Consider the following 72,089-nt stretch of genomic DNA (forward strand, 5'->3'; position numbering starts at 1 on the left):
GTGGTTAAGTATTAATTTATAGGCATCAAATCAGTTGACATGCACAGACACCCCATCAACGTTTTACTGAATTAATGACATTACGTACAGCAGTATGTCTGTAGCATGAATGGAAATACTGCAAGTGTAAAGACACCCACCACAACTATCCTACATACTTCACATAAAGTGATGGTGCTTGGCTTGCGCAATTAAGCAGAAAAAAAAAATATTTTGTTTATACTAAGTCTACAAAAATATGAGCAGGTAATGTTGTTTTTAAATCTGAGCAGAGTCAAAACATCAGATTAGTGGTTTCTGATTACAAAACCAAAAGTAACATTTAGCATGCTTAGACAGGATTGCAGATGGTGTAGTACTTCTTGCAATTTCAGGTCAAGTATTGCAATCCAGCTTGAATGGGATAATGTCTATATATTAGATATTTTTAATAAAAGTTTTGTAGATTAATCACAAAATGATTCGGACTAATGTGATCACATATTAGAAGCCAATGGCTCAAAGATAAACTGGAATAAATTGTTATTACACTAGCGTTACATAAAATGTAGACCAAAATATATACAAAAAACATACATAGTAGAAAATGCATTTTATTTGTATGGAAAAAGCTACAGTAAGATTTGTAAAAGATCTGTGAGTTTATATTGCCCATATGAAAAACAGAAACTAGAAGATAAAATAAAAAAAAATAAAAAAGTGAAGAGCAAGGAAACATACGTTTCTTCTTCTAGTTAGCAGTGCAATTAGTTCACATTGCAATAAACTAGTGTCAAGTATGCAACAGAATCAAAACGTTTCCCCATAATTAGCATTGAGAATTACAGTGCAAAGATCATTTTAGTTTTTAAGAAATCTGCAATCCATTTATTGAATAATCTAAAGCGGGGTTCTAAATTAAAGGGTTCTCTTTGACTAGGAGTGGTGTTCTGACAATACTGTGCATAAGACAGAAAAAAAAAAAAAGCCTAAAAGTGTGTTTACTTACAAAGGTAAATAAAATATATTCAGTCTATACATTAAAAAAAAAAAAAAAATACAAATTAAATAGTGAACTAAATAGAATGAAATCTGAACAGATTTACAAAAAATAAAAAAGGACAAACAATGACAATTCAATGCGGTTACAAATATGTAGTATTGCTCAAGTAAAGAAAAATATCTAGTCTTCAGAAACGTTTGGTTGCTTTAAACCTGCATTATGGATTTTAATCAGAAGTTCAGGTATCTTAAAAACCACATCAAATGTCTTTTGCAAAGTACACACAAAAAAATAAAAAAAAATAATGACACTTCCATCCTAAGTTTTTTTTGGAGTTTGCTTCGCTTCCATGAAGCTTAAAGGGTCTAAAAATCAAAGGGGCTTTGAAGGACTTTGGAACAGTAAACTGTGCTCGGTTTCTTCTCATTTTGAAAAACCTAGAATTTACAGTACACTGGATTATACGAAGTTATAATTTTCACAAATTTACATTGCATATTTCTGAGTCCATTCTCTTGCTAGTCTGTTGTATCTGTAATAGGAAAGAGAAACAATTTATTTTCAATTCCGCTTCTTCCGCCTAAACACGGCACCTTCCATCACCAACATTGAGAATTCAAAGTGAATTTCAAATTCCAGGTAAAAATAGCCCAATGGAAACATTTACTAAGTTACTTACTTTTCCTTGTCTGACTTGTAGATCTGTGCAATATCTGGTACTAAAGGATCATCTGGATTTGGATCACACAGTAAAGAGCATATGGACAACAAAACTACAAGAAAAATAGATAAAAACATTCAGACTGCGATTCTTACAATCAATCATTACTTTTCAGCCGATTCTGCTGGAATATGTAGACCATGACCAAATGCGGTGTACTTTACCTACACAGCACCTACAAGAGGCATATATCAAGTACAAGTACAAGTGCAAGACTTTCTTGGAAAAATGAACAAAAAAGAGAGTTCTATATCGGTACTATAGGATGAGTTGCTTGATATTGCAGTCTTGCTAAAACAGGTTTATTAATCTAGAAAAGGATGGGTGTCCATTTTTAACAGTGACAAATCAAACACTGCTCACCTGGACTGTTAAAGCTACTGAAGATTTTATAAGAAATATAAAAAATAAAATCTGGAAGAATATTCAGCCAAAAAAAAGCGCCTTTCATGGCATTTTTTTTAAGTAGACAACCCAGGATATTCATCTAAGGATAATTTGACACTTACTATGCAGTCATTTTACCACACTCTTTGCCAAACTTCACATAGGTAGTTTATATTAATTTTTTCCACATACATTGCAAGTCAGGTATACATTCACAGATCATGTAATGTGTTGTTGCCCCCCCAAAAAAAAAAACTAAAAAAAAAAAAACACCAACATGTGTTCAGCAACTCCTGAGTACAGGGATGCCACCCATGCATAGACTTCTCAGGTTGTTTGGCAGTTGAGCATATCCTTTATCCAACTTGGAATTTTGACATTTAGTCGACATGTAGTCAATCTGCGCCCATGTCCTATTTGGGACATTTAAGCTGGACAATGTATTTTACCCCCATCAAACCATATATTTTTGAAAAGTAAACAACCCAGGGTATTTATACACTTTTCATGCACTGAATTCTACCACCAGCTTTTGTCAATCTTTTGGGTAGTAATTTTTTGTGTTTTTCCCCATACACATTGTACTTTAGGCATGAATTAACAGATCGTGTTATGCATCACTCCCAAGCAACACCCCAATATGTGTTCAGCAACATCTCCTGAGTACAGTGATACCACACATGCATAGGTTTGCTGGGTTGTTTGGGGGGCTAAAAGGCCACAATAGAGACTTGTGCATGTCTGTTTTTCAACTAGATATATAGGTATGCTTGGCCTATCTTCAGTTTGGTGTATTTTTGCATCCCCAGTTAGTGTTACCATCATGAAAGTACATAGGTTTTATCAAGTAGGCATTCCAGGTTATTGTATATGGGGTGTTTTAGCATACTTCCCCCAACCATTGTGCTAAAAAAAAAAAAATGAAAAAAAATTTCAGAACGTGCATTGTGATACTTTTTGAACTCTTATTTTAGCCAGTTGGTTATAGGTTACTGCCAGAAAACAGCCCAGTTTTTTTCGTGCAAAGTCCCTGAGTCCATGCATTGGTTTGCCACGATTTTACAGTAACAAATTTTGGCTGAATATAGTGTTCTTGTTTTGCTAGGCACATGTTGAGAGTGGTGCATTTTTCCATCCCCAAGTTGAATTTATGGTTTGAAAGTATATATTTGTATAAAGTACAGTAAAGGTTTTTGAATTCTGTTTTTTATACATACATTGCTTTTAGATTTCTACCAGAAAACTAACTTTAACCAAATGTACCTCTAGCAGCAATCTATAAACCAGCTCCTGCAAAAAGAATCTAACTGGAGATATGGGGAAAGGAAAACGACCAACTACAATTTTCCGCTTTAAAAAATAAAATAAATAAAAAGATTCAGGAACAAGTATTACAAAAAGGTATGTTCTGTGTGGTAGAGCTTAAAACATGTTCCAATACACAGTCCAGGTTTTGAAGGGCAATCAGAACAGTGAAAGGGGGTGTCTGTCCTTTTCCCTTTTTTATAACACACGGCAACGTTTCTGGGGATTTGCAGTTGGCGGTATATTAAAAATAAAATGCGTAGCGCCAATTCTGGATTCCTCTGGCACCGTTGTTGGAACTTCAAAGGAACCATCATTTAGAATAAACAAAAAAAGAAAAAAAATGACATTCTACCTGTGTATGATTTACTGAGAAGATTATAGGCTTAAAAAGTAACTTTTAATAAATAAATCTAAAATAAAAATATATTAAAGAAAAATCATATGAACAACAGGAGTGGGTGGAGACTATACAGTGAGTAAAACTGACTACTTATACAAGCTGTAAAAGTGTATACATAACACTAATGCTGAAGCAATACTGTTTTGCTACAATATAACATCAGTGTATTCCCAAGTAATAGAAGTGATACTATATTATATATCACTAATGCTGTAACAAGAGGGGGCTTGTTATAAACACTGATGCAAACACGTTTGGAATGTACTCTGCCTCGGACAGTGACGTCTGACATGCTTTCGTCATGGATGGTGGTTAGCATGTGAACATCCTTCGTGTCCTTAAATTTTATTGCAAGCACTTCAGCTTTGCGCTTTTTTTTTTTTTTTTAACTTGGCCTCTATGAGAGGTCTGGGGAAATCTTTGGAATTTCACAGTGCCGCAGGCCAGTGTCTGCAAACCATAAAGAGTTTTAAAAATTGTCCATATACAGGTGGTAACCATTATTGAACAAGGGGATCAGTAGGTCCCGAACAATTTTCCCACTTGTCCCCAGAGAGGCAGGACAGCCAGGAGGGTCCAGTTGACCATCTTTCCCCTCACATACGTGAAAGGCAAACGTATAGCCACTTTCGCTCTCGCACAGTTTGTACAATTTTACGCCATACCTAGCGTGCTTTGAGGGAATGTATTGTTTGAACCCTAATCTCCCTTTTTATTTCATTAAAGGACCACTCTAGGCACCCAGACCACTTCAGCTTAATGAAGTGGTCTGGGTGCCAGGTCCAGCTAGCTTTTACCCCTTTTTTTTTTATAAACATAGCAGTTTCAGAGAAACTGCTATGTTTATACTGAGGGTTAAGCCAGCCTCCAGAGCCTCTAGTGGCTGACTCATTGACAGCCGCTAGAGGCGCTTGCGTGCTTCTCACTGTGAAAATCACAGTGAGAGCACGCAAGCGTCCATAGGAAAGCATTATGAATGCTTTCCTATGCGACCGGCTGAATGCGAGCGCGGCTCCTGCCGCTGACGTCGCGAGGAAGAAGAGGAGGAGGAAAGCTCCCCGCCCGGCGCTGGAGAAAGAGGTAAGTTTAACCCCTTCCTCCCCCCAGAGCCCGGCGGGAGTGGGCACCCTCAGGGCACTCTAGTGCCAGGAAAACAAGTATGTTTTCCTGGCACTAGAGTGGTCCTTTAAGGATTCATCAATGGAAAAATTTTGTTAGGGAGTATAAACTTCTGAAATCTGTGCTGAAGATGGTCTACCAGTATGCGTATTTTCTGAAGCCCATCATATTGACAGGGTATTGTCATTGAAATGTAAGTATCCCAGCACCAACTCATCTTGTTCTAGACATTGTTTGGGAGTACACTGGACTAGTACAGATTGGGTTGGTGCTCCAGTAAGAGCGAATTGATGGCTTCTTTATTATCCCCAAGAGCAAGAGGGACATCTGTGGGATGCCAAGCATGCTCTTTGACTACATAGTTACCTGGATTGGCATAAAAAAATAGCGTAGCATATAAATTAGTCTGGGAAGCTATCCCCTAAAAATAGCTCCATGTATTGCATAGGGGAGAAGTCATCCACATTGACATTAATGCCTGCGTTGGCACTAAAAGGGGGGGATGTTTGGTTCAATCAACTGTGGAGGTACCCAGTCCTCCTCCAAAATCTGCGTAGCAGGGGAAGTACAGCTTCTTTTTGCAGCCGGTTCTCACACAGATGTGTCAGAAAACTGACTAGGGATAAAATGTGTCTGACACCAAAAAGGCATATGCCTCCAAGCTGTAAGTGTGGTGCATGTTTCACCAACACACTACCTTTCACAAAACTAACAAATTGCTAAAAAAAAAAAAAATATTTTTTTTAAAGTTGACTTTAACGGAAGGAAACAGACGGACTAAACTGTGACACACACACACACTGCTTTAACAGGACTTGGCAGGGAAGGGGTTAAAATTGTTTTTTTTTTTTTTTTTACTTTTCACAGGTTCTGTAACTTCTAGCAACCCTTTAACGAACTGGCTACAAACTATCACACACTGATCTCTGTCTCTCTCCCTCACAAAACGCTACAGAGGAGAGTGGGGCAGAGATCGGTGTCAAAGTGAGCGTTTGTAACACCCACTTTGACAGCAGCCAGATGGGAGAGATCGCAGATAGTAACAGCCAATTACGGCGTGTGAGCTATCTGCCCAACATCTCGGGCAGATAGTAACAGTGGGACTTCAGGGGAAGCAATCTCTGATCGCTCCAGCCGCCCTTTTTCTGTCATGACGGTTCAGGACCGTCACTGGTCCTCAAGGGTATGTTACCGATGACTGTCCTGATCAGTCATCGGTCCTCAAGGTGTTAAGTCATACATTTATTCTAAATTGAATATAATTTAGAATTAAATAAATAACTTTAGGATCACACATTTCTTTTGTAAAGTGTCTATTCTTCTTATTCATGAACAATCCAGTCACAATACTAAATGTGACAATGTCAATTGAAACATAACAGCACATACTTCTACCTCAAAACAACTAATCAACCCACCAAGGCAGTGTGCTTTTTACCTTTTGAAACAGTCAGTGCTGGGGACCACTGTGACCTCAGGATATCAAGACAAATACTTCCATTGCTGTTTATGTTTGGGTGATATATTTTCGTTGTGAATGCAACCTGCAAATCAAAAAGGATGGCAATGCATTTATTTTCATAGAAGATTCATTTTTAAAAAATACACTAATGAATGAGAAGACAAAAATACATGAGACATTGCTATAAATCCATGAAATCTCTATACTTTCACATATTTCCAAAACGGATAAGGTTTATAAAGATTACCTTTGGTGGTTTGAAAGGGTAATCTGTTGGAAAATGGATTGTAAGGAAGAAAACACCGCCTTGATATGGACTGTCAGTCTGAATAAATGAAAAAGCATATTATGTAACACTATAGATTGTCCTCCACATAGACTGACAGAATTTTAGATAGGTTAAGTATGCAAAAACACAAAATAGTCTGATGACTATGTGCATTTCAACTGACTGGAACAAAAAAAAAACACAAATATAAATACTACAGTAAATTAAAGGCACTACCTGTCTACCTGTATGTTTAAAAGATAAAGTTAAGTGATTACCAGACTGTGCAAACACGTTTATTCTCGGTCGGCCTCTACAGTGGGCTTTGTGTTTCTTTACGAGGAACACTGTAGGCACCCAGACCACTTTAGCCCATTACAGTTTTTATCAACTGCAATAATTACCTTGCAGGGTTAAGTCCTCCTCTAGCTGCTGTCTACCACACAGCCACTAGAGGGACTTCCAGCTTCTAGACGTCCTCACAATATGCATGAGGACCTACAGGAATCCCTGTAGGAAAGCATTGAATAATGCTTTCCTATGGGGAGGTCTAATGCGCGTGCGTGGATGCGCATTAGGGCTCTCCCGCCGGCAGATTATTGTTATGGCCATATATATATAGCGGCAACAGATTCCGTAGCGCTTTACAATATTATGAGAGGGGGGATGTAACAATAAATAGAACAATTACAAGAAAACTTACAGGAACAATAGGTTGAAGAGGACCCTGCTCAAACGAGCTTACAGTCTGTAGGAGGTGGGTTATAAGACACGTTAGGACAGGAAATATCAAATAAGGTGGGAGTGAAGCAGAGCTGGAGGAGAGAGTAAAGCGCTTCCCTATAGGAGAGAGCAAGAGACAGGTATGTAAGGTAGAGATTACTCTGGGAGGCCATAAGCTATCCTGAAGTGATGGATTTTAAGGCCCTTCTTAAATGATTGAAGATTAGGGGAGAGTCTGATGGCGGTAGGCAGGATATTCCACAGGAAAGGAGCCGCCTGCGAGAGGTCCTGCAAGCGCGAGTTGGCCGTACAGATGTCAGCAGAGTACTAGCCTGACCCAGCGCCGAGGGACATTGGCGCTGTATTCAGGTAAGTGTCTGAAGGGGTTTTAACCCCTTCAGCGACATGGGATGGGAGGAAGGGGGGACTCCAGGACTCTGCAGTGCCAGTAAAAAACTGGTTTGTTTTCCTGGCACTGGAGAATCACTTTAAATGAATCGCAGGTTTTGGTTTTGCTACAAATTTACTTACAACAGGTATGACTGAAATACCATGATCTTTATATAAAGATGACAAACATAGCAAAAAACCCTACTTTTACATTCACTTATGAAACTTCTGCAGTTTAAAGAACAAAATGTTAATTTAAAATAATCAAACTCATTCTATCTAGGCATTTGGTTTTAAATATCCCAATTCTAAAAACCTAGTACAAAACCCTTGAGGTTTAAGGAGGCGGCCTTTGTATTTGCTTAAACTAAACAAAACAATCCTCTTAAGCCTGAACACTGAAAATAAATCTATTTTTTTGAATACTAGTTGTACCTTAAAAATGTAAAATCATTAAAGGGTAACCTCAAACACCCCCCCATCCAGTTTTTTATTTTTTATTTATTGAATAACACCCTATTGGTATTATTCTTTAGGTCCCTGTCCAAATATTACAAATAATAAAAGTAAATTTTAATAACATAGAAACCCCACAAAAGTCATATCACCGAACAGCTTGGGTCTAAGCGCCCACTTTGTCAAAATTACGCTCAGATACTTTCGGTGGTTAGGGAACGCTGTTCGAATTAAGTTTTGACCCGTTTGCCACGAGATCATACTCCAAACTGTTTCATAGAAAACAAAAGCAACAACTGGTCATCTTTCGGAGGTTCTCACACGAATATCGACGAATGCTCCCCCTGGCTGTTCGGGAGCGAATACTCCCCATGCTTAGAAGGTCCCATCTCCCCAACGATGTTTGTCTGGGTGGTCGGGCAGCAGTACCATCTAAGACCGGGTTAGCGAAGCCAAAAACAGTTCCAGGCGTTTGATGATTAAGTACCGCTGCCTGCGTTCGGAAGACAATGTTCGCCATGCACTGGACCATTTGCGTTCGGTTATACGAATGGCGGCCACCCAGGGAAAGCACCTGAGTTAATCATTAATTTGCAGTTAACAGCCAGGGGAGGTCGGTGTTCGAATTGTTTTAACAGGGGAAACCACACACCGTCCTTTCGGGAGACGAACAAGGGGGTACGGACAACCGAACACCAGGGAAGGGAGTTTGCTACACTTCATAGTGAAATCTTTGTTTGTACCATCTTACCAACTCAGAGGGAAAGGAAGAGCAGGCACAAAAATAAAAAATGAAAATAAAATACATTTCAGAATGTGATAGAGAGGCAGGAAGGGCTGCAGACAAGGAGGGAGTGGAGACATGAGCTTAACAACGAGAAACAGTAAAAATATGTACATAATTGACATTAGACAGCCCGTAACGGAGTTACACCTGCCAGTATGTGCAGTGTTTTAACCAGAAAAACTGCACATCCAGACCCCTACCCACCATGACCATGACAAAAAGCAGAAGTGGTCATGGTGGTCGAAAAAAACCTTTACAGTTCTATTTGTTTTTAAAAACACCTTGCCAACACATTTTACAAGCCTAATCTCATAATTGATGGAAAACCATCTGCTCATACAGTTACATATACTGGACCTCTAGGTATTCAATACATTCAAGTGCATGGCAGTTTAGACAAAAATATTGCCTGTATGAGGTTTAGATTTCTTTGAAGGGCAGACAAACTAGATTTGAGGTTTGTAGACAATCTAATCAAATCTGAACAGAGATAGAACTGGCATGTTTGTACAGGTGGAGAGAAATCCTATATCAAACAGCAAACAGTACTTTGACTGTTGGCACTGTATACACTAGCTGGATGTTGCCTGGCAGTTTAAAAAAAAAAAAAAAAAAAAAAAAGGATATTTTATCTTCTACTCTCAACTGAGACATTACTTCAGCCAAGTCAAGGAGTTGTACAAAATAAAGCCAAAAAAATAATAATAATAAATCAATATCAAATACTTACAGGTCCCATGATGGTTGCTTGCCAATGGAACACTGAAATGAGATAATATATCCATTAGGTCTCCACATTCAAAACCTACTCCTACTTTGTTTTAATAGTAATTGTCAACTTACAGTCATCACCCACTGGTCCTGCTGAACACTGGGCAGGAGGGTCACGCTGCAAATCATTAAGTTCCTGAAAGTAAAGAGAAATAAAAATGAATTTATAGAACAGAGCCAAAAAAATAAAATTATATAAAACTTTTTGGGCAACATTTCCAACTGACCGGCCTTACTGCGCCCTACCATTTGTCAAGTTACATTTTGTTAACATTGTCAGCATACAGGTTCAGATGCAGGCACGTTCACAGACGCCAACATTCATGCAACGCCTTTTATGAACTTTAAATAGCAAAGATTTATAAAGCCAGATGAGTATAGTAAGCTATGCAGACAGACAGTCTTGTAATTGTTCATTACCAATACACAGCCCAAAATTTAACTGCAAACTACCAAGATCAACAATTTTGGTTATGGTGCCCATCATGCAAAATGGTCAGTGCCTGATCTTTTCTAATAGCTAAAAAGAGGCTATTCCCTCCTCGTGGTGAATCTCTCCCCCAATCGCTTTGATGAACTATTAAGTCTATGTATAAATCATGCTCGGGGGAAATAATCAAGACTTGTTGCTTCTGTAGATTCAGACTTCAGCTTAGTATTAGTAATACGTTTCAGTTTAAGAGAAATTGTAATGCTTCACTGCAGTGCCAAGGCTGCCGTTAGTGGCTGTCTACCAGACACTAGTGGTGCTTCCTGCAGTTTAACAAAGCTTGACTTGCACATTAGGTCCATGCCATCGGCAGAGAATGATCTTGACGCAGGTATCCACACTCCTGTCCATGAAAGGGTTATAAACCCTTTAATTCCCTTACCTGTGTAAGGCTATGGGTGCAAAGGGACACTTTAGGAGTATATTTTTGAAATACAATTGTATTCCTAACACTAAAGTGTTAATTTAATGTTATGTTGACTTATCAACATTTAACAAACATGCTGCTATGTGGGCTCTATAGGAACAAAGACCACTCAACCTCAATTAAGTTGTCAGAGTTCCAGGTTGTCACCATTTTAACTTTGCAGCTCTAAACATTACAGTTCTGCAGGAAAAGCAATGTTTTCATTGCAGAGTTAACCTGCCTCCAGTGTCATACCAACAGCCACTAGAGGTGCTTCCACAAAACAGTGACGTAAAACATTTAAATCCAAAAATTATAAAAGCCCAGTAATCTAAACGATGACTAGGGTGTTATAGCGTTAGGAATAAATATTTGTATTCCCAATGCTACAGTGTTCCCTTAAAATAATTCCACACCTCTTCAGTTTGCAGCTGAGCACCTCCCATCTTAGATAAGCAGTGGGTGAAAGACCCACTGTTCGAATGAAACATTGCTCAGTACATTTCTATTCCAATAAGTGTGTCTACTTACGAGCTCTGGAGTGCACAAACCGTTTCTGTACCATAATTTTTGGATTATATGAAATCAGGGCTGTTGGAAACAGACATTTTTATTAAAACCGATTTAGAGACTTCTTAATATCTAGTTTTCATGAATGGTTTCTTTTTTCTTTATAGCTTTGAAATTATCTCTGCTGCCTAGCCTGAACAGACCAAAAAAATAAAAAAAATCTCTTTAAGCACTTAGATTACGATTCCTTCCTTAAATTGTCCACGGTATACACACACACACACACACACACACACACTTCATAGCGCCTCAACACCCAGAAAGGTGAGAAAGGCTATTAGCAGCATCACACCATAAATACAACACATCGAAACGTGAAAATCTATGCAGTGAAGCATCCCTTTAGACTGTGTGAAGAGCTTTATTTGCTGGCATGTTGGAAATGTACTAGACTTAAACTAGAATGGGCATGCTTATTGTGTATTAAGATTGTTACACAGGATAACGAGAGAATATCTAGTAAGACGGAAAGTCAGTGTCATCACACACACACCCCCACCGAACTGAATTTTATACACATCATGCACTTTAATTATTTGTCGATTAAAAAAAAAAAAAAAAATAATTACCATTTTAGTTATATCATTACACACCAATGCCAGGATGAAACACATTTGAGCTATTGTCTGCAAACTGAAGGCTGACTTTAGCTCTACACAGAGTTTTGGATTATATGATCCATGAGGCACAGCCATCACTTTCTGAAGTTGCAATGCGATCCACAGTCTGTCATCTAAATTCCTGCATTACATTAGGATGGGGGTAACAGAACCTCTACTAGGTCAAACAAAATGGTCTTACTATATTTACTGCAAGCGAAATGGCCATCAGTATCGATTGATCAGGGCGCATGCAGGTTTGGTTAGCATGGGTCCCAGAGTGATCGAGACCAATTGTAAAAAAAATGCAGGTGTCTGGTAAGATCCATACTTTAGTTCTATTAATACATCCAGGGAGCATGGCTAGAATAATAAGAAGCTTGTTTATAACACTGTTACATTTTAGAAAGTAGTGGCATTTTAAAGGAGGTCTATAAAAAGTGCTACATCACATTATATTTGTATGACCCCCCTCTCCCAGTATAACAGATAAGTAAATGGAATCAGACACTTCTATGCAGTCCCCATTCACTTCTGCTGACATCAGGCTTGTCCAATCCAAAGCTTCGCTATAAAGCATTGTAGACTTAATGCTCTGAAATCACAACGCATCAAATGGTTTCTTACAGAGAAGCATTAAATCGAATGCTCCACTATGAGAAAGATTAGAGAACCTTCAACATCCTCATGGAATGTGTCAGGACCTTGATCATCAATAACAGTGACTTGTGGGTACCGAAGCATCATCTAATGGCCATCAGAAAGACAGCCACTAGAGGCGTGTTGAACCCTACAATATTAACATTGTTTTTCAGTGTTGGAGCAAGACACAAGGAGCACCACACAGACCACTTGATTGAGATAAAATTATTCTATAGACACTTAGACCACTTTAAGTCTGTTACACATCTAAAAGGATTACAGTGCGAGAAAAACAACCACTGCTTTTGTTAAGGCTTCAGGGGCAGGATCTACGTAACAAAAAGGATTTCATTATAAAGTATACCCCTATAATTTCCATTAAAAAAAAGTTATAATGACAAACCACAAACATATTGAGGACTGAATTAAACATTATAGCCCTGTGTAGTTAATGTGCTTGTCTCACATTGAGGTGGCTTTCCGTGACATCTTTTGTTAATTACTGTATTGAGAGATTGGTTCTCTGACACCATCAAAATATGTGTGATACACATTTCATAGATTTAAGGTAAACTAGCTGTGCTTCACAAGTAACTACAAACTCCAGCTATACTATTTACTAGCATGCAGAATGTAAATTACATTCTAAACCATGTTAATATGTAACATTTCACACATTGACAAGAGGATTGAGAATCTTCTCTATAAAACCAGTTTTAGTGCCCAGCCCTAAATAGATAGGGATCTTGGAAAATTTATATAGCTTGAGAAATAACATTGAGAAATTAATATGAGTTACACAAGTATAAAGTGGCATGCTGGAAAAAAAAAAGCGCTAATAAAATGATCTGTACTGGTTTTTAAATGTTTTGAATGCACTTCATACACCGAATACTAGAGCAAAATATTTCATACACAGATCAGTTTTATCTTGAAACTGTATAGTCACCTGTACAATGACTCATGCAAGGTAAATGCACTTTCTAAAGTCAACTTCGATCACTGAACAAGAACAGAAACCATTTAAACTTTGTGAACAGAGTTCCTTGAGATAAACATACCTGTAAGACAGGTATTTAAAATTAGGAATATGACTAGTGCTCTATCAACGCCAACACTATCCAAACGATTTAAAACCTATATAGGCGGAATACAAGCAGGAACTGAAGTACTCACGACTTCTACAAAACACTTTTCCTGACGTAAAGGGCACTACAGGCACCAATACAACTTCATCTAAATAGAATTGTTATGTTGCCAGGAGGAGCCTGGAGCACTCTTCAAAGAGGTTAGATTGTTCTCGAATGGTTTGACCCCCAAAGTTGCCTCCAGCAGCAAAGTCCACAGGTACAGGGTTGTGTGTGAATGTCTTTGAGATACAAGTGCCTCCAGGGAGCTCCTCGCACCATAACAGTTTAGATTAAGTTGTTTTGGTACCTGTAATGTCCCTTTAAGTTCAAAATAAGATATGCACTTCTTAGAGATGAACAGGTATAGCCAAGAAAAAACAAAAAACTTGCAACTGCAGAGAAACAAATCAACTTAAGTGGATTGCCATCGAGAAAAAAATTGAATAAAAACAACTCTCCATAGGAGAGAATAAATAATTCTTTATTCCAAAGTGTACGGGGTAGAGTAAAGATGACCACTGATGCGTTTCATGCCTCAACACCACTTCAGAGACTCAGAGTACACACACCTTAAAGGATATTAACAGCAACAATATATATAGGATGACTTTCAAAAGGTTGTACTTTACGGACTTCCTTTTACAGCCTAGATTAAACTATTTTACTATGTAACAGCAGTTCTAAAGACCACCATCCATCTATGTCAAGTGTGGAATGAGAATACATTAGCCAATTACAGAAGTAAACAAACAGTGGAGGGAAACAAGCACTGGCCTGTCTCAACAGGGGGTATAACGATTTACACTAATCTGTTTTAGTGAATACTGGTTAGAGGTGGCAAACCTAGCCAATCATGCTGATACAGTATTTTTTTAAGAGCATTATCCCAGCTGATCTGGACTGATTACAATTATTTTACAAGGCTAACCAGGCTGTAAAACTGTTTTAACACTTTAGGATAAAAGAAAAAAAAAACACACAAAAGTCTGACTGCTGCGTTCGGTTTCTTCAATTAAGTGGTTTCAAACCAATGCACTGGCCCTGAAGCACTCTATAAAAGCAGTGATTTATTCTCTACTAAGGGAGCACAAAAGTGTGGTCTGGAATACGTAGCTCACAAAGTAAACAGATTAAGAAGAAATCTGTTCTAAATTCAGGAAGGGTGAAAGATATTTTCTAACTTTTATTACCAATACTGTATACAGTATGTAGATTATGCCAAGTCATGATGGCCTCCATTCAATTGCTGGGTAGTTACAATCACGTCTATGTATGAAACCATTTTAGCCATATGTCTTTGGAAAATGAACAGCACTTTCTTTAAAACAGTGAGAAGTCTGATTGGCTTATTTTTACCAACTTCCTGGTTTGTGCCGATGGCAACAAAACGTGGAAATATAGAGTTGGATGTGGCTGTGTATATTCAAAAAACGAAGTGTCACTTTCTGCTTGGAATGCTTTGTACAGGGACACTGTAGGCATTGTGTCTGCTTTATTTCATCAAACTGGTTATATCTGGAGTCCCTGGTTCCGTCAGTTCATTCAGCATTAAACAGTTAATATTTTTATGTTTTAATGCTAAATGAGAGTCCAACAGCGCATTCCATCTGTGCGGCTTTGGCTATTGGCTTGAGCAGCACTGGACAGCTGTGATAGCGCACTACTTTTGGCCTGACACCCAGCCAAACAGAGCTCCAACTGTATGAATGGGTAGATCTACAAGGAAGTGTGTCATCTCTGCCTTATCCACACCTTCAGAAAGGGCCAGACTATGGGTAACCATGAAAACCAAAGTGTTAAACAGTGAATGGAAGGAAAGTGCCGAAAGTGGGGGGAATAAAGCTTCCCCTTGCAGGCGTACTCAAAGTTCTACGTGTAAAGGAGAGCTGAGAATGTTGGCACAAAGGTGCACATATTTGTTTTTTTGTGCTGTGTTCCTACAATCATGACCACTTCTTCAAGCAGAAGTAATTATGGTAGTTGGAATAACCCTTGGACAACCACTTTACCATACCAATTCAAACCAGAAGAACTTCCAAACACCTGATACTGTAAGGTTAGTGTAAAACAATTCCTTAACAGTTTGACAGATTACCAGTGAACGGAATCTGTAGAAAAAGGTACATTCAAGAGTGTCTAAGTATTTTCACTTAAGGTGCGATGGGGAGGAACAAGTACTTCAAAATGTTATCCCAACATTTTAAATTTATACTGAAATCGCCAAGAAACACAGCTACTTATAACAAACTAGATCCTCCATTCAGTTTCACAATCTGAGGACAGAGTAAGGTTAAAGGAAACAAGAATAGTGCTCATTGATAAAAATCACTAGCTTTACTCTGCTAAAAGCCGATTCTATACATTTAACATTAGACGGCTATAATCAGACAGACCAAGTTTTGAAACATAGTCTGACGTGATACTGTAAAATAAAGACCATACTGCTCGGTTTAAATGATACTGTACATAGTGGAGCTCAAATGTAAGGATCACCTCTCCAGTCTGTCAAGAATGGTAGAGGGACAGAATAAAAGGAACAGTAATCAACACAGGCCAGGAATAAACCCAAAGGGATAACTCCTTGAGAGCCAAAGGGATGCAATACAGCATTGTTCTTGCACAGCCACACAAATGAAAGAATAACTTGATTCATGGTGGAGATGGGCCCCTTTTCATATTCACCCCTTAGTTAAGCCGATTCATACCAAGAGAGTTATATAAACCAATGTTGCAAAGTCAAACCTGCAAACAAGACTACACATCTGCAGAGATCTAACATTTTTAAGAGTAGAGAAAAATAGCACCCTTCCTTCATGTATCTTCAGCTTCATAGAATTAAGGAGCCACCATTCTCAACAGGAACAATATTTTAGAAACCTGGAGACATGGGCAAGCATGTCTCAAATCAAATATGTTCAGGATTGCTGGGCATTTAATTATAAGGAGCAGTCTCAAAGATTTACATATTACATTAAAGGTACAATCACTTTCTTAGGCCCAGTGACTTCTGGTGGCCACTGATAAACATGGAAGGTGTCCAAAAAAAACAAAACTACCGAACACACAGACAGGAGCAGCAAAGCTCTACACATCCAACATGATCTGGAAGCCCCTTACTCCAGCTACCAACTGTGCACAGGACAGAACACTGCGGATGCAAGCTCTGGCAATGGAAAGTGTGCCTCCATAGGATAGACTTATCCAGTCTGTAGACGAGCTTGGGCTCAGAGGGTTACCAGTAATGATACAGCGAGACAAGCTGGGATTCACCACCTTTAGACATCGGTTAGGTGGTCCACATGTCTTGCCTGCAGCTTAACGGTCTCACTGCTGCCATTATAAATTTTGCATATAGTTCTCAGTGCCTCATGTTACCCTAAGAAATATAAACCTATGCACCCAGTGTTTACCTTTTGAAACCATCTACAGTTACATGGTTCTCTATAGCATGTACCTATATACAAAGCTACACCTATGTTGCTGTTGTCCCCTACAAATTAGATTATAAAAAGTGCATTTTTACCAGCATTTCATGCCTTGCAGAATTTTCTATACACTGCTTTACCTAAACTTGTTAAATGTAAATGCACGATTACCTGTTCTATGTACTACAAAAATAAAGAAAAAAATATCCTGCACTCGTGTAGTGGAACAGATTTTAAAATGGTCATTAGAGTAACAGAAAAGTCTTGAGAAAAAAAAACACTTAGCTGTAGCAAGTGCACTATTGATCACTCAATAGAATGTATGATCAGCATTTTCCAATAGGAACAAAACATAGCAACATACATGCACACCACAGCTGAGAGCTTCCTTTAATAGCCATGGAGCTTGTTTGCCATCGCACAAAAAAGCACTGCGACTGAATGACTAGAGTTCTAGTAGCAAATCTAAAGAGGAGTGGGATGAGCCATGCTTTTATGTATTCAATAGCATGCTACCTGTGTGGCGAAACCAACCTCGCCACTGGGCCCTGGAGAAGCCTGTTTGCCCGCCTCCTACCTGCTGACTATGGCCCCTGGGTTATTTGGGGCATATTGTATTTTATTGTGCGACTGCTGGCCCTTTAAGCACAGTTAATGGTATTTTATTGTACTGCTGCTGGCCCTTTAAGAACTGTCTGGGGACATATTGAGACTTTGGGTAACAATACCCTTTAAGACTATGGCCCCTGAAAACGTATGGACTTTTATTTGGTGTGTATGGCCCTTTAAGAACCGTCTGGGGACATCTTGTAACTTTGGTGAACAATGTCCCTTTAAGACTATGTCCCCAGACCTGTAAAATAACTTGCCCCTGGCTTTCCCCCACTTGGTTCAGTAAATAGGGCTTACTGAACCAAGTACCACACAGGCGGGCCACCCAGAAGTGGAAGTGTGCAGGCAATTTACCTCCCAGGCTGTGAGGTTACTGCAGGTTAATTGCCGAGCGCTGGGTGGCCGCCATTCGGCAGCCGAACACGTGGCGGCGGCCATCTTAGGTCATTCGAATGCGGTCAGCGGTGTATGCTAAAGATTCTGTGGAACTGAAATCGGCTACACATTTTGCCGAACACCGCTGACCCTTACCTTCTCCATCATTTAGTTTTTCAGCTCCAGAGACTAAGTCCCGTTCGAAATGGGACTTAGTCGTTTTTCGGCATGAAATTGACCGACCGCACAGCCCAAATCTATGGAACTGTTTTGGGCAGGAAAATGTGCTTGCGGTCGGTCATAAAGGGACCTCCAGCTAACTTTTGATCCACTGGGGGGATTTGGCTGATTTTTGGAAGGGTGTATGTTTAAAGTGTGCTGATTCTAAATATGCAGTTGTTAGGAAGATTGGATGTATGGATTTAAAGTTATAGCACATGTATAAAAACTGTAGTTTTCCTGGCTGTATAATTATGTTAACTGGTTATCTGAGGGGAGGGGATGTGTGGGTTGTACCATGTATGTGATTGGTTCTTTTATGCCTCCCCCTGGGTGTGGCTTGTATGTGGATTATTGTAATAAAAGCCAGGCTGGATGAGCCAGTCCAGAGTTCCTGTTTTACCCTCAAAGTGAAGTGTCGTCTCATTATTGGGGGGGAAGGATTTATTGCATGCTGTTCCAGTTGACTGCTAGGAGTGTAAGCCTATTCGTATGGTTCCTATTCAACTGTCTACAGCATTCATATGCTAGAGAGGATTCCTATGCTTCTCTGATTCGGGGATTGTGGTGTCTGCTGCAGTGCTTGGAGTCCTCAGGAGCGCTAGGAGCATCCTTTAATGGAGGTACCCAGTCGGGGTGCCAGGTGATCCGTTACAACCTGTATTTTAGGATAAAATGGGTGATCCACTAAAAGAAGAAACCTAAAGTCACCAGTAATGTAGCTGTTATGGTGTCTGTTGCCTGTCCATTTCCAGTGAAAAGGCAGAGTTTACACTTTTCCCTATAAACACCTCTAGCCGGCCACTATTATGTTCTTTATATAGCGCCAACAAATTCTGCAGCACTTTACAGTGGGTAGAGGTGCTTCCTGGGTCAGTGTGCACATGTTCAGAACCTCCATGCAGAGAGTGGAGACGCTGAATGCTCCCTATTGAGATACATTGACTCAATGCATTTCTATGAGGAGATGTTGATTAGCACAATGCAGTGTTTTGTCCTGCATGTGCAATATTCTCCCAATGCTTTCCTACGGGAAAGCATTGGATTGGCTGATAGACAATGAGGCAAAGTGTTGGCGGGGGCATCTGTGACAGGACCTGCACGGTGCTGGAAGAAAAAAAAAAAAAAAAAAGTACTAAAAAAAAAAAAGGAACCTAAAATAGGCTTTTACACCTTGGTATTTTTGTATTTCTGACACTATAGTGTTTCTTAAAAGCTCCCCCTGGCATGAAAGAATTCCATCCACATCTGGCATAATTACAAAGCCAAATATCATCAATATGAGAATTGCAGAACTCCCTCCCCCACCCACGCCAAGGCAGATTATCGGTCGTTTGATGACTAAAGCCAATATTCTCTAAGTTTAAAGTTTTTAAAATGTAACAATGTCTACACAAAGCTGGCATTAGCTTAACATGCTGACAAATAACATTCCTACCACTCTCAGGCAGCTGTTACATACTGGGATCAGTGAGATCCCAGCATGTACAGCGTTGTTACTTATTCACGGTCTCTCCACTCTATGTGTGAACACACAGGGAGGTATGACAAAGTCGCGATGTAGCATCTCATTGGCTTGCTGCTGGAGTTAATGGGTGTGGAAGGCTGTATATGGTGACTGATAGAGGTGCGCAAGTTATCGGTAAATTATACAACTGATACCAACGATCAGAAATATGACAAGTCTTGGCTCTACTAAAATCGGCAGAACGGTTAATCGAACTATCCCTAGTTCTAGGCTTTAAAATGGAGAAAAAAAAAAAGTTGCTTTCCCCTTACAGAAAAAACAAGAATACTTGTCTGAACAAAGGAAGAAAAGTCACAAACTTTTGAAAATTGTTATTTAACAGTCAGCACAAAAACAAAAAGTTGACTGTTAAAAAGCGACAGTGTCATTCTATCCACAGTTACCCTCCTTTGAGCAACATACAATGTATACACCTTCAGTTACACTTGCTGAGTAATTACTTTTTAATGAAGTTTTTAAAGCTAATGTCACTTTTCAGTATTTCATAAAGACATATTGTATTATTATATAAACTGTATTATATATACTGAACAAGACTGTCGAAATCGTTACACTTTTCACTGAAATTTCAATACATTACAAAGATACCATAAGATAACGTAGGGACTATGGTAAAGATTGAGACTGACAAAAGGCCATCAAACTTTTGTCCAATCACAGTAGCCATAACAAGTGACTACGCAATCAAGTAGATCTCAGTGCTGTACTCTATTCAGTGTGCGAGAGTACCACAATGACACGGTTCCTGTTGACTAGGGCACCTGGAGATAAAGACCTGCAGGACAAAGATGGTGGCAGCTGCAAGGGACAGCTTGAGGTAAGGGGGAAAAAAAATAAATAAATAATGTACAGAAAGAGAAATACCAGACCATTTCCTGTGAATTGGCACCATTTTTTCCCCCCCATGACAGGTAAATTTTACATCAGATTGACCAATGATTTGATGATTAGAAATCGATCATAACTTAACCCCTTAACGCCGTTCTATGCCGTCGCGCTTTAAGTGGGCTTTAAAGCCGTTGCGACGGCATAGAACGCCGTAACGGCTTTGAGCCCTGGAGCGCCCGGTATACTTACCTTACCGGCGCTCCACTTCGGGAGGATTGCCTCACAGACCAGGCAGCCCCCCCGTGGCAAATCAGGCCCCCTGAGGCCATGTGATCGCTCTCAAAGAGCGATCACATGGCCCCCTATAGCTGGCTGTGTATCTGCCAGCAGGGGGACGGTCTAAAATATCAGACAGTCCCCTGCTGGTGGGATCTGTAAAAAAAAAAAAATATATATATATTAAACATATTATATATATTTAACGTCATACATAGTGTATTTTAATACCAAGTACATATATTAGTATTAAAATACACTTAGAATGACGTTATGATAGATATAGATATATATATATATATATATATATATATATATATATATAATAGATATATACACCTTATATATATATATATATATATATATATATATATATAAATAAGTATAATTACAATAATAAGATAAAATTAGTAAATAAAATATTGAAACAAAATTTAATATAAATTATATATACACACATGTAATTTCATTCTAACTGTATTTTGTTTATATATATATATATATATATATATATATATATATATATATATATATATATATAAATAAAACAAAATATACTTCGAATGACATTTTATATATCTATATATAAAATGCAAATAACCGCAAAAACATATATAAATACATATTACATATAATTACATAAAAGATTACATTAGTATACACGTAGAATTTAAATACCTATAAATGCATATATATTAAAATTCTATGTGTATATTTAAGTAATCTTTTCACATAATTAGGTGATTTGATTAATTAAAATTTGATTGACATACCTGACAACACAGGGAGAAAGTGCAGAGAATTTAATTCGCAAGCACTATATTTGACCCTGTAACTCTCCAAGACAACATAAAACCTGTACATGGGAGGTACTGTTTTACTCGGGAGACTTCGCTGAACTCAAATATTAGTGTTTCAAATTGGTAAATTGTATTACAACGATAATATTTTAAGTAAAAGTGACGTTTTTTGCATTTTTTACAAACGAACGGCACTTTTATGGACTATATTATTGTTGTAATATGTTTCTGTTTTAAAACACAAATATTTGTGTTTAGTGAAGTCTCCCGAGAATAACAGTACCCCCCATGTACAGGTTTCATGGTGTTTTGGAAAGTTAGAGAGTCACATATAAGGCTTGCATTTCATTTTTTTGACATTGAAATTTGCCAGATTGGTTATGTTGCCTTTGAGAGCGTATACCATTTGCAAAAGTAGACAACCCAAGGTATTGCAAGTGGGGTATGTCCAGTCTTTCTTAGTAGCCACTTAGTCACAAACACTGGCCAAATATTAGTTTTTTGCTTTTTTCACACAAAAACAAATATGAACGCTAACTTTGGCCAGTGTTTGTGACCAAGTGGCTACTAAAAAAGACTAAACATACCCCACTTTCAATACCTTTGGTTGTCTACTTTTTCAAATGGTATGCCATTATGGGGGTTAATTCTCATTGCTGGGCTACCACACCGTCTCAAAGGTAACATTACCAATCTGGCAAATTTCTATTTGAAAATGGAACATTCTATATTTGACCCTGTAACTTTCCAAAACACCATAAAACCTGTTAAGGGGGGATACTGTTGTACTCGTGAGACATCGCTGATTACAAATATGTGCATTTTTGTGCAGTAAAACCTAACAGCATTATGACATTCACAGCTAAGATGTCAGATGGAAATACAAATTAAAAAAAAAAAATCTTATTTTCTCACCTTTTTTTTTTTTTTTAAATGTTATTCATAATGAATTATGTTCCATATATGAATAGTTAATGATAAATTAAAGCCCTGTTTCTCCTGAACAAAATGATATACAATAAGTGTGGGTGCATATAATTTGAAAGAGGGGAACTACGGGTGAACAGACATAGCGCAAGTTCCATTTTTTGTTTACGTTTTGTTTTGATCAGAACGTGCACTATTGACTCCGTCCTGAAGGGGTTAAGCTAACACAGTTCTATATAATGGCACTATAGTCCGTGTAAACAAACATTGCGTGTATTTTGGGGGGGGCTTGGGGGGAAATATTACACTACCAAAAGTACTCCTGCAATAGATGATTACATTACATGGTCAAACCTGGTTTTATTTACCATTACTCAAGTGTTGCAGCATGAATCATAACAGGAAGTGAAATATAAATATGGCCTTAGATTACAGTTGATCTGGATGCTAGTTATGCCTTTTGTTACAAAAGAATCCAAAAACTCCTTCCCAACATTGAAGGCAAGAGATGTCCAAGAAGAACATCTGCCCACAAACATTTCAAACTGTTCTAATACATGGGGGCTGCATTCACCAGTAAACAGTGCAAGTGTTAATCGTCTTCCTCCATATGACGGCACATTTCATAACAGGAACAATGAATCACGTGAGCCGCAAGAGGGGGTAATCACAAAGCTGTTCCCGGCAGGATGAGTTTGTATTGGTAGCATTTGAGTCAGCATAAAAGCATGAGGAAATTGTAAACGCAACTGCAATTTCTGCCTGAAGCAGCATCAACATAAGGAGCACTACAGAAATGAAAGAACTAATGGAAGAGATCGAATAGCAATAAACCAGTTTTAAGATGAAATTTGTGTAGATATATTATTTATGGACATCACCCACATAGTAACAGTAAAAACACGTAATGAAATTAAAATATAATTTACATATGGCTGGGTTAGAGAGATATATATATATATATATATATATATATATACACACACACACACACACACTCTTTTTTTTAGATTACCCATGTGTTCTCACCACTATGCCAACAATAGGCAGTATGAATTATCCAGAAAGCTATGTGTCACTGTATTAAAACAGTCCCTTATTTGCATAGAAAACCATCCTTTGCATCAGGTGGAGTAAAGCGTGGTCTTGCATATATATATATATATTTACAAAGTAGAATTGAAAGGCATCCACACCTTTTTTTTTTTTTTTTAAACCGGCTGCAATAAGATTTGCCTGATGGAATTAGAGTAATTATGCCCCAGGCCAGCCCCCGTTCCCTCCCCCCTCCCCCCCCCGCCCCGAAAAAACCCACTCACCCTATTGACATCCTGACAGTGTCACTCCCCAACCAATGCCTGAGGTGATGTCACTGACCTGCCATCAAGAGCACTGTTTCCCTGCAGTAACCAAGCATTTGACTCATGGTTATTTACTAAAGTGAGAAATCAGAGTGATTTTCAAATGTAAGGCCAAAATAACTGAACTGGGAGAAAAAACAACAAACAAATAACCTTAAATCTCTGCTTCTCTCTTTCATGGATACGTATAAATAATTTAAAGTGTAGCTTTAAAAAAAAAAACTAAAAAAAAAAACTCACTGAGGGGCACTTATCTGATGTCACAAGGGTCACATCACTCAGCACCATAATTTTCATACCCCTCCTACTGCATGGGCACTTCATGAAGAGGGCTGCCCTGCTTATAATCTGGAGAATTCTGACACAGGAGCTGGCAGACAGCCCAGGAATCAATAAGAATGAGCCCATAGAAAGTGCCTCAGCCAATCTGAGTGCCATGTACTCGAGGGCAGTGCTGTCCATCCCAGCAGCACACGCACATTGTCCAGGATAACATGGAGGCCGTGCCCTGCCTGGCGGGGAGACACGGTGTCCAGGATAACATGGAGGCCGTGCCCTGCCCGGAGGGAGACACACGGTGTCCAGGATAACATGGAGGCCGTGCCCTGCCCGGGGGGAGAGACACGGTATCCAGGATAACATGGAGGCCGTGCCCTGCCCAGGGGGAGAGACACGGTGTCCAGGATAACATGGAGGCCGTGCCCTGCCCGGGGGGAGAGACACGGTGTCCAGGATAACATGGAGGCCGTGCCCTGCCCGGGGGGAGAGACACGGTGTCCAGGATAACATGGAGGCCGTGCCCTGCCCGGGGGGAGAGACACGGTGTCCAGGATAACATGGAGGCTGTGCCCTGCCCGGGGGGAGAGACACGGTGTCCAGGATAACATGGAGGCCGTGCCCTGCCCGGGGGGAGAGACACGGTGTCCAGGATAACATGGAGGCCGTGCCCTGCCCGGGGGGAGAGACACGGTGTCCAGGATAACATGGAGGCCGTGCCCTGCCCGGGGGGAGAGACACGGTGTCCAGGATAACATGGAGGCCGTGCCCTGCCCGGGGGGAGACACACGGTGTCCAGGATAACATGGAGGCCGTGCCCTGCCCGGGGGGAGACACACGGTGTCCAGGATAACATGGAGGCCGTGCCCTGCCCGGGGGGAGACACACGGTGTCCAGGATAACATGGAGGCCGTGCCCTGCCCGGGGGGAGACACACGGTGTCCAGGATAACATGGAGGCCGTGCCCTGCCCGGGGGGAGACACACGGTGTCCAGGATAACATGGAGGCCGTGCCCTGCCCGGGGGGAGACACACGGTGTCCAGGATAACATGGAGGCCGTGCCCTGCCCGGGGGGAGACACACGGTGTCCAGGATAACATGGAGGCCGTGCCCTGCCCGGGGGGAGACACACGGTGTCCAGGATAACATGGAGGCCGTGCCCTGCCCGGGGGGAGACACACGGTGTCCAGGATAACATGGAGGCCGTGCCCTGCCCGGGGGGAGACACACGGTGTCCAGGATAACATGGAGGCCGTGCCCTGCCCGGGGGGAGACACACGGTGTCCAGGATAACATGGAGGCCGTGCCCTGCCCGGGGGGAGACACACGGTGTCCAGGATAACATGGAGGCCGTGCCCTGCCCGGGGGGAGACACACGGTGTCCAGGATAACATGGAGGCCGTGCCCTGCCCGGGGGGAGACACACGGTGTCCAGGATAACATGGAGGCCGTGCCCTGCCCGGGGGGAGACACACGGTGTCCAGGATAACATGGAGGCCGTGCCCTGCCCGGGGGGAGACACACGGTGTCCAGGATAACATGGAGGCCGTGCCCTGCCCGGGGGGAGACACACGGTGTCCAGGATAACATGGAGGCCGTGCCCTGCCCGGGGGGAGACACACGGTGTCCAGGATAACATGGAGGCCGTGCCCTGCCCGGGGGGAGACACACGGTGTCCAGGATAACATGGAGGCCGTGCCCTGCCCGGGGGGAGACACACGGTGTCCAGGATAACATGGAGGCCGTGCCCTGCCCGGGGGGAGACACACGGTGTCCAGGATAACATGGAAGCCGTGCCCTGCCCGGGGAGACACACGGTGTCCAGGATAACATGGAGGCCGTGCCCTGCCCGGGGGGAGACACACGGTGTCCAGGATAACATGGAGGCCGTGCCCTGGCTGGGGGTGATGTACACAGGGGGCTCGGGGTGGGCAGAGAGCCGGTGAGGGGGTGTATGAGGAAGGAGAGCTGACAGGATGGCGGCCTGGGTGGGTGGGCAGACAGCCTGCCTGGGGGCGGCCTCCATTGTTCCTGCGGGCTGCCAGCTGCACTTACTTTCTGTATTCTCTTCAGCGCCATGGAGCAGGGCGGGCGGGGGCCGAGGCGGGCGGGCAGGCAGGCGGTGAGGAGAGACGCTGGGAGCGGAGGAGAAGGGCCTCCAATGCGGCTTCTCGCCGAGTCACTGCGGCTGATACAGGGACTGGAAGGAAGCGGATCACTAGCGCTCACTGCCGGCCCCTGGCCTGACTCACTCTGGGAGGGATCGAACGCTGCGAGGGGCGGGGTCTAAACTGTGAGCACGGATCGTGTTTCCGCTTTTTTAATAGAGAAAAGAGGAGGAAGCGATGACTAGAGGCTGCCGGGAAATGTAGTACATGGGCTTAGTGTCTTTTTTTTGTTTGTTTTGATGCAACTTTATTGCTATAATTAACAAACGAACAATAAACATAACAAATACCTTCTCAACGTTTCTAAAGGGCAGAGGGCGACACTTTTATTTTAAGGGTGTGACAGGGGGAAGGGGGGGAGAGGCTGGGCTGTTCTGGGAAATTGTAGGCACGTCACTAATGCAACTTATACAACTGAAATGTAATTTATAACTAGAACAGTGTGTCTTATTTACCCAGACTGGTTTATAAATACATTTATGGTAATTTAAGACACATTACTAAGAATATTATTGCTCAGGAGCTCTGTTATACACTAAGGCACACCAATAAATTGGAGTGCAAAGAAAAGCTGGACATTAGGATAGACACTCAGGACACACAGGAACAGAGGGATTGAGGGCCCTGCTCAATGAGCTTACATGCTAGAGGGAGTTGGGTAAAATGACACAAAAGGTAAGGATAGTATCAGACTAATGAACGTTGCAAGAGAGGAATCAGTCAGGAGCTATTAACATTCATTTTGAATTGTCACTTTAGTAAATCACTCTGTAGATGTGGTGTTTACAGGGAATGGCAAATGTCATGTAAAGTTGTATTTTATACTATGTAAGACCATATTTTGGGGGGGGGGGTTATTCCTGTATCATTTTATTAATTAAAATAAATTGCTAACGCCATAGTCCTCGGCATTGTAAAACATGTAAACAATTAATGACAAACATCTCCAAGAATACAAGAAATAGTATGTGATAATGCAATGGACACATGCGGTTCTTTCATCTGTATTGTGGAAAGAACCATAAAATGTTGATCATTAAAACATAGCTCAAGCATTAGAACCACAAAACTAAAACAAACAATATCTGCCATTTTAAACAATGCAAAAATTGTATGTCTCAAGTGAGATTGCAAAATATATATGTTCTCAGGCATTATGGGGGCACTGGTATGTTGGACTTTAAAGTGGCTCTGTTACCAGATCATACATTTTCAGTATTTCATAAAGAATCTTAGTGAAATACATTGACCATGTTGGAATTTTGTTGAAATTCCAACACAGTCAAAAGATAAAGGGTAAAGTAGGGACCACTTTGACTTATGGGCAAACCTAAAGTTGACAAAAAACATGACAAAAGGTGGGGTTTCCATTGTCAAATTTTGTCGATTCCCACTGAAATTACTAGCAACAGCTGTGGGAATTAGGTTTCTTGTGGATCGTGAGACTTGCGGGTTACTTACTAAAGGGAGGATTGGCGGTAATTAAGAGTGAGCGTCAAGTGAATTTCAAAGTTAAGGACAAAATAGCTGAATTTAAAAACTTATCCAAGTTATACTTCTAGTTCTGCTATTTGGGTCTACAGTTTAAACCTCACTTGAGTGGATAAATCTGTTGGTGTATGGTGGAGGTCGTGGTATTGCTGGATCCTCCATAGACACATTAGGGTTATACTCTTGCCCCTAGGTGACAGCTTCCAATGCACAACCATGCTACCACTCCTTTAGTGGGAATGTCACCTCCAGGGGCATTTGTAAAAGCTTACAGAGCAACTTTAAGAAGAGGCATTTCAAATTTCCTTATTGATTTCTGAAAAAAATTGAACCGCGATTATAATTAAATATAACCATACACCATTACTGAAAATAAAATGTTATATGAACTATAGTGTCTATTATTTTTTTAATAAATATTTATGAATTAATTCTTTTTAGTGCATCTCCTGAATTAAACCTTCTCAATGGGGCATCCATACGTAGCCCCTTTGGGTCAGCGGCACTACTTACATGCTAAAAACATGCACAATTTGATATTCTGAAACGCACCCTGAGTGAATTTTTGAGCATGATGTTGGGATTAATGAATGCACACTAAATCATTGATTACCTGCATGTTTTTTGTCAGATAAGCTGTAATTCTGATCAAAGAGTAAACTGGAAGGCCTCAGAGTAAAGGTAAGCCATGATATTATTTTAGAGCAGAGATAGGCAACCTTTGGAACTTCAGATGTTGTGGACCACATCTCCACTGATGTTTTGGCAGCATTATGGCTGTAAGAGCATTATGAGAGGACTTGTACACATTAGGAATGCCAAAAGTTGCCAAACCCTGTTTTAGAGAGATTAAATAGATACCCTTGTCATTTCTCTGCTTTTCTTAAATGCCAGTGTTTCGATGATCCCCCTCACATTGTGCAATGTAGGAATATTTTAGAGCTATGCTCTAAACTTCAAAGTGGTTGACAGTCAAATACAATGAGAAAATGCTTCCGTGACCAATAATCAATAAAAAAAAAAAAAAAAATTAAAATGCAGAGCACTCAATCTTTTGTAAAAGTAAACTCTGCTTTATTTAAATAGGCAGCACGCATGCAAAACGGCAAACTGCGAAGCATTAATGTGTATTGACATTTTAGTCCTACCTCTAAGTGTTCATGTAACTATAGTATGTGGAGGAAGGGTTGAGTTCCCCTAGTAAATTGGGTGCTTATCTGGTGTGGTTTTGCAAAAATAAATTTTTACTTCTCTAGTTTTGTTAGACACTGCAGATGCCCTTGTGTTAATTACATGCATTTTAATGGATTTTCACCTATTTTAGGGTAATTCAAATCTTTAAAAAGGCTTCCTTAGAGTGCTACAGCCAGAGAGCTTTATTTTGGCTGCAGTAGAAAAATAGTTAAGTTAGGGAGATCTTGCTGATGTTGTGAAGGCTTATGGGATGCCCGAGCTGACAAGGCTGAAGCAGAATCTTTTCTATATTAACAGGGATTAGAATGTCCCATTCAATAACTATTCGTACTTTTCAATCTCCCATTTTTTTAAATTTTTTTTTAAAGGAAGGGGGAAAAAAAATACATATATATATACACACACACACACACACACACACACACACACAGTTAAGACTCATTAAAGGGACATTCCACTGTCCAAATAATCATTTAGTAGCTTTACCCCCAATGAAAATATTCAAATATGCATTTTGCATTGGGGGTATATCAAAAAACAGTAATTTTACTTACCGTTAATTCCTTTTTTCTTTGTATAGTGGCAGTACTCACAAGAGGGATGTTCCTTCCGGTCTTGGACAAGAAGCTCCCCCTTCTTTTAGATTTATATCTGTGCTCCGCCTGCTGCCTCTATAAAGCCTGTAAGTCCTGAACACTCACCAGTAATAAAAAAGAACCAAACGGAGACAGAGTAATGCAAATTCATTTAATCCACATCAAAGCAGAGGGAAAGCCAGTACTGCACTATACAAAGAAAAAAGGAATTTACGGTAAGTAAAATTACTGTTTTTCCCTTCGTATAGTGGCAGTACTCACGTGGGATATAACAAGATCCCTGCAACAAATAAAGGGTGGGGTCTCAGCAGGCCACAGCTTGCAGCACCTTACGCCCAAAAGCAGCCTCAGATGATGAGAATATGTCCAGCCTATAATGCTTGATAAAGGTATGTAATGAAGACCAGGTAACCGCTTTGCAGATGTCTTCAGGTGATGCAGATGCTCTTTCAGCCCAGGAGGTTGCCATAGCCCTAGTAGAATGAGCCTTTAATGGGAATCTAAGAGGAATCCCTTTGGAGTGATAAGCCAACCTGATGGTATTTGTCAGCCATCTAGCTAATGAGGGTCCGGAGACAGCACCACCTTTACATTTGCCTTGAATGTAGACAAAGAGATGATCTGAGGATCTAAACTCCTGAGACTTCCAAAGGTAGATCTTCAGGGATCTCCTAACATCCAGGAGATGCCACTTTCTTTCCAGATCTGATGTAGGTGATTGACAAAAGGCTGGCAGAATAATAGGCTGGTTAATCGCAGCACTTGATATAACCTTGGGCAGAAAGGAAGGCCTGGGATGCAGTACCACCTTTTCTTGATGAAATATGGTGAACTCCGGAGAAGAAGATAGAGCTCGGATCTCACCTATTCTCCTAGCGGAGGTGATAGCCACCAGGAAGGCCATCTTGAAGGTAAGCAGCTTGATGGGGACTTTAAGTAATGGTTCAAACTGTGGTTCACAAAGGGCTTGAAGAACCTTGGGAGGCCTCTTCAACCGTATGGATTTAATAAACCTTCGTACAAGCATGTTTGAGGCCAAGTCACGAACCAGGAAGTGACTAAGAGCTGAAATCTGGCCTTTGAGCGTAGAAACCCCTAGGCCGGCTTCAAACCCCTCTTGTAAAAAAGAAAGAATAACAGGGATCGAGGCTTTGGCAGGATCTGAACCACGAAGTGAACACCAAGTTCTGAACTTCATCCAAACCCTGAAATAGATTTTCGAAGCGGACAGAGGACAGCAAAACATCACATAAATGGTCAGAAAGACCATGACCTTGAAGGATCATCCTTGCAGCAACCATGCCGTCAGGTGAAACATCTCCAGGGTTTCTACGGGAAGAGTCACATTCTCTAAAATGTGAGAAGAAACTGGGAGATGCCAACGTGAGATGGTCATGTTTTCCACTTCTGAAAACCAACTTCTGTTCGGCCAGAAGGGTAGGACTGCCAAAATTCTTGCCTTCTCCCATCTTATTTTCTGAACAATCCGTGGTATAAGAGCGATAGGAGGGAAAACATAAGCCATGTCGAAGTTCCAAGGGATCGATAGACCGTCTAGGACATCTGGGTAATCTCCTGTACGGAGAGAAGCAAATCTTTGAACTTTTCTGTTTCTCCTTGTGGCCAACAAATCTATCTCTGGCCTGCCGAAGCGAGAAACCAGCTTCAGGAAAACTTGGTTTGATAGCGCCCAGTCTGCCTGAGACCAATGGCTTCTGCTGAGGTCGTCTGCAATAATGTTTAGAGACCCTCTGATATGGGTGGCTGATATTGCGAGAAGATTCGCTTGGGCCCAGGACATTATGCGGTAGCAGAGATCTTGTAGAGCTTTTACCTTTGTGCCCCCTTGGTGATTCAAATAAGCCACCGTAGTGGCATTGTCCAACTGAATCCTTACTGACTGATTGGTGATGACAGTGCTGAAGGAAACCAGAGCCTTCCAAACCGCTTTTAACTCCCTGAAGTTTGAGGATGCGCATGCCTCTTCTCTGTTCCAAAGACCTTGATGGAACTGAGAACCTAGATGGGCCCCCCAACCCATCTGAGAGGCATCTGTGGTTATCGTAATCCACTGTTTTTGTGCAAACGATAGGCCCTTTGAGATGTTGCTTCTGTCTTTCCACCAGTTCAGTTGTCTTTTCAGGGTTTAGATCTTCCTGTTTTCGTGGCCATTGGGAAAGGATGTCCCATTGCAATGGTTTTGATTCCGCCTTTGCCCAGGCCACTGCTGGGATTGCAGAAGTGAGGAGGCCTAGTAACCTCATAGCATCCCTGATTGAGCTTAGGTTTTTTTGCAGCTTTGATACGGCTCTTAAAATCCTCAATTGTTTCTTTATTGGTAGAAAAAGAGAGGGACTGTGATTCTACCCGAAGCCCCAAGAATTCTAGACTCAGTGACGGAGTCAACTTGGATTTTTCCAGGTTCAGGATCCAACCGTGATCTTTTAAAACCTTCATAGCAATCTTGAGATGAAGTTTTAGCAGTTGCCTTGATTGAGCTTTCAGGAACCAATCGTCCAGGTAAGGAACAATCGAGATACCTTTGAGATGTAAAACTGCTGCTATGGGTGCCAGGATCTTTGTAAAAACTCGAGGAGCTGAGGACAGGCCAAAGGGAAGAGCCTTGAATTGTAAATGCAGAATCCTTTGCTTTCTTGTCAGAACAGCAAATCTGAGAAACTTCCGGGAAGATTCTGAAACTGGTACATGGAGATAAGCATCTTTAAAATCTAACTTTGCCATGTAATCTCCCTTTTGTAGAATGTGCGTTACCGACAGAATACTTTCCATACGGAACTTCTGGTACAGTATGCAGGTGTTGACTTGTTTCAGGTCCAGGATCGGCCGAAAGGATCCATCTGGTTTTTGAACCAGGAAAAGGCATGAGTAAACACCCTGAAATTCCCAACATTTTGGTACCTTCTCTACCACATCTTTTCTCAAAAGAAGGAGCGCTTCTGTTAGGAGAGCCTCTGTTTTTACCCTTGAAGGATAGCTTGACAGTAGGAAGGATGGACGTGGTCTTGACAAAAACTTTATCTTGTAACCTTCTGAAACGGTTCTTATAATCCACCCATTTGAAGTACTCCTTTTCCATTCGTGGGTGAAGAACTGAAGGCGTCCTCCCACTCTTTTGGCGTCAAAACTTCCTCTTTTTGTCTTGCCTGTTGGATTCCTGTCTAGACCACTGGCTGTTGTTCCCACCATGTTTGTGAAACCTGCGAAACCGCCCTTGGTAACGAAAGGACCGCTGACCCCTGTACTGAAATCTTTTATATCCCTGGGTTCTTGGTTCCAGAGGTAGGACTTTCTTCGTATCCGACATCTGTTTAATAATGTCTTCTAAAGGAGTACCAAAAAGTTTTTCCCTCTCAAAGGGTAATTCACATAAGGCTGCCTTGGATGCGGAATCAGCTGTCCATGTTCGTAGCCAAAGTGCTCTTCTGGCTACTGATGACAACCCCATAATTCTTGCTGATAAACGAAGAAACTCCTCAGAGGCATCTGAAAGGAATTCATTGGATAGCTTCTATAGGAACATGAGATGGGAAGGATCTGTATCGGATTTTCCCATAAGGGAATCTTCCAGGGCTTGTAGCCACACGCTCTGAGCTCTGAGAACCGCTGAATCTGCAATTTCAGCTCTGCACTGATGTCCTGTGGCCTGGAAAATTCTTCTGCATGAAGTTTCGGCTCGTTTGTCCATTGGGTCTTTAAGACCTAAAACTTCTCCAATGGGTATAGTGGTTTTCTTTGACAGCTGGGCAATCTGAATATCCACTTTAGGAAGATCTTCCCATTTGTCTTCAGACTGTAGCTTAAACACCAGTTTAAAATGCTTTGAAATAAACGCACGTCTTTCAGGATTCTTCCATTCTCTATGAAGGATATCCAAAATTTTAGGAGACATTGGGAAACCTTTAACCTTACCCTTGGTAGGTTCAGTTTCTTGTACAGCTGTCGTTACTTCTTTAATAAATTTCTTCAGCTCTTCTGGTGGGAAGCCCTCCTCCACACTTGAAGCCAGGCTGGAAATATCCGAAGGGGAAGAAAAAGAGCATTCTCCTGAAGAGACGTCAGACACAGAAGGAGATCTATTCCTCCTACGTTTTTTAGGCAGATTTTCTTGAATAGTCGGCTGTTTCTTTACAGAATCTTTAAAAGACTCAAATGTCTGGCACAAATTTTCCTGAAACCAGCCCAGTCTGTTTTGTTTTCTCTAGTAATTCTGAAGCGCACTGATTACATGTCTTTTTGCGACATCCGTCAGGTAGAGGTACAGCACATTCCAGACAAGATAAATGCTTAGACTTGCTTGTGGCTTTTTTGAGAACAGATGTTGACATCTTGTCTTTATCTGCCTTATCCGGAGATATAGGGCTGGACATATCTGTGAAATACCAGAATAGTAAAATTAATAAAATACATTAATGAAGCATGCATAAGCATAGGTGAAATAAAAAGGAGAGTTTAAAACATCAAACCTCACCTTAAACCACCTAAGGTCCGTGTAGGAGGGCTGGTGACACGGAGAACCAGAACTGTACACCCACCCTTTGGGTAAGAAAGGTTCTGCACAGCTTTCTAATCAAAATTTTTGAATTTGGCGCCAACACCGTTTCGCGCATGCGCAGTAGTGCGATTCCGTGTTTGGTGGAACGCAACGCCTCCCAGGCGTGCGTTCCACTGCTGTGCGCATGCGTAAAGTCACGAGGAGGACCACCCGGGAACTCAACGAGCAAAGCCACATAAAGAGCAGTACCCGGTCGCGTTCCGTAACGTGAAACCGGAAGCATTGTGCCACTCAGATCCCACCCGGGGAGCTATCGGGCACTAACCTCCTCGATCAGCAGCCTGTACTGATCGCACCATTCTCCACCAGACCGGGGGAAACCTGTCCGTCCCGTTTGCCGGGTCAAGAAGAACTGGGTGAGTGTTCAGGACTTACAGGCTTTATAGAGGCAGCAGGCGGAGCACAGATATAAATCTAAAAGAAGGGGGAGCTTCTTGTCCAAGACCGGAAGGAACATCCCACTTGTGAGTACTGCCACTATACGAAGGGAAAAACAGCTTGCAAAACTTATCTGCAGCCTTTACAAACCATCTCCTTCTAATCCAGCTGAGAAGTTCTGTGGCTGTCCAATCACAGACTTCCCTATGTAACTCAATGAGAACGGTTTGCAAGGTGGGTGCTCTGGGCAATTGCTGCCTCTTGAGTTTCGCTCCACTGAACTAAACAACCAGGAATTAACAAAATTAGTTGTCTGATTAAAACGCCAGGGAGTATAACCAGATTAAATTATAAAAAAGTGCCAATTTTCATTAAAGCCATTTGGAAATTGGATGAAAACAAAAAAACCAAACGACTTCACACGTAAAGCACTTTGGCAAGTTCTTGTTTGTAGTGTCCCTTTGAGGACTCGAACAGGTATCATTTAATAGGGCATGTGCATTTTTATCTGACAACATGTGGAGTTAAAAGGTATACTATAGTCACCAAAAAATGTTTTCTTAATGAAGCAGTTTTGGTTTATAGATCATGCTCTTTTCAGAACCCCAAGAAAGCATTATATTTCCCAGTACCTAATTCAGTGTAGTGTGTCAGTTAGATTTCCTTTTTTTTGCCAAGGATAGCTCTAGCATTTGATACTTCAGGACATGAGGAAATTAGTAAAAGGTACACCCCCTGGGTGGCAGCTACTATTTGATCAGGACGTGGGTAGGTCACTTTCAGCACACCAGATGCTGTGGACTACATCTCACTCAACATCCATAATGCTGGCAAAGCTTTATGAAAAATTTAGTCAAAATCTGGAATGCCGAAGTTTGCTTACTGTAGCATCAGGAGAAAGGTGAATTAAACTGGCAGCAGCTGCATATAGATTAGGGATCCTGTACTGCATTGCGACAGTTAATCCACATGTTACAGGGAATAATGAATCAATGGCATCACCTGCCATGGAAGAAGAGGTTGAAAACAGGAGTGCACAAGAGTATACAGTACCTCTACAAAACAACAGGTAGCACGTTTTATCCACTCCTAGTACCTGAAGCATTGCCCTTATTGCAGTAGTAATAAGAACATAAAAACAACATTTGGCAGATTGTGTAAAAACATTTCAAAAACCTAGATATAGAATACAGGGGGCTGCACCCAGAGACTCCTGGCAAAGTAACATCACTAAGCTGAAGGGTTTGCTTGTCGTGCCTTTGTTATTCTATGATAAAAAGCCATTTCAAACACAGAACTATGAAAAAATAAAATAAAGGTCATTGGAAATTTGCCATGTTTCCAGATAATTTGTTATCTTCAAAGAAGATGTTCACAATGCAACCAGGAACACAAAACAAAGTATGATTTTATAAATAATTTAATGCCTATGCATCCACTTTACATTCCATTGTCATTATAGGTAGCTCACAGAGGAGAAATAAAAATCAAAACACAGATATGAACCTATTAAGATACAAATGTACAGCGTGATATGTAATCAATATGTAAAGGAGGCCTCAAACGTAACAATTGTCAGAACTGCTAACACCGAAAGATTTTAAACACTTAAGGCATATGACAAATACAAGAGGTGGTCTTCCATTGGTAAAGAGAAGGGTTTAGTCACTCTTCACACATTCGTGATTCATTTGATATCACAAAACTATAACATGTGTCCATCAGATTTTCTCCAGATATTTGTGGGTATTCCAAAAGTAGGGAAGGAAAAGACAATTATGCTTAACCTGTATAGATTAGCATGCGTTGAAGGCACAGAAAGTATATTGATTTTACAGCACATCCATTTTAATCAGTATTGGTTTAGACCAGTGTAAAATATCCAATTTGAATTCAATACATGGCCATATGAATTACATTAGCCTCACAGACAAGAATAGAAGTTTAAGGACATCATGAATTTACTATCAGGAAAAACGATTCACACAAGAAATAGTTTTGTAGATGTATTGAATAAACAAAGTTGTTTGTAAAAAGCTGACAAGTTCACTTTAAGACCAATTTTGGTTTTATTTTTAATGTTGTGAATAGCTAACACTAATAATTCTGACAGTTGCTGGCCTTCAAATCCTCAATTACGATTCCTTTTTCTTGATGATCAGGGGGCCCACATTATCACCAGTTTCCTCATTGTGCTTTGTGTGTGCACCATCACAAAATGGAAACTGCAGAGGGAAATAAAAAAAATTAAAAGTAAATGTATGAATAACCAATTTTTGTTTTTGCAGTTACAAGAAACAGAACATAAACAAACATTTTAGCCTCATCTATCTTTCCATCTGCTTTCAAATTTAAAATGCTCTAAAACCATTACAGTGCCCACAATTAGTTTAAGTTAAAGTCACACAAACACATTCAAGCAACTTCTGCTGACCACTACCAACCATTTCCCATCAGCTGGTTGGTCTCTTTCATACGGAGTAAATTTCAAGTGTACCCCAGCAGGGAAAATCAAACTGGAAAGCAGGTGGAACGCATGCAGATCAGTGGTGGGTGTTACAATAATTCAACATCCATGGAACTGAAGATATGACTGCTCTAACCTGGAGTGGAGGTAAGGCAAACCTTTCATGAGAGGATTACTTTAACTCATCTGTTAAACTGGCTTTAAAATTATTATGTTAAAGGATCACTATATATCTATAAAGTGTTTCAGCTTGCTGAAGTGCTTTAAGGGTGAGGAGTATCCTGTTATGACAGTTTAGAAAATGTATTGATTTTAGCTGGGCTCGAGTCCTTCAGGAACCCGTGGGAACGACGTTCACGCACTTTTTCCACAGCAGGAACGCCGTTCCAGTTAGTGGTCCTGCAGGACTTGTTTGCCAGCGAGGATAACCAGGCATTCGTGATGCCAGGAGTCGGAATATGACTTCCTGCCCGCACAGCAGCCCCACTGGATCCCAAGTAAAAAAAATCCACCCAGCTCTCCCAAATGTAGGGAGGCTGGGTGGATTTAAAAAAAATAATCTGTGAGTGTGTATGTGTGTGTGTCTGGCTGTCAGTGAATCTGTGTGTATATCAGTCAGTGTGTCAGTGAATCTGTGTGTATATCTGTCAGTGTGTGTCTGTGTCTGTAAGTGTGTCTGTGAGCCCCCCTACCCACCATACAGACCCTCATTCCTCTCACCGCCCCCCTACCCACACCTTGTCACAGCCATACCCACAAACCCTGTCACAGCCCCCTCACACACATACTGACACCCCCTCCATACAATATCACCATCCCCAATCACTTTCAGCCATATATATGCATACGGGCGTATAATGGTTTTTTTTTTTCCCCCAACACTTTTCCCCAGGACTTGACCCCTGGATAAAACTCCCTTGCTGCATTATATCTGCTCTCATAAGCTCCCCTGAGCTCACAGAAGTGGCAGGCACACTCTCTACTTGAGCATGCCTGCCTCTTCCCCCACTTCTGTTCTTCTCAAACCTCAGATTAGAATACTGTGCAGGTGCGTGTGAAAAAGGAGAGTTTCAGAGTCTTCTCAATGAGAAATCCCAAACAGGGTATTTCCCCATAAAGACTTTGTTTCTTCCAGGTAAAAAGTGGAAGGGGCCTGCAAAAGCTGCAGATATAAGAAATGCAGCTTTTGCAAGCTCTTTTAAAAAGGTATACCCCCAATGAATACATGCATGAAAAATGTAGATTTAGAAGGGTATATTGTCCCTTTGGCACAGGATGGACGTTTTTATTAACAGGAAATGGTAAGAAGGCTATGAATGAATGCCATGAAAGACAACAATAAAAATAAATAATCACAATAGTCAAATATATTGAAATGGAGTTTAAAAGGATGCAAAGTATATGGAATATCAAATTATGATTTCCTACATTAAGTAAAAAAAAAATCCACATTTTAAAACTACAGCCATTGTTTAGTACACTACAAGTTTGCACCTTTTTCGATCTCCAGCAACGACAGTAGACAGCTTTGTCACCCAAATCTTCCATATCAAAAGCATGGACCACCTTTGGATTATCTTTCTGGATGTCAATGTTTACCATAGACTTGCAGGATTTATCTTTGCAGAAAATAGCTTTGTACACCAAATATCCTGCAGCAGCAACACCAACTGTCAATGTGGCAGTGGCAACCCACTCTGTAAAATAAATTAAAGAGTTAAAGGCTCTAATGGATTTTCATAGATTAAGCACACACAGAGAAAAATCAGATTTGTCAAACTTTCCCGGAGCCTGGCACCCACCGGGGGCCGGAGATCCGCGTCTGTGGTTTGATGCAAAGTAGCTCAAGATTTACCTATCAAAGCACTCTTATTGGTAGGCTTAAATTGGAGCGCTCTGAGTCAAATTGCAGGACATGAGAATGTTTTATAAGTCTTTCCCCACCCTGCGGAGCTCAGTCCCCCAAGGTATTTAGTTTTATTGGTTCCCCCTCACTATTTTGAGGGTGAGGGGGCAGGTAGGCTTTTTTTTTTTAGAGGGGGTGACTAGGGGCTTAGGAACCCCTACTCACCTTGGAGGGAGGGGGGGTAATTTTTACATTTAGCCCTCACCTGTTACCCATGGGTGGGGGGACAATAGGTCCCTCTCCCCCCATTGTCACTTGGGCTCTCACTCATCGCCCATGGGTGGGGGCAAAAGGTCCCCCCCATTGTATTTTAGGGTCTTCACCCGCCACGCATGAGTGAGGGTCGTAGGGGGTGTACAATAGCCCCCCTATTGTATTTTAAGGTCTCCACCCGCCACACATCGGTGGGGGCTGGGAAGGTGGACAATAGTCCACCCCCCCCGTTTTATTTCAGGGCCCCACCCGCCATGCATGAGTGGGGACCGGAGGGGGTGTACAATAGGCCCCCCCTATTGTATTTTAGGGTCCCCAGCCGCCACACAACGGTGGGGGCTGGGAGGGTGGACAATAGCCCTCCCCCTCCCCCCGTTTTATTTCAGGGTCCCCACCCACCACGCATGGATGGTGGCAGAGGGTGGACACTAGGTCCCCCATTTAGTTTAGTGGGGGGGCTCAGGGGCCCCCCCCCCTGTTAATTATTTTTATAGGTGCCCCACTAAGGGGCACTTTATTAAGGTAGTGGGGGGGTGTTTTTTTTACAACCATGAGTAGCCACTGGCTGCTCACTGTTTAGTAGATATGCCCCTACTCACAGTATAGCGAGTAGGGGCAGATTAATTACTAATACTAAGTAATCTTTACTTAGTATTGGTAAATTTGGCTGAAACACCAATTTAGGTCTTTCAGCAGTTAAGTAGATAGCTTCCCAATACCGTGGGAATTAGAGAGCCATCTACCCGCGGCACAAATAGGATCGGAGTTTCATTCATTCTAAAGAAATTCTGATCCGAACAAAAACTCCCGAATTGCGTCCTAACACGAATGGACAAATTGTTCTCATTCTGCAAGGACGAAATTCGGTAGTTTCATCAGTGTTCAAACGCTGAATGAAGCAGCAGGAGGAAAGTGAGAATTGTGGGAAAATTGCTTTGACCCGCAGGAAGTGGGTCAGAGCAGGTCAAGCGTAGGAAAAATACATAAGACAAAATAGTCCCTATTTTTTCCTACGCTTAAAAGAAAACTAGAGCAGATCGGAAGAAATGAAGAACAGATCCTGAGAGTGGGAGAGAAGAGGAAGCGATTAGGTAAGTTCGGCATGACAGTGCCGCTTTAAATCCCATCCAGACATTAAGGCATGTTATGCAAAAATATTTAAGTCATTATTGAAATATAAATGATTAACCTAGAAAACTAAAGATAGCGCACCTTGCAATGATTTCATCGTTATCTATATATTTCTAATGGTATAAAAAAAAAAAAAAAAATACTAATACTTATAACAGTTAAACTAATCTGAAAAGTTATTCTAAATAGGAGATCTTCATCTGGTTGCAAATATTTAAAAATTGTAACAACCAGCAATAATGAGTCTTTGTTTAAAAATCATAATTTAACCCCTTAAGGACACATGACATGTGTGACATGTCATGATTCCCTTTTATTCCAGAAGTTTGGTCCTTAAGGGGTTAAATCAAATCAACCCTGTCAGACCCTAAAACAAAGTTGATATGGCGCCTGCTACAATAATCCATACTTCTATATAAACTGTAATCTCATTTGAGCAGGGTCCTCTTGAACACAACGTTCCTAAGTTTCTTTTAATTGTCCTGTTCTATTTAAATCCCCCCCTCTTATAATATTGTAAAGCGCTGCGTAATCTGTTGGCGCTATTTAAATGGTAATAATAATAATAATGGCTGTTGGACTACAGAAAAACATAAAAAAAAAAAAAAAAAAAAAGTAGAACGAACATTTCTAAATTAGTTAATGTGACAGCACAATAAGCATAAAGTGGTATTACAGAGCAATTAGCATAAAACATTCCCTCTTTGCATCAGAAGTATTTATGATGCATCTAAGGCACATGTTTCCACAAGGTAATACAGTATGGAGAATCTAAATGGTGCTTGGAGGAAGACAAAGGGGATAAAATATGTAAAAGTAGGAAACAGATTTCACAATCTGCAATCAATACCAGAAACAAAAAGACAATTACCAATTTCTGTTTAGAAGAGACATTGTTTTAAATGCTCGGTACTGACTTATTCTAATAAAGGAATAAGTACTGAGCATTGTGGTATTGATGTAAGCAACGGGACAGAAAAATTGGAAAAGATTTAGAAAAATGTTTTTTTTCTTAAAATAAATAATACATTAGTGTTCTCTAACCAATATTTACAAAACCAATTTCCATGATTGTTAATGTGTTATGAAGATATTTTATCAAAACTAATGCAATAAAGATGAGAGATACGCAGTTTTCAAAGTGTCCATCGTTTCCTGCAAATAAATGTTCCAAAGTAAGGTTTTGATGGGTCAGGAAGAGGCGGAGACTTATCTGGGTTTTCAGTATTGTTGTGCATACCTCATTAACCAGTACAGAACCAGAATTTATGGAATATTTAATTTAGCTTTCTACAGACAACTGCAGTGTGAGGGACGCATGGAGGGAAGAAGCCATTGCACAAGCTGAAGGAAAACTTTAATGTTAGGAATATATCTTTCCCCCTTGTTGGCAAGCAAAGGGTTATAAAACCCTTTAAACACCTGATTCCAGCGCCAAAGTCCCTCAGTGCTGGGTCGGGCTCCTCCTTCGCCAATGAGGTCACCTAATGCTCATGCACTGCAATCGCCATCATTAGGCCTTCACCATAGGAAAGCATTGATTCAATACTTTCCTATTGGATTTTAGAAGACGCTGGACATACTCATGCAAAGGGTGAGGACGTCCAGCCTCAATTCACAAAGTCAAACTCTCTGAAAGGCCAGGAAAGGCTGTCTGAATCCTGAAGTGTATACTTTGCAGTTTCTCTGCAGCTGGAGGGTTAAGGAGACAATGACACTGCACACAGACCACTTCAATGAGATGAAGTGGTCTGAATGCCCTTTAAGAAAACATTCTAGGAAACCCATGATTACCGTATTTACTCAAATCCAATGCGCAACTTTTTTGGAAAATAAAGTTTTCAAAATTTGAATGTGCATTAGATTCGATGGCGCATTACATTAGAGGCAAAATTTGAAATGTACGGCGAATTCACACAGGCAAATTTCGTTCCTGAAAGAGCGCTTAAGAAACACTCAACATGTAACACTAAAATTGAAACACCATCAGTGTTACTAAAGTATAAGGAAAACATTTTTATTGTAGCACAATGTTGTATAGGAGTATCTGCTTGTATAAACATAGAAACATAAAATGTGACGGCAGATAAGAACCATTTGGCCCATCTAGTCTGCCCAATTTTCTAAATACTTTCATTAGTCCCTGGCCTTATCTTATAGCTAGGATAGCCTTATGCCTATCCCATGCATGCTTAAACTCCTTTACTGTGTTAACCTATACCACTTCAGCTGGAAGGCTATTCCATGCATCCACTACCCTCTCATAAATGCACATTACATTCGCCAGCAAAAAAAAATTTCAGCTTTAGATTCGGTTAAATAAAGTTGCTATATAGATCGCTCGTGAAAAATGCCATCTTCACGCTTTAACTGTGTTGCTACTACCATCTTGGAAGTGAAATCAGTGGAGCAAAGGTGCAAACAGTTGTCAAGCTTACCGTGCGATTTAATGGACTTCAGGGTTTTAACTGGATAAAAAGCACAGTAATAACTAGAAAAGCTACAATTTCTGGGAAAATTATGTGAAGTGTTCTTGCCATCATCAGTAGTCTACAACTGGAGTGGGCGGAGTAACTGTGTATTTATTTATTTATTTAATTGCAACGTTGTTGCCCAAAGTGCTTCACAGGTACATTAAAACATACATTTATAAAAACATTAGCAGGCCCTGTCTATGACATCACTTGCTGCTCCAGCCTGGCACAGGTCAGAGTATTTTGGCGGTTGCCATCTTCAAACGGTCGTATTTTAGAAAATATAAATCCTACAACGAAGAGCTTTATATTGTGAGAATCACAAGACCCAGACCTACATTGTGATGCATAGTATGTCTCTGAAGTATTAAAAATGAAGGCAGTGTCGCAGTTTAGAAATTGCCGTACAAATTTGAGTTGGCAATAGTGGAATTTCAATGAATGTCAATGGACGGCGTGAGTTGCAAACAAATGGTCATATTGTGAAAACTATTTGGACTATGGCTTAGCCGTGGACATTTTTAGTGACAGCAGGGATAGCTGAACGTTTTGATATAACGTTTTGTGTAGGTGGGCTTGAAAATGAGGGAGTGGTGGCAGTTTAGAAATCATGTCCTGATTTTTCAGCTTTTGTCAGCTCCCACTCTAGTTTTGAACATTTTGCCATTCATTCCTATGGGACCAATTTCGCCACAAGAACGACGATATTCCGTGAACCATTCGGCGAAACGTTCCACAAAGTAATAGCAATCTGTTCGGGAACAATCCGCACGTTTTGGTATATTTTTGTCTATGTAGTGTAAAAACTGTGGGAGGAGTTAGGGTGGCAAATTTGGCTATTATAATAATAATAATAATAATATATATGTGAGATAACATTAAGTGGTCTTGCTATGCAAGAACACTTAAATAGTGAGTATTTGTGACAAATGGCATTCTTAATTTCCCAATTCAGTGTTATAAACAAAATGACCAGGTCTGTGTAAATAATTAAAGAACTATAGTATTAGGGATACAAACATGTATTCCTAACACAAGAGCGCTGGACTATCTATTCAGGAGTTCAAACCCTCTTTAGAATGGAGTTAAAAAGGCATTTAACTTGGCCTTTCTCCGTCACTGCCCTGGTCTCACAGCAGCTGGCCCAGACTACATGGCTGAGATCATCAATCTCCATAGGAAAGTTTTAAGAGGCTATTGAGCATTCACAGCAAAATTCTAGCTGCGCCAATCAGCATCTCGTCCTAGAGGTGCACTGAATCAATGCATCTATATTGGGAGCATTTATCATCTCCAAGCAGAGCGTGGAGACGACGGACACAAGTCCTGCAAAGTAAGGGGGAGTGGGAGACCTTATAGGTCACGATATTGCTAGGAAAAGTATTAAATTTCTGTGCAATATATAATTTGATCATTTAGAACGTACTCATTTTTAAATAAGTTTAAAAAAAAGAATTCCAGTCCATTTTAACCCCTTAACGCCGTGCTATGCAGTCACGGTTTAAGTGGGCTTTAAAGCCGTTGTGACGGCATAGCACGCCGTAACGGCTTTAAGCCCTGGAGCGCCCGGTATACTTACCTTACCGGCGCTCCGCTTCGGGAGGACTGCCTCACAGCCCAGGCAGCCCCCCCACGGCAAATCAGGCCCCCGGGGGCCATGTGATCACTCTCAAAGAGCGATCACATGGCCCCCTATAGCTGGCTGTGGATCTGCCAGCAGGGGGACTGTCTAAAATATCAGACAGTCCCCCTGCTGGTGGGAAGTATAAAAAAAAATTAGACATGTTTTAAAATAAATCAAATGTGTGTATATATATATATAACGTCATACATAGTGTATTTTAATACTAATATAAGTACATATATTAGTATTAAAATACACTTAGAATGACGTTACATACATATATATATATATATATACGTATAATTACAATAATAAATAAATAAATAAAATAATAAAATTAATAAATAAAATATTGAAACAAAATTTAATATAAATTATATATACATATGTAATTTCATTCTAACTGTATTTTGTTATTAATATATATAGGTAACAAAATACACTTAGAATGACATTCTATATATATCTATCTATATACAAAATGCAAATAAATATAATACATATATAAATACATATAATTACATAAAATATTACATTAGTATACACGTAGAATATAAATACCTATAAATGCATATGTATTAAAATTCTACGTGTATATTTAAGTAATCTTTTAACATAATTAGGTGATTTGATTAATTAAAATTTGATTGACATGCCTGACAACACAGGGAGAAAGTGCAGAGAATTTAATTCGCAAGCACTATATTTGACCCTGTAACTCTCCAAGACAACATAAAACCTGTACATGGGGGGTACCGTTTTACTCAGGAGATTTCGCTGAACTCAAATATTAGTGTTTCAAATTGGTAAATTGTATTACAACGATGATATTTAAGTAAAAGTGAAGTTTTTTGCATTTTTTACAAACGAACGGCACTTTTATGGACTATATTATTGTTGTAATATGTTTTACTGTTTTAACCCCTTAAGGACACATGACATGTGTGACATGTCATAATTCCCTTTTATTCCAGAAGTTTGGTCCTTAAGGGGTTAAAACACTAATATTTGTGTTTAGTAAAGTCTCCCGAGAATAACAGTACCCCCCATGTACAGGTTTCATGGTGTTTTGGAAAGTTAGAGAGTCACATATAAGGCTTGCATTTCATTTTTTTTTTACATTGAAATTTGCCAGATTGGTTATGTTGCCTTTGAGAGCGTATGGTAGCCCAGGAATGAGAATTACCCCCATGATGGCATACCATTTGCAAAAGTAGACAACCCAAGGTATTGCAAGTGGGGTATGTCCAGTCTTTCTTAGTAGCCACTTAGTCACAAACACTGGCCAAATATTCGTTTTTTGCTTTTTTAACACAAAAACAAATATGAACGCTAACTTTGGCCAGTGTTTGTGACTAAGTGGCTACTAAAAAAGACTAAAAATACCCCACTTTCAATACCTTTGGTTGTCTACTTTTTAAAATGGTATGCCATTATGGGGGTAATTCTCATTGCTGGGCTACCACACAGTCTCAAAGGTAACATTACCAATCTGGCAAATTTCTATTTGAAAATGGAACGTTCTATATTTGACCCTGTAACTTTCCAAAACACCATAAAACCTGTTAATGGGGGATACTGTTTTACTCGTGAGACATTGCTGATTACAAATATGTGCATTTTTGTGCAGTAAAACCCAACAGTATTATGACATTCACGGCTAAAATGTCAGACGGAAATACAAATGTAAAAAAAATAAAAATCTTATTTTCTCACTTTTTTTTTTTTTTTTTTAAATGTTATTCATAATGAATTATGTTCCATATATGAATAGTTAATAGTAAATTAAAGCCCTGTTTCTCCTGAACAAAATGATATATAATAAGTGTGGGTGCATATAATTTGAAAGAGGGGAACTACGGTTGAACAGACATGTAGCGCAAATTCTAGTTTTTGTTTTGATCAGAACGTGCACTATTGACTCCGTCCTGAAGGGGTTAAATTTGAATTTTTTGAGCCTAGTGTTCATTTGATAAATATGACCCTTTTTACAGTCCGTAATATATCAAACATTGTAAGCTGCAATGGACACCAAAAACAGTAATTGTTTTAACAGTAAATCAGAAAAAAAAAAAAAAAAAGATGGTAAAGGTAAGTTCTGAAATTAACAGCTTGATGAAAGTAATCATTGTGAGTGGATGATTCTTGGTGAATAGCCAACGTATTTTTTTTCGCCCAAGCGTTATGAAATACGCACAGTACAAGCATACCAACAGGTTTGAACAACCACACCCAATTGTCAATACACGATTTAAAAAAAAAAAAAAAAGTTATAGCGACATAGAAAGGGCGTAGATGTAGGAATGTAATCTCACTTATAATGCAAGAAACAATGTGTTTCACTGTACTAATATTAATGTGAGCACACTATACAATACAGAACCATCTTATTGAAACATTCATGTTTGTCAGCGTAAGTTTTTATACTGTATTACAGGGTACATACAGTTGTGGATGCCAATATTAATGTTAATAAAATGCTAAAGTCCAAAATGATTCCAGAAAAGTTAAGCATATTATTGAACTTAATAGAGCACTCCAATTATCAGGTGCCAATCCAAACTAACGTGCCCCCACTATAAGTGATCAAACCATTCTAGAATGTAGCGCATTGGCTGGGAACGGCCGGCTCGCTTGTATGAAGCAGTAGAGGCAGGGTGTGGGGCATAGCGAATGTCCGGTAAGGAGTCGAGACTCTCCAGGCACCATAACCACTACAGCTCACTTGCATGCACAGCAAATCACCGCTCTCTTCCAGCCCAGGTCTTCTCATAGAGAAAGCACAGAATCCAATGCTTCTCGATGAGAATCATTAGCCAGGATCGGCTAATTAGCAATAATTTTAGCATAAGCAAGTGTGCACTACAAAATGATTATGGTATAGTGTGGCTTTACTACGAAAGCAAATAGAAAAAAAATAAAATAATAAATTTATCCGCAAACCATAAAAGGGCTAAAATACACAACACCATACACGGTCAAAAAGTATATAATATGGTATACATCAGAAAGAAAGAAAATTTATCAATCTCCCCCCACCCATCACCCCTTAGAAACTTAAATGTATAATTATTATTATTATTATTTTTACAATAATAAAAAATAATAGGTATATTGAGTACAATGTCACAGGTGTCATGAGAGGAGCTCTGATCCCAGGCAGTATCACCCAGTGTCTCTGACCCCCTCCCCTCCTCCTTGTGCACAGGTATTTCCAATCAGTAATGTCAATAAATAAAGCCATAGTACATTGGGGCCTGTCATTATCACGTGACACCAGCAGGGGCCGCGCTAACCGCTCACCTCGCGCCCCGGAGCTGGAACCCAACATGCCCTCGCTCTGCTCTGCGCTGCTCTACTCAGCAAACTAAACCGTCTCAAGGACACTGAGCGCTTAGATCACGTTGACCGGCGCGCGGGGTCTAACTGTCAGAAAAGGGGCGGAGATTAGAGGGTTGAAGAGGAGAGGAAAGGGGAAGGCCTTCCCATACAGATAACCTCACAGTGACGTCACGGGGGGGGGGAGAGAGTTCCGGGCATCGAAGCACGAGGCGCCATTGTGTTTGATGGCAAACCCGTATTTAGGGGTCATTTCACTAGTGCGTCATGATGTGAAGAAAGAAAGTGACGTGAAATAGCAGGCGGGATTGAACCTAGGCTCATGGGGCCTGGGCAAGAGTAATGGCTAAAAAAAAAAAAACATGAATAAAAAAATAAATATAATAAAAAAAAATGAATGTCAAAAAATAAAAGGTAGAAACAAGTACTGAGTTTGTGACACCCTGGTGATTATTTGTACAAACCCTCCCACACTCATTTATGCACTCAAACACATTAACGGGCTATTAACTAAAGTGAGAATTGTCAGAAATTGAAAGCAAATTTTCAATTTTATTAATGACACGGAGGCTCCTATTATGCTGCACTCTTTCTTTATTTCCCTCAGCAGCAAATATTTTTTTTATACACATAACCAGTAAATAACAGTAATAGTCTGAGCAGTAATCTTCCCAGCAACAGGAACAGCCAATCAGATTCCATTCGCTCCAGCATAATAGGCTCCGACAACCAATCCGTTTCCTCTTTCTTTGCTGCTCCCTCAGTTAAAGGGAAACTCCAGTGCCAGGAAAACGATCCGTTTTCCTGGCACTGGAGGGTCCCTCTCCCTCCTACCCACCAATCCCCTTCTCTCACTTACCTGAGGCAGCGGCGATGTCCCTCACCGCTGTCTCCTCCTCCGCGACGCTCCTCCTCTGTATTGCGTCGGGCGGTGGGCGAGACTGATCCCGCCCACCGGCCGAGGAGATCTAATGCGCATGCGCGGCGCATTACGTCTCCCCATAGGAAAGCATTGAAAACGAATTTCAATGCTTTCCTATGGGGATTTGAGCAACGCTGGAGGTCTGGGTGCCTGGAGTTCTGGGTGCCTGGAGTGTCCCTTTAAGTACATCTGATCCCTCAGTTATAAACTGTGGGATTATTACTTTTCTTCTGATAGTATTATTATTATTATTGATATATTATTTAATATATTTAGTGTTATTATTATAACTATTAATGCTAAAGTCTTTCAACTAAAGTCTTTTTTACGGTTTCTATGGGACCTTTTTATCATTGCTTGCTTATTGCATGCTTTCACTCCCCCCCCCCCCCCCCCCCGCCTCGGTTGCTTACACGCTGGCCGCGAGCATCCTACCACCCGGTCTTTGGCTCGCACACTCTGCTCCCCTGTCGGGACTGCTGCTCGCGGTGGCCATTTACTTGTTTTTTTCCCGCGCTCTGCTCCTAACTCCGCCCCCCAATGGCCGGAGCTCGTAGTTGGGGTTTTCAGCTGTAGTGGCGGTCGGACGGCTCCCTGTCTCTCCTGAGTCATTTCATAGATTTATTTGCTCGTTTTCTACACTGTGGATCTACACTGGATCCCTTATTGGCTCCTCTGACTTCAATCCTCCAATTCCTAACGTTATTATTTGAGGACGGCAAAGCATATCGTACAGTGAATCTGTACCGATCGGTCATCTCGGCTATACACCGAGGTGTACATGGAGTCCCGATAGGACACCACCCGCTGATATGTAGACTCCTACGTGGCATAAAATTTGCTCGTCCCCCACTACCACATTTATATTATATGTATTCGGTACTATGGGACGTTTCCATCATCCTCAATTTGCACTTCTATCCCTGAAACAACTATCAGCGACGCTGGCTATGCTCCTTTGCTTCATATCCTGCAAGAAGGTTTCCGATGTCAGAGCCCTGGACATTACAGCACATTCCCACACCCCTGAAGGGGTCATGTTCGATATATCTCGAAGAACGAAGACGTCATCAAAGAAAGTGTCATACCCAGCATTCCCTGACAGGCCGTCCTTATGTCCGGTCAAATGCCTACAGACTTATGAACTTCACACCTCCGCTTTACGAGACCCTGCGAAACACGACCTTTTTGTTTCCTTCCAAAAACCACACCTACCAGTGTCTACTCCTACCCTAGCTCGCTGGGTCAAATGGATTATGTCTACAGCGGGAATCGATACCTCACTATTCTCATCTCACTCAGTTTGAGGAGCGATTGCTTCCAAGGCCTCTTCGATGGGTTGTCGGCTCGAAGGCATTTTGAGAATGGTCGACTGGTCTTCAGAGTCTACCTTCCGTGATTTTTATTTTAAACCCATACAACATTTCGCGGGAACGGTAATCTCGCAGCTTTAAACCAGCATAATCTTAATTAAATTCAAGGAGTTTACTATTACCATGACATAAAGTCATGATTTTATTAATGACACGGAGGCGAGTATTATCCCTCCCACCCACCCGCAGACAGATGGAAGGTGGATGGAAGGTGAGTAAGTTGATACACGGTAAGTTTGTTGACCATACAGGGAGTGCAGAATTATTAGGCAAATGAGTATTTTGACCACATCATCCTCTTTATGCATGTTGTCTTACTCCAAGCTGTATAGGCTTGAAAGCCTACTACCAATTAAGCATATTATGTGATGTGCATCTCTGTAATGAGAAGGGGTGTGGTCTAATGACATCAACACCCTATATCAGGTGTGCATAATTATTAGGCAACTTCCTTTCCTTTGGCAAAATGGGTCAAAAGAAGGACTTGACAGGCTCAGAAAAGTAAAAAATAGTGAGATATCTTGCAGAGGGATGCAGCACTCTTAAAATTGCAAAGCTTCTGAAGTGTGATCATCGAACAATCAAGCGTTTCATTCAAAATAGTCAACAGGGTCGCAAGAAGCGTGTGGAAAAACCAAGGCGCAAAATAACTGCCCATGAACTGAGAAAAGTCAAGCTTGCAGCTGCCAAGATGCCACTTGCCACCAGTTTGGCCATATTTCAGAGCTGCAACATCACTGGAGTGCCCAAAAGCACAAGGTGTGCAATACTCAGAGACATGGCCAAGGTAAGAAAGGCTGAAAGATGACCACCACTGAACAAGACACACAAGCTGAAACGTCAAGACTGGGCCAAGAAATATCTCAAGACTGATTTTTCTAAGGTTTTATGGACTGATGAAATGAGAGTGAGTCTTGATGGGCCAGATGGATGGGCCCGTGGCTGGATTGGTAAAGGGCAGAGAGCTCCAGTCCGACTCAGACGCCAGCAAGGTGGAGGTGGAGTACTGGTTTGGGCTGGTATCATCAAAGATGAGCTTGTGGGGCCTTTTCGGGTTGAGGATGGAGTCAAGCTCAACTCCCAGTCCTACTGCCAGTTTCTGGAAGACACCTTCTTCAAGCAGTGGTACAGGAAGAAGTCTGCATCCTTCAAGAAAAACATGATTTTCATGCAGGACAATGCTCCATCACACGCGTCCAAGTACTCCACAGCGTGGCTGGCAAGAAAGGGTATAAAAGAAGAAAATCTAATGACATGGCCTCCTTGTTCACCTGATCTGAACCCCATTGAGAACCTGTGGTCCATCATCAAATGTGAGATTTACAAGGAGGGAAAACAGTACACCTCTCTGAACAGTGTCTGGGAGGCTGTGGTTGCTTCTGCACGCAATGTTGATGGTGAACAGATCAAAACACTGACAGAATCCATGGATGGCAGGCTTTTGAGTGTCCTTGCAAAGAAAGGTGGCTATATTGGTCACTGATTTGTTTTTGTTTTGTTTTTGAATGTCAGAAATGTATATTTGTGAATGTTGAGATGTTATATTGGTTTCACTGGTAAAAATAAATAATTGAAATGGGTATATATTTGTTTTTTGTTAAGTTGCCTAATAATTATGCACAGTAATAGTCACCTGCACACACAGATATCCCCCTAAAATAGCTAAAACTAAAAACAAACTAAAAACTACTTCCAAAAATATTCAGCTTTGATATCAATGAGTTTTTTGGGTTCATTGAGAACATGGTTGTTGTTCAATAATAAAATTAATCCTCAAAAATACAACTTGCCTAATAATTCTGCACTCCCTGTATATCTCTTCTCCTGTTATGCTCGTCAAGAATTAAATGATCCTCTTTGGCTTAAATAGGTAAAGTTTCTAGTTTTGCTAACTTAATACCTATGTGTTCACCCAGTTCTTTAGAATAAATATTCCCTTTGGCAGAAAAATTATTAAATTCTATCTCGGATATGTGTGATTGATACGTACACCCAGTTTTATACTAGGATATTACCATATCTTTCCTCTCTTACAGCCTAATTTATTTCACATTGATGTGGACATCCCCTTTGTACACGGTTCCATGTTTGGTTGGATAGTTGGATAGTTATACTTTTTCGGGACCACAAATAAAGAGGAAACGAATTGGTTGTCGGAGCCTTTTATGCTGGAGAGAATGGAATCTGATTGGCTGTTCCTGTTACTGGGAGAATACCGCTCAGACTATTACTGTTATTTACTGGTTATGTGTATAGAAAATTGTTTTTGCTGCTGAGGGAAATAAAGAAAGAGTGCAGCATAATACTCGCCTCCGTGTCATTAATAAAATCATGACTTTATGTCATGGTAATAGTAAAATCCTTGAATTTAAAGGACCACTCCTGGCACTATGTAGTCCTTAGGTCCCCCCCACCTTCATGGCCCCCCTCCCGCAGGGCTGAAGTTAAAACCCCTTTATCCAACGCCGGGCTCCCTCTGCGCTGGTGACCTCTCCTCCCCATCTGACGTTGGCTCCTGAGTGGAGCCGAATGCGCAGGCGCGGCTAGAGCGGCCACGCACGCATTAAAAACACCCATAGGAAAGCATCACTCAATGCTTTCCTATGGACGTCCAGCGTCTTCTCACTGTGATTTTCACAATGAGAATCGCGGAAGCGCCTCTAGCGGCTATCAGTGAGACAGCCACTAAAGGCTGGATTAACCCTCAGTGTAAATGTTTTCAGCTACAGGGTTAAAACTAGAGGGACCTGGCACCCAGACCACTTCATTGAGCTGAAGTGGTCTGGGTGCCTATAGTGGTCCTTTAAGAGCAAAATTTATGAACTCTAAACATTCTTCAATCTATCTATGATTCCAGTTTAGTTTCCAAGGCTAGGCCATTAAATTTGTAATGCACAATAAATTCCCAACAATTTCACTTTAGTGATCACCCTGCAAAAATACCAACATTTTTATTGGACAAAGAGAGACATTATAATTTTTGGGGCATGACCTAGCGGATCTTTTTTGAGAAATTTTAAGTGGCTTACTAAAAATGTATGCAGCTAAAATGTATTTTATAAGAACAATGTGTCATATTTACACAGACTGATTTCTAGACTCATTTATTGCAGTTTAAAGACACATTACTGGGAGTATTGTTGCTGTCCAGCTCTGTTATACACTCAAACACAGACACAATATGGAGTTCCTTAGAAAAGAGGGGATGAGGGTTACCCAATATAGGGATTGTCTCTCCTAAAGATAAATATAAGCAAAAATATGACTTCCATAGAATTCCTGAACCCCTGAACTGATCTGGGTGATTTTTGGAAATGTTCAGATCAGGGCTATCAGGGGATGTAACATTTGTGGGGATATTATGTGTTTTGGGGTACTTTTGGGGTTTTATAGAAATATGTGTTTTTTCTTCCTGGAGATAATTGAGTTAATACAGTATCTGCCTCAATTATCTCCCAGGCAGAGGGGAGGGATTGTGTGCTGTGTGCGGGAGTGTCGTGCCTTGTAACCTTATTGTTATTGGTCTGTGACTTTGTAAATCAGTCTACCATCAGGTCCATGTGGGCGTACCCCTTGCAGGGGGATTGTCATATAAGGCCAAGTGTGGCACCATTAAAATCAGTTCCTCTTCACCCTCAACATAGAGCCTTGTCTCATGTGTGGAGGGGACAGCTATATTCACTCTGGGGATTGCTATACTCCTTATACTCCCCTGAGTTCTAATCACCAGCTCTTACAAGAGCTGTTCCTGCTATACTCTCTGGAGTAGGAGAGGTTCACCCACTGGAAGCTGGATCATGGTTTTGGGTCCATGGTGGGTGGAGGACGGCGAGACCCCAACCAAGCTGCGGCGGTTCAAGGGGTTTACAGTGCTGATGGTGTCTAGTGGAGTGCTTGGAGTCCTCAGTGAGCACTAGTAGCATCGATTGGCGGAGGCACCCGGTCGGGGTGCCAGGCGGTCCATCACATATGTGTATATTTGTGTGTATGTATTTGTATGCTTTTGTATCAGTGCGTGTGTTTGTGTGTGTATTCCTGAGGGCGGGATTTGGAGGTGGGCCTTGGAGGCGGGCCCCCGGGGGCCCAGTCCCTGGGCTTTGTTAGGGCCCCCCCGCCCCCCTCAAAAAAATAGTACTGTGTAAAATATTAATTACATTTATCTTCCAACACATTAATTGATATTAATACATGTGGAAGGAGTGTTAAACAAGGTACTGATTGTAAAGATGGCATAATTAATACATTATACATAGTTAATTAAAAGCAAAAATAAGAGGCAAGTAGCATATACAGTTGCAAGAAAAAGTATGTGAACCCTTTGGAATGATATGGATTTCTGCACAAATTGGTCATAAAATGTGACCTGATCATCATCTAAGTCACAACAATAGACAATCACAGTCTGCTTAAACTAATAACACACAAAGAATGAAATGTTGCCATGTTTTTATTGAACACACCATCTAAACATTCACAGTGCAGGTGGAAAAAGTATGTGAACCCCTAGACTAATGACATCTCCAAGAGCTAATTGGAGTGAGATGTCAGCCAACTGGAGTCCAATCAATGACATGAGATTGGAGGTGTTGGTTACAGCTGCCCTGCCCTATAAAAAACACACACCAGTTCTGGGTTTGCTTTTCACAAGAAGCATTGCCTGATGTGAATGATGCCTCGCACAAAAGAGCTCTCAGAAGACCTATGATTAAGAATTGTTGACTTGCATAAAGCTGGAAAGGGTTATAAAAGTATCTCCAAAAGCCTTGCTGTTCATCAGTCCACAGTAAGACAAAGTGTCTATTAATGGAGAAAGTTCAGCACTGCTGCTACTCTCCCTAGGAGTGGCCGTCCTGTAAAGATGACTGCAAGAGCACAGCGCAGACTACTCAATGAGGTGAAGAAGAATCCTAGAGTGTCAGCTAAAGACTTACAAAAGTCACTGGCAAATGCTAACATCCCTGTTAGCGAATCTACAATACGTAAAACACTAAACAAGAATGGATTTCATGGGAGGATACCACAGAGGAAGCCACTGCTGTCCAAACAAAACATTGCTGCACGTTTACAGTTTGCACAAGAGCACCTGGATGTTCCACAGCAATACTGGCAAAATATTCTGTGGACAGATGAAACCAAAGTTGAGTTGTTTGGAAGAAACACACAACACTATGTGTTCAGGGCTGGACTGGGGATACAAAGCAGCCCTGGAAAAAAATCTATTCCAGCCCCATATGTCAGGGCTCCGCGGGCGGCTGTGAGGGGAGGCTGCAATCCTCTCGCAGCACTCACCCTCGATCCGTCGCCGCCTGCGGTCCCCCCCCCCCTTACCGGTCAGCGAGCGGCATCCTCTCCCCTTGACACGCCGCTCACGTCCTCCTCTCCTCCTCCCAGCGGCAGCATGTCTAACGCTGCACGCTGGGAACCGGCACTAATATCAGAACGCCGGGGTCAGTCACGTGACCCGGCGTTAAAGCTACAGCGCAACAATCACAGTGGGGGTATAGATATCCCCCACGTGTGTTTGTTAATACTGATTGGAAGTTATCCAATCAGGATTAAGGCAAGGATTTAAATACTTACCTTTCCTGTCTCTCAGTGCCCTGTTGTGGTCTTTGCTTACTAGTATTGATACTGAACTCGTGTTTCTGGTTACGTACTCTCTGGCTTGTTAATCTGACTTTGTGACTTTCTCCTACCCTTTGACCTCGGCTTGTTTCTCGTTATTCTGTCTTCTGGTTCCCCTTACTCGGCTTGTCTCCTGACTTTTCTGTGTGTGCGTAGCCCGGCCACTCTAAGGTCCGGTACTGCACATTTTCTGTGTGTGTGTGTGTGTGTGTTAGCGTGTTGGGTTCCCCGAATCGTGACACCATAAGTCATTGCGCCACGTATTGTCACATGCAATACGTACGGCTATGTCTTGCCACCCCAGACGATTGAGTCATATATAAATACATATTATAATATGTATTTATATATGACTCAATCGTCTGGGGTGGCAAGACATAGCCCCTTACATCTTATCGTCAATATATATATTTGTTTTTTCTAATATAAAATATTCCTTTCAGAGTCAAACATTTAATCATACAGTAAGCATACTCACATGCAGACACAGACAATCTCACTGACATACGCAAGCTCATTGATACACAGCGTCATAGACAAACAATCTCACTGATATATATAAGCTCATTGACATAAATACACAAGTTTACAGATGCACACAAATAGGCTCACTGACAGACAATCTCACTGACATGCACAGACAAGCTTATTGGCATACACACACAAAAGTAGTACAGACAAACTCTGACACGCACAAGCTTACTACAGACAAGCTCTGACACGCACAAGCTTACTACAGACAAGCTCACACACGCACACACACAAGCTTACTACAGACAAGCTCACACACACACAAGCTCACTCACTAAAATGCACACACACACACAAGCTCACTCACTAGCAGGCACACACACGAGCTCTCTCACTAGCAGACATATACACACAGACAAGCTCACTCACTAGCAGGCACACACACACACACACACACACAAGCTCTCTCACTAGCAGGCACACACACACACAAGCTCTCTCACTAGCAGACACACACACACACACACAGACAAGCTCACTCACTAGCCGACACACACATACAGAGACAGGGCTGGCGCCACCGTTAGGTGAACTAGGCATTCGCCTAGGGCGCCGGCCTGCTGGGGGCACCCACCGGGAATTTCCTGGTGCGCTCACCCTGTCTTGGGCCACAGCGCTGGTGGGGGCGCCCAGAAGAGCTCTGTCACAGTATGGCAGAACAGGCACCTTCTTACCTTATTCACAGGTGCCTGCTCTGCCATCAAATCCCGGTGACGGGAGGAGATGGGGGAAGGAGAAGGCGGCGAGGGAAGCTGTTCTTGCAGCCTCTCACTCCTCCCTCACGCGCCCTCTGTGGCCGTGAGACGGAATATGACTTCATTCCGGCCCCGGCCTACTAAACGACGGGCGGGAGGAGTGAGGAGCAGCCCCACACTGGATCCTATGGAGGTGAGTGTTTAAGTGTTTGTCAGTGAGTGTGTGTCACTGAGTGTCTGCCTGTGTGTGTGTGTGTGTGTCATTGAGTGTCTGTGTGTCTGTCAGTGAGTGAGTGTATGTCTGTCACTGAGTGTCTGTCTGTGTGTGTGTCTGTCTCTCAGTGAGTGAGTATATGTCTGTTAGTGAGTGTGTGTGTGTGTGTGTGTGTGTGTCTCTCAGTGAGTGAGTATATGTCTGTCAATGAATGTGTGTGTCTGTCAGTGACTGTGTGTGTCTGTCTGTCACTGAGTGAGTGTATATCTGTTAGTGAGTGTGTGTGTCAGTGAGTGAGTGTATTTCTGTCAGTGAGTGTCTGTGTGAGTGTGTATGTCAGTGAGTGAGAGTGTCTGTCACTGAGTGTCTGTCTGTGTGTCTGTCTCTCAGTGAGTGAGTAGATGTCTGTCAGTGAGTGTGTGTGTGTAGAATATTGCATATTCTATGTTTCTATTGATTATATATATGGATGTGTGGATTGACATAAGTAACAGATGGTATCAATAAGTCACAAGGCTTTCTTTGTCTGAGAGCTCTGGAATGTGGATTAGGGGGTCTTGTCCTTATATGGCAAGAATTAATGCTCTGACGTCAGTATGGGCACTTCTATATAGTAACAAAGGGACACGAGGTCTCGCTCTATTCTCTCTTGGCTCTTGGCTCTCTCTTGTCTCTCTCTGGTTCTCTCTCTCGATGTAAAAATGTAAGGGTGTAAAGAAGTCCAGCAATTACCATCTGCTGTTGAACATCCATTATCCTGTAACTTTTTTTGTTGTTTTATTATGTATCCGTAACTAAGAATAATCCTGAAGAAACCGTAAGTCAGATTGCGTATTAGTACTTTTCAATAATATAGACATATATTATTGTGGCGAGCATTTGGCCCAAGACTATATATACAAAAGACATATATATATCAAACAACTGAAGACAAGAAGAAATTAAGAAGATTTAACTGTGACGATTCCAAACCAGTTTTTACAGTGTGTGTGTGTGTGTGTGTGTGTGTGTGTCAGTGAGTACATGTCTGTCAATGAATGTGTGTGTCTGTCAGTGACTGAGTGAGTGTTTATCTGTCAGTGAGTGTGTGTGTCAGTGAGTGAGTGTATGTCTGTCAGTGAGTGTCTGTGTGAGTGTGTATGTCAGTGAGTGAATGTCAGTGTGTGTGTATGTCTCTCAGTAAGTGTCTGTGTGTGTTTGTCAGTGAGTGTGAATATGCATGTCAGTGTGTGTGTGTGTGTTTGTCTGTCATTGAGTGAGTGTATGTCTGTCAGTGAGTGAGTGTGTATGTCTGTCAGTGAGTGTCTGTGTGTATGTCTGTCAGTGAGTGTCTGTGTGTATGTCTGTCGGTGAGTTTCTGTGTGTGTGTGTCAGTGAGTGTATGTGTGTCAGCATGTGTGTGTCTGTCAGTGAGTGACATGTAGGGGCGGCAAAATGGATCTTTGCCTAGGATGGCAGAAATCCTTGCACCGGCCCTGCACACAGACAAGCTCACTCACTAGCAGGCATACACACACACACACACAAGCTCATTTACACACACACACACACACACAAGTAGACACACACACACACAGACAAGTTCACTCACTAGCAGGCACACACACACACACACAGACAAGCTCAGACAAGCTCACTCACTAGCAGGCACACACACACACACACACACACACACACACAGACAAGCTCACTCACTAGCAGGCACACACACACACACACAGACAAGTTCACTCACTAGCAGGCACACACACACACACACACACAGACAAGCTCACTCACTAGCAGACACACACACACACACACACACAAAAGCTCATTTACACACACACACACACAAGCAGGCACACACACAGAGACAAGCTCACTCACTAGCAGGCACACACACACACACACACACACACACAGACAAGCTCACTCACTAGCAGGCACACACACACACAGACAAGCTCACTCACTAGCAGACACACACACACAGACAAGCTCACTCACTAGCAGACACACACACACACCTGGTAGGTGAAGTTTCCATTTTGTAGCCTCTTCTTTCCGGCGAGCAACGTGTGGGAGGCGGGGCTTACGAGAGGGAGGCGGAGTTATGTTCAGGAGGCGGGGCTTGTGTGCGGAGGCGGGGCATGCAGCCGAAATTAAGGTAAATTGTGCAGAGACTGACAGGACTGTCAGACCGGCCCCAGGTGGCGCGGCCCACGGGGAATTTTCCCGGTATCCCGCTTGGCCAGTCCGGCCCTGTATGTGTGGCGAAAAAGAGGCACATCACACCAACATCAAAACCTCATCCCAACTGTGAAGTATAGTGGTGGGGGCATCACGGTTTGGGCTGCTTTGCTGCATCAGGGCCTGGACGGATTGCTACCATCGAAGGAAAAATGAATTCCCAAGTTTATCAAGACATTTTGCAGGAGAACTTAAGTCCATCTGTCTACCAGCTGAAGCTCAACAGAAGATGGGTGTTGCAACAGGACAATGACCCAAAGCATAGAAGTAAATCAACAACAGAATGGCTTAAACAGAAGAAAATACTCCTTCTGAAGTGGCCCAGTCAGAGTCCTGACCTCAACCCGATTGAGATGCTGTGGCATGACCTCAAGAAAGCGATTCACACCAGACATCCCAAGAATATTGCTGAACTGAAACAGTTCTGTAAAGAGGAATGGTCAAGAATTACTCCTGACCGTTGTGCACGTCTGATCTGCAACTACAGGAAACGTTTGATTGAAGTTATTGCTGCCAAAGGAGGTTCAACCAGTTATTAAATCCAAGGGTTCACATACTTTTTCCACCTGCACTGTGAATGTTTACATGGTGTGTTCAATAAAAACATGGCAACATTTCATTCTTTGTGTGTTATTAGTTTAAGCAGACTGTGATTGTCTATTGTTGTGACTTAGATGATGATCAGATCACATTTTATAAAACAATTTGTGCAGAAATCCACATCATTCCAAAGGGTTCACATACTTTTTCTTGCAACTGTAATATAACTGTATCTCAAAAAGGATAAATAAATAGTAAATCATTATGACTTATTTTCTTAAAATCTGTGTAGCAGGAGTAAAATAACAATGTGCTTCATATACCATCTAGTGGTAGACTTTACAAACTACACAGCTCAGTAATATTTTTCAGCAGACAGCTATTCACTAAAACGAGAATTGTCGAAAATTAAAAGTGAATTTAAAATTTTAGGGGAAAATAGCTGAATTGGAAAAATGATTCAAGTCGGCTATGTTTCCAGTTCAGTTATTTTGGTCTAAAATTTGAAATTCACATTGAATTTTAAAAAATTCTCACTTCAGTAAATAACTCTGACAGCAATACATCTTTATAGATTAATGGAACACTCAAACATTAAAAATAAATATATGATATAATGTTGGAGTGTCCCTTAATTCTCACATAGAAACATAGAATGTGACGGCAGATAAGAACCATTCTGCCCATCTAGTCTGCCCAATTTTCTAAATACTTTCATTAGTCCCTGGCCTTATTTTAAAGCTAGGATAGCTTTATGCCTACCCCACGCATGCTTAAACTCCTTTACTGTGTTAACCTCTACCACTTCAGCTGGAAGGCTATTCCATGGATCCAATACGCTCTCAGTAAAGTAATACTTCCTGATATTATTTTTACATTCACAGTATGTCCCCTCCCTTATAACATTTAAAAAACATTTTTTTTGCTCATCTTATATCCAATGTTGAGCAATCTCCATGGAGCAGATGTTCCTTCTCTATCTGACAGAAGACCTTTGGTCCAAGCCAATGCTTCTCACAGAGAAACATTAGGGACTTACTGGTAATGCAGGTCAATAACCACACTCAGCCAATTAGATGCTTCTCATAGTAAAGCACTAAATCCAATGTTTCTCTATGAGAAGCATTCAAAGCACAGGGAAACTCTTGATCGTGAAGGCTTTACATTTTTGAAAGCCTTCACAAGTAGGCATGTGCATGGGGAAAATTTTCGGTTCGGCATTCCGAAATTCAGGATTTTCGCAATTCGGGACGTCAGCAATTCGGCACTTCAGCACTTCGGAACTTTGGCACTTCGGAAATTCAGCAACTTCGGCACTTCGCTCACTGTTTAAAAAAAAAAAAAAAAAAAAATAGGGTCCTAAGGTCCTCCCCCCTAGACCCACCCCTGAGCGGTGGGTGGGGGCCCTAAATACTAATAAGGGGGGACCTAATGTCCTCCCCCCTGGCCCCAACCCCTGAGCGGCGGGTGTGGGCCCTAAATTCCAATGGGGGGGACCTATTGTCCTCCCCCCGGCCCCCACCCCTGAGCGACTAGGGGTCCCCCAGGTGACTAGGGGTCCCCAAACCCCTAGTCACCCCATCCCCCTCCAAAAAAAATTATCCCCCTACCTAGCCCCCTCACCCTAAAAATAATGAGGGGGGACCTTTAACTAAGTACCTGTAAAAAAAAAAAACAAAAAAAAAACATTCGATGTTTTCTTTCTTCTAAAATCTTCTTTTTTCAGCCCCAAAAAAGGCCGAATAAAAAAACATAATAACCCACGCAATTGAAAAAAAAAACCAAACCAAAAAAATCCGAGCGCCCCAAAAAATAATCCATCTTCACCCATGGAGGGCTCCACGCAGACTGAGCTCTGCAGGGCGGGGGAAGGCTTATAAAGCCTTGCCCCGCCCTGCAATTAGGCTCAGAGCACTCTGATTGGTGGGTTTAAGCCATCCAATCAGAGTGCTCTGACAGGTAAATGAAGAGACTGACAGGTAAGTCTCTACATTTACCTGTCACAGCACTCTGATTGGTTGGTTTGAAATCCACCAATCAGAGTGCTCTGTGTCATTTTACACAGCGTGGGAAAGTTATTTGGAATTTTCCCACGCTGTGTAATTTGACTCATAACTCTCTGATTGGTGGATTAAGTAACCAATCAGAGAGTTATGAGTCAAATTACACAGCGTGGGAAAATTTCAAACTAACTTTCTCACACTGTGTAAAATGACACAGAGCACTCTGATTGGTGGATTTCAAACCAACCAATCAGAGTCCTGTGACAGGTAAATGTAGAGAGCCTGTGGCTGCTCACTGTTTAATAGACATGCCCCTACTCGCGATATAGCGAGTAGGGCATAATTTACTAATACTAAGTAATCTTTTCTTAGTATTAGTAAATTTGTCTGAAAGACCAATTTAGGTCTTTCAGCCTTTTCGTAGATAGCTCCCTAATACCGTGGGAGTTATTGTAGCAGAAACCCTTTGTCTGTCCCATCTATTTCTTTTATTGTTGGCACTTCAGAGTTTTTCCTGCGCCTGGATTATACCGAATTACCTACAACTATATGTGGCCATACTTTGTTCGGTATGAGGATATACCAGCTTGCATGTGAACGGTTATATTCTCCATACGAACAAAGTACCGAACAACCGGACCACTCTGATGTGAAGAATGGATGTAATTTACCTGCCTGATTGCTTGTATTATTCCCTTGAACGTACAAACACGCTGCTATATTCCCTGGGTGGGCGTCATTTCGGCAGCCGAACACGTGGCGGCAGCCATCTTAAACCCGCGAACAGCTGTGTTTGGTCGTCGAGTGTCTGGGACTCAAAACGGACACTCGACTAACCGAACACCGCTAAGACCTCCAGGGCTTCAGAAAGTACTGATGGAAATGCACGAATGGCCCGTCGTTCGGTAGGATGAATCCCACGAACTAGGGGATTCATCCGGTTACCGACTTAACTATGGATGGTATAGCCTTTCGGGACTTTTGAGGCACGAACTGAGACCGACCGCAGGGCCAGATCTCATGGAACTATTTTCGGCAACTTTACCCATGTGGTTGGTCAAATCTTTACCTTCCCATAACTCCCGAACCCCTAGTTTGATCTGGGTGATTTTTGGATATGTTCCTCACCCAGATCAGGGCTACCAGGGGGTATGATAATTAAAGGTGTATATATTTGGGGTACATCTAAGAAGTGGGGAAAAGTATGCACTGTATAATTGTGTTAACTGTTAATCTAAGGGGAGGAGATGTGTGGCAGGTAACGTCTATGGAATTGTTACTGTACTAATTGTGGTGAATCCCGCCCTTGCATGGGAGAATCTCATAAAAGCAGGAATGTTGCCATTAAACTTCAGTTCTACTCCTGATACTGTGTGTCGCCCAGTGATTGGGGAAGGTGATGGGATACTATTGGATTTAATTGCTGATTGTGCTGGATACTCTCTTGGATTTATTATTTGTTCCTGCATCCTTTTAATGTATTAGTGGAGTTAAGCTGTGGGAAATCAGCTCTCCGCTACATTGGTTGGCAGCGTCGGGACCCAGACCCACAGAGGATCAAGTACCAGGAAAGGCAACAGCACTAATGGATCACGGATGGAGATCGATTGCACCACCTTAAAGCGATCCACTTTAAAGGACCTCCTGGAAGCAATGCGTATCCCTGCCAGCAACAACACCAAGGCAGTCCTGGTTGCAGAAGTCATAGCGGAATACAGAGCAGAATACAGAGCAGAATAGAGCAGTCACTTTGGTACAGAACAACCCAGCAGAGGAACAGGGGCGGTTGGAATTTCAGAGAGAACTGCAATTCCGGCTGTCATTTTATGGGGAAAACCCACCAACAGAGATTATCTCCAGAACCATGACGAAGAGAACAGGAGTTTGTACTAAGACAAAGGGTCCAACAAACTCCGGAGAGGAACCAGATCGTACCCACGGTACAGGAGAGCAAACCAAAGGTACCGTACCAGGCTTTTAAAACTTATGTGGAAGCAGAGGAAGAAATTGATGCCTTTTTAGAGGATTTAGAAAGGCTGTGCCACCTGCATAAGATAAATGTCGAGGATTGGGTTCCTATTTTAGCAGGGCGGCTAACGGGAAGAGCAGCAGAAGCGTACCGCATGGTACCAGATGAAGAACTAAGGGATTATCACCGGGTTAAGGAAGTCATACTAGCCAGATATGCCATGACACCGGAGGCGTACCGAAGGCGGTTCAGGGACCTTAAAAAGACTGGTAAAGATTCACACGCAGAGTGGGCTTGTCGACTACAAAGAGCAGCACTGGGGTGGATACAGGTGAATAAAGCGCAATCCATGGAGGATTTGTTACAAATGATATTGTTGGAGCAATTCTTCGACGGACTGGTGCCAGAGATACAGTAGTGGGTGAGGGATCGCAATCCTACAAACCTCACTGAAGCAGCCCGAAGGGCAGATGACTACCTAGATGCCCGGAGGCAACAGAAACCGGCCCTGGGTAAAGTCATAACACGCCCATATATTGCCCCCACCTATCCGTCAAGTACAAAAGCTCCACCACGACAGCTTCCACCACCTGCAGTCGCTCAACCACAGTTCAGACAGCCTAACAACATTAAGTGTCATCAATGCCAGCGCTGGGGACACTATAAAAGAGAATGTCCACAACTGCGAGATCGCACCACATGGATCCGGCCTGGTCCACCACCACCACCACCCAGAGCAGCAGCCCATTGTTACCAGGCAGAGGCTACAATGACATACGATGCTGGAGTCCCCACCACCACAGTGGAATAGTGGGAAGTGCTCCATGAGACGGATCCCCTACAGGTCCACGCAGACAACCGCCAACACCATCGGCAGACAGTCTACCTAGAGGAAAGGCAGTACAAGGGCTTTGCGATTCTGGAGCCACCATTACTTTGGTAAAGAGCCACCTAATTCCCACGGAAGCAAGAACCAGCAGGACTGTAGCCGTAAGGGTAGCCGCGGGAGCAGTATACCGGCTACCCACCGCCCGAGTGCATTTGAATTGGGGGGCAGGTCATGTGAATGTGGAGGTGGGGTTGATGCCACAACTACCTGCAGAAGTCTTGTTGGGGAATGACTTGGGGAAACTAACATCAGCGTATGAGTCCCAGACCCCAGCTGTTGGAGAGGCCCACCCCGTGGTCACACGCCAACAGGCCCGCACCCAGGACTTCAACTCACACCCGGAGGTTCAGGTAAGAGACCCTTCCCCATCTATAGAATGTGTACCCTGGGCCCCACCAAGTGAATTTGAAGCCGAAGTAGCCACGGACCCTACGTTACAGGTATATAGGGATAAGATAGCCACAGGGCTGGCAGGGGCAGACGGAGAGAGATTCGTATGGGAGGGCAAGCTGTTATACAGGGAGACAGAGAAAAAGGTAGACAGGGCAGACCCGGTCATTATCTGTCAGTTAGTGGTACCACAGCGGTACCGATCCGAATTACTATGGATAGCGCATGATATACCGCTATCCGGACACCTGGGGGTCAGTCGCACCCGGTATCGACTGACCCAGAGTTTTTTCTGGCGAGGGATAAGTCAGGAGGCCAGGAGGTATTGCCGTACCTGCGACACCTGCCAGAGGGTAGGAAAAAGGGGAGACCGCAGGAAAGCCAAATTACATCCCCTACCCATAGTGGAGGATCCATTTAGCCGAAAAGCGGTGGACATAGTAGGTCCCTTAAAGAAGGCTAGCCCCTCGGGCAAGAAATACATATTAACAGTGGTAGACTATGCTACCAGGTATCCCGAGGCGGTAGCACTAACTAACATTCATGCAGAAATGGTGGCTGAGGCCCTCATGAAGATTTTCTCCCGGGTAGGATTACCCCGGGAGATTCTCTCGGATCAGGGCACTCAGTTCACTGCAGAGGTCACACAGCAGCTCTGGAAGTTTTGTGACATTAGGCCAATAATCAGTTCCCCATATCACCCTCAGACCAATGGGTTCTGCGAACTGTTTAATGGAACATTAAAACAGATGCTCCGAACGTTCGCGGAAACCCATCGGGACTGGGAAAAATTCCTACCGCACCTCCTCTTTGCTTATCGGGAGGTGCCGCAGGAGTCCACGGGGTTCTCCCCGTTTGAATTGTTATATGGGAGGGGGGTCCGAGGTCCCCTGGATCTCATTAAGGAGCACTGGGAGGGTGAGCACAGCTCCAGAGGTACTCCCATCATACCTTATGTACTGGAGTTTCGGAACCGACTGGAGGAACTAACCCGAGCAGTACGGGAGAACCTCCAAGTGGCCCAGACACGCCAGCGCACGTGGTATGATCGGAACGCCATGGACCGGAGCTTTCAGGTGGGACAGAAAGTTTTAATTTTCAAACCTGTTCGGCATGACAAGCTACAGGCGCTGCGACACCACCTATATAATTGGCCCATGTGCCCGCTCAGGGGGGCGACGCATGCTCCATGTGAACATGCTGAAGCCCTACCGGGAGCGCTCAGACAAGGTGACAGCCATCTGTGCACCTCTCTCGGAAGAGTTTGACAACCTTCCCCTTCCAGACCTGCTACAAGACGGAATAATGGGTAGTGACATAGCCGAGGTTAAGCTGGGGGAGCGGCTGAGTCCACAGGAGCGTAGGGAGATACAACAGTTGTTGAGGGAAAAACAAGAAACCTTCTCTAATATGCCAGGTTACACACCCCTGGTGACTCACCGCGTAGAAACCCCAGGTCAGTTACTTATGCGCCAAACCCCATACCGCATCCCAGAGGCGGTGATGGAACACATGCGCCAGGAGATCAATGAGATGCTCCAACTGGGGGTCATTGAGCCCTCTGACAGCCCCTGGGCTTCTCCAGTAGTCCTCGTACCTAAAAGGGATGGTACCACCCGTTTCTGCGTGGACTACTGGAGATTAAATGAGAAAACCGTATCTGACTCCTATCCTATGCCCAGGATAGACGAATTGCTGGACCGGATGGCTAGGGGCCAATACCTCACTACAATTGATCTTTGTAAGGGGTATTGGCAGATTCCCTTAGCCCCAGACGCTATCCCTAAGTCGGCGTTCGTCACCCCATTTGGCTTGTACAATTTAAGGTGATGCCGTTTGGGATGAAGAACGCCCCGGCCACATTCCAACGGATGGTTGACCGACTCTTAGATGGGTTCCAGGACTATACCTGCGCCTATCTCGATATTGATATTGATCTCGATATTGCCATCTTCAGCAATACCTGGCAGGAGCACTTAGCCCATATAGGAGCAGTTATAGACAGGATCAGGGAGGCAGGGTTAACTTTAAAGCCAGCCAAGTGCAGAATTGGGATGGCTGAGGTTCAGTACCTTGGCCACCGAGTAGGTTGCGGAATGCAGAAACCAGAACCCGCAAAGGTAGAGGCTATAGCTCAGTGGCCAACCCCTAGAACCAAGACTCAGGTGTTAGCCTTTTTAGGGACGGTAGGGTATTATCGGAAGTTTGTGCCCAATTATAGCCCAAACCCCTTACCCCTTACCGACCTTACCCGTAAGATCCTTCCCCGTCAGGTCACCTGGACCCCGGAGTGTAAGCAGGCATTCCAACAGTTGAAGAACGCAGCCCCTGATCCAACTAAACGCTTTCTTGTTCACACAGACGCTTCTATGTTTGTATTCGGGGCAGTACTGAGCCAAGTCGGGGCCGATGGCGGGGAACATCCCGTGGCTTACATCAGTAGAAAATTGTTACCGAGAGAAGTAAGTTACGCCGCCATCGAAAAAGAATGCCTGCCCGTGGTGTGGGCCCTGAAGAAACTACAACCGTACTTGTATGGACAGCCATTTTCGTTGCTCACGGATCACAACCCGTTAGTATGGTTGAACCGGGTGGCGGCGGACAATGCCAGGCTGCTGCGCTGGAGTTCTGGCGCTGCAGCCCTTTGACTTTAATATACAATACCGCCCGGGAAAACAGAATGGGAACGCCGACGGGTTGTCGAGACAAACTGAATTGGAAAAATTATCTGTAAGCATCCCCGGACATCCCCACATCGATCCGTGCTGGATCTGACTGTGTATGCCGGCTTGTGGGCAAGGGGGAGCAGTGTAGCATCTATTTCTTTTATTGTTGGCACTTCAGAGTTTTCCCTGTGCCTGGATTATACCGAATTACCTACAACTATATGTGGCCATACTTTGTTCAGTATGAGGATATACCAGCTTGCATGTGAACGGTTATATTCTCCATACGAACAAAGTACCGAACAACCGGACCACCCTGATGTGAAGAATGGATGTAATTTACCTCCCTGATTGCTTGTATTATCCCCTTGAACGTACGAACACGCTGCTATATTCCCTGGGTGGCCGCCATTTCGGCAGCACGTGTCGGCAGCCATCTTAAACCCGCGAACAGCGGTGTTTGGTCGTCAAGTGTCTGGAACTCAAAACGGACACTCAACTAACCGAACACCGCTAAGACCTCTAGGGCTTCAGAAAGTACTGATGGAAATGGGTCGTTCTAGGGTGGGGGCCCTAAAGTAAAATAATACCCCCTACCCTAAACCTATTGTCCTCCCCCCTGGCTCCCACCCCTGAGCGGCAGGTGGGGGCCTTAAATATCAATAAGGGGGGGACCTATTGTCCTCCCCCTGTCCCTCACCCATGAGCGGTGGTTGGGGGTCCTAAATTAGAATAAGGGGGGGGGACCTATTGTCCTTTCCCTGGCCCCCACCCCTGAGCGGTGGGTGGGGGCCCTAAATAAAAATTGAACCCCCAGGTGACTAGGGGTCTCCAAAACCCTAATCACCCCCTTCCTAAAAAAAATTAACCCCTACCTAACCCCCTCACCCTAAAAATAGTGAGGGGGGACCAATAAATAGGTACCTGTAAAAAAAAATTATAATAAAACTTACCATTTGATGTCTTCTTTCTTCTAAAATCTTTTTCTTCAGACCTAAAAAAGGGCAAATAACACATAAAAAGAATAAAAAACTTATAAATAAAAAAAAAGGCAAATAAAAATCCAAAATAACAAACGCACTTTGAAAAAAAAAAAACGAGAACGCAAAAAAAATTATTCATCTTCACCCATGAAGGGCTCCATGCAGAATGAGCTCTGCAGGGCGGGGGAAGGCTTATAAAGCCTTGCCCCGCCCTGCAATTAGGCTCAGAGCACTCTGGTTGGTTGGTTTAAGCCATCCAATCAGAGTAGTGCTCTGAAAGATAAATGAAGGGACTGACAGGTGAGTCTCTACATTTACCTGTCACAGCACTCTGATTGGTTAGCTTGAAATCCAGCCATTCAGAGTGCTCTGTGTCATTTTACACAGTGTGGGAAAGTTCTTTGGAGTTTTCCCACGCTGTGTAATTTGACTCACAACACTTGAAAGTAACAAAACAGAGAGTTATGAGTCAAATTACACCAGTTACAACTACATCAGAGTACTGTGACAGGTAAATGTAGAGACTTACCTGTCAGTTCCTTCATTTACCTGTCAGAGCACTCTGATTGGATGGCTTAAACCAACCAATCAGAGTGCTCTGAGTCTCAGTCTGCGCGGAGCCCTCCATGGGTGAAGATGGATTTCTTTTTTTGCGCTTTTTTTTTTTTAAAGTGTGTCGGTTATTATGGACATTTATTTGGCCTTTTTGGGGGCTGAAAAATAATATTTTAGAATAAAGAAGACATCAAATGGTAAGTTTTTATTCTTTTAAAGGTACCTATTTAGTGGTCCCCCCTGACAATTTTTTTTAGGAGGGGGGTTACTAGGGGTTTGGGGACTCCTAGTCACCTGAGGGGGAGGTTACATTTTTATTTCGGGCCTGTAACGGAATGCAATGTATCAGCATACGATATCCGTTGATACATCTAGGAAATCCACAGTCAGAGTAGAAAGCAAGGCAATATTCCCAATCCTCCCAATAACCGGACGAAACACAGTTTGGGAGTCAACTAACTCGGTTTATTCACAGGCAGTATATTTATACAGTTCCCCATGCAAGGGGTTTCCAGACAGTAATTCCAGGGGATTTCTCCCACCATGCACTGTGACTTTCCCAACAGGCCTTGCTGCACGAGAGAGATACTCCCACTAAAATGGACGACTAAGTGGATTATCTCCTCGTGCAGCGAAACCGACAATTGACATTAAAATACAGAAATTACACAATATTCGGTACTTTGCAATAGTTGAACGTTCGGTAGATAGCTGGGGTCGGAGCGCACACTTTGGGAGAATACCGCTCTGATCCCAGCTGAATTGACCGAACGCCGCACATAATACAATAAAACATTAAAGTGAGTTTAAAAGTACCGAATAAGTACGGGACATACAATGTACCGAACGCGGGACTCCCGAACGCGCTGGAAGTCCAGCGGTGTTCAAAGCATCGAGTAGCCGTTTTCAGTTCCAGGCTCTCGACGACCGAACACCGCTGCAGGGACAAAGGATCCAAGATGGCCGACCGCCGCATGGTCGGTAGTGGATCGACGGCCACCTCGGAGAGCCCTTAATTACCGATTGCAACAATGTTGCAATCGGTGAATTGGTACCACACGACTTGGGAATGTGTGGTCGACCTGGGGAGCCCGTATTCGTACGGCGAACGACCAGGATAGCCGTGTTTCGTCGTATGAATGCTTGGTGCGCTGGCCGCATACGGCGGCCAGCATGCGAACGGCCACAATACGGTACATACACAGGTTAAAATACACAGTACATATTCAGCCTACGGACAACCTTTAATAACTACCGTCCAGAAGTGGCTAGTTTTGCCACAATGCTCCCCCAGAACCAAGCCGGCATACACAGTCTGATCCCAACGGATCGGCTTGGGGATGTCCGGGAGAGTACTCACAGATCACTTCTCGAGTTCAGTCTGTCTGGATAACCCGTCAGCGTTACCGTTTTGTTTTCCTGGCCGGTAATGGATAGTAAAGTCAAAGGGCTGCAGCGCCAAGCTCCAGCGCAGCAGCCTGGCATTGTCTCCAGACACACGGTTTAGCCACACTAACGGGTTGTGATCTGTGAGTAAGGAAAAAGGTTGTCCGTACAAATAGGGCTGTAACTTTTTAAGGGCCCACACCACGGCCAGGCATTCTTTCTCGATGGCGGCGTAGCTCACTTCACGAGGCAGCAATTTGCGGCTTAAATATGCTACGGGGTGTTCTCCGCCATCGGCTCCCACTTGGCTCAGTACTGCCCCCAATCCAAACATTGAAGCGTCTGTGTGAACAAGAAAGCTTTTAGTTGGATCAGGAGCAGTTAACACAGGAGCATTGGTGAGAGCAGTCTTGAGTTGTTGGAATGCCTGCTCACACTCTGGGGCCCAGACAACCAGTCGGGGAAGGTTCTTTTTCGTCAGGTCGGTTAGGGGTTTGGCGAGGGTGCTATAGTCAGGGACAAATTTTCTGTAATAGCCGGCTGTCCCTAAGAACGCCAGCACCTGGGTCTTAGTCCTGGGGGTAGGCCACTTGGCTACGGCCTCAATCTTGGCTGGCTCGGGTCTCTGCTGCCCACACCCTACACGGTGGCCCAGATACTGTACCTCGGCCATACCTATGTGGCACTTGCTAGGTTTTAGGGTTAACCCAGCCTCCCCAATGCGATCTAGGATCGCCCCTATGTGGTGTATGTGGTCTTCCCAGGTCTGACTAAAAATGGCTATATCATCTAGATAGGCACAGGCATACTCCTGAAAACCATCCAGTAGCCGATCTACCATCCGCTGAAAGGTAGCCGGAGCGTTTTTCATTCCGAAAGGCATGACCTTGAACTGGTACAGGCCAAACGGAGTGACAAACGCCGACTTGGGGATGGCATCATCGGCTAGGGGAATTTGCCAGTATCCCTTACACAAGTCAATGGTAGTGAGATACTGGCCCCGTGCCATCTTGTCTAACAGCTCGTCTATCCGGGGCATCGGGTAGGCGTCAGACACCGTCTTGTCATTTAGCCTCCGGTAGTCAACACAGAATCGGGTGGTGCCATCCTTTTTAGGTACCAGGACTACCGGCGATGCCCAGGGGCTATCGGAGGGTTCGATAACCCCTAGCTGCAACATTTCGTCTAGCTCGGCTTTCATATGGGTACGGACGGATTCTGGAACCCGATATGGAGCCTGGCGCATAGGGAGCTGCCCCGGGGTCTCCACTCGGTGGGTGGCTAGCGGAGTGTATCCAGGTAAATTGGAGAAGGTAGTCCCCT

At 42.4% G+C, this 72,089-nt stretch overlaps 2 protein-coding genes across 2 annotated transcripts; both read right to left on the reverse strand.

Annotated features, from left to right (window-relative positions):
* Positions 1-575: 575 nt before the first annotated feature.
* UBE2D1 (ubiquitin conjugating enzyme E2 D1) lies at positions 576-26,536 on the reverse strand. The gene is made up of 7 exons (XM_063435015.1): positions 26,295-26,536; positions 9,847-9,910; positions 9,734-9,765; positions 6,627-6,704; positions 6,356-6,461; positions 1,662-1,755; positions 576-1,514 (listed from the first exon to the last, which is right to left on the reverse strand). The coding sequence occupies exons 1-7, from the start codon at positions 26,316-26,318 to the stop codon at positions 1,469-1,471; spliced, it is 444 nt and encodes a 147-aa protein (XP_063291085.1). The 5' UTR covers positions 26,319-26,536; the 3' UTR covers positions 576-1,468.
* A 9,505-nt stretch (positions 26,537-36,041) lies between these two features.
* Positions 36,042-47,902, reverse strand: CISD1 (CDGSH iron sulfur domain 1). The gene is made up of 3 exons (XM_063435181.1): positions 47,758-47,902; positions 38,601-38,803; positions 36,042-36,864 (listed from the first exon to the last, which is right to left on the reverse strand). The coding sequence occupies exons 1-3, from the start codon at positions 47,783-47,785 to the stop codon at positions 36,775-36,777; spliced, it is 321 nt and encodes a 106-aa protein (XP_063291251.1). The 5' UTR covers positions 47,786-47,902; the 3' UTR covers positions 36,042-36,774.
* Positions 47,903-72,089: the final 24,187 nt, after the last annotated feature.

Source organism: Pelobates fuscus, chromosome 10 (assembly GCF_036172605.1).
Source record: "Pelobates fuscus isolate aPelFus1 chromosome 10, aPelFus1.pri, whole genome shotgun sequence".
Classification (NCBI taxonomy): Eukaryota; Metazoa; Chordata; class Amphibia; order Anura; family Pelobatidae; genus Pelobates; species Pelobates fuscus.

Bases quoted from the DNA above. Each gene is read 5' to 3' on its own strand.
- UBE2D1 (XM_063435015.1), bottom strand. From the start codon at position 26,318: ATGGCGCTGAAGAGAATACAGAAA. The intron at 6,462-6,626 runs GTAATCTTTATA...TTTGATTTGCAG, and splicing joins ACCCTTTCAAACCACCAAAG to GTTGCATTCACAACGAAAAT. The intron at 1,515-1,661 runs GTAAGTAACTTA...TTCCTATTACAG, and splicing joins TACAAGTCAGACAAGGAAAA to ATACAACAGACTAGCAAGAG.
- CISD1 (XM_063435181.1), bottom strand. From the start codon at position 47,785: ATGTTGGGTTCCAGCTCCGGGGCGCGAG. The intron at 38,804-47,757 runs GTGAGCGGTTAG...TTTATTTTACAG, and splicing joins TTCCAGCTCCGGGGCGCGAG to AGTGGGTTGCCACTGCCACA. The intron at 36,865-38,600 runs GTGCAAACTTGT...TTCCCTCTGCAG, and splicing joins GTTGCTGGAGATCGAAAAAG to TTTCCATTTTGTGATGGTGC.